General features: G+C 46.8%; 1 protein-coding gene across 2 annotated transcripts; it reads right to left on the bottom strand.

The window, feature by feature from the left end:
- Positions 1 to 16,438: 16,438 nt before the first annotated feature.
- Positions 16,439 to 55,547, bottom strand: NOX5 (NADPH oxidase 5). Of its 2 annotated transcripts, none has more exons than XM_049905811.1 (16): positions 55,498 to 55,547; positions 46,215 to 46,338; positions 44,276 to 44,426; positions 41,904 to 42,183; positions 40,547 to 40,781; positions 38,501 to 38,654; positions 38,058 to 38,242; positions 36,743 to 36,925; positions 33,971 to 34,103; positions 33,428 to 33,570; positions 28,033 to 28,077; positions 27,412 to 27,536; positions 27,054 to 27,138; positions 26,307 to 26,406; positions 23,239 to 23,405; positions 16,439 to 21,942 (listed from the first exon to the last, which is right to left on the bottom strand). In XM_049905811.1, exons 1-16 carry the CDS (start codon positions 55,545 to 55,547, stop codon positions 21,811 to 21,813), a joined length of 2,292 nt encoding a protein of 763 aa, XP_049761768.1. In that variant the 3' UTR covers positions 16,439 to 21,810. The 2 variants fall into 2 exon arrangements, with proteins under 2 accessions (XP_049761768.1, XP_049761769.1); XM_049905812.1 differs by having other exon boundaries at positions 41,904 to 42,114.
- Between the last annotated feature and the right edge of the window lie 16,154 nt (positions 55,548 to 71,701).

Raw genomic sequence — 71,701 nt, 5'->3', positions numbered from 1 at the left:
GCCCTCTCATCTCCCCTCCAGGCAGGAGCTGTCCACATAGTCTCGTGTGTCTACTTGATCCAAGAAGCTCACTCCTCACCAGTATCATTTTCTATCCCATAGTCCAGTCCAATCCCTGTCTGAAAAGTTGGTCTTGGGAATAGTTCCTGTCTTGGGCTAACAGAAAGTCTGGGGACCATGACATCCAGGGTCCCTCTGGTCTCAGTCAGACCATTAAATCTGGTCTTCTTATGAGAATTTGAGGTCTGCATCCCACTGCTCTCCTGCTCCCTCAGGGGTTCTCTCTTGTGTTCCCTGTCAGGGCAGTCATCAGTTGTAGCTGGGCACCGTCTAGTTCTTCTGGTCTCAGGCGGTTGTATTCTCTGGTTTTTGTGGCCCTTCCTGGCTCTTTGGCTCGTAATTACCTTGGTTCCTTGGTGTTCTTCATTCTCCTTTGATCCAGGTGGGTTGAGACCAATTAATGCATCTTAGATGCCACTTGCTAACTTTTAAGACCCCAGAAGCCATTCTCTGAAGTGGGATGCAGAATGTTTTCTTAACAGATTTTATTATGCCAATTGACCTAGATGTCCCCTGAAACCATGGTCCCCAAACCCCCGACTCTGCTACACTGGCCTGCGAATTGTTCAGTTTATTCAGGAAACTACTTTTGGTTTAGTCCAGTCGTGCTGATCTCTCCTGTATTGTGTGTTGTCTTTTCCTTCACCTAAAATTGTTCTTATCTACTATCTAATTAGTGAAAACCCCTCTCCCTCCCTCCCTCCCTCCCTTCCCCTTCTCGTAACCATCAAAAAATATTTTCTTCTCTGTTTAAATTACTTCTCGAGTTCTTATAATAGTGGTCTCGTACAATATTTGTCCTTTTGCAACTGACTGATTTCACTCAGCATAATGACTTCCAGATTCCTTCATGTTATGAAATATTTCACAGGTTCATCATTGTTCTTTATTGATGCATAGTATTCCATTGTGTGAATATACCATAATTTATCCATTCATCCGTTGATGGGCATCTTCGTTGCTTCCATCTTTTTGCTATTGTAAACAGTGCTACAATAAACATGGGTGTGCATGTATCTGTTCATGTAAAGGCTCTTATTTCTCTAGGATATATTCCAAGAAGTGGGATTGCTGGATCGCATGGTAGTTCTGTTTCTGGCTTTTTAAGGAAGTGCCAAATTGATTTCCAAAGTGGTTGTACCATTTTACATTCCCACCAGCAGTGTATAAGTGTTCCAGTCTCTCCACATCCTCTCCAACATCTATTATTTTGTGTTTTTCGGATTAATGCCAGCCTTGTTGGAGTGAGACGGAATCTCATTGTAATTTTAATTTACATTTCTCTAATGGCTAATGATTGAGAGCATTTCCTCATGTATCTGTTAGCCACCTGAATGTCTTTAGTGAAGTGCCTGTTCAGATTCTTTGCCCATTTTTTAAATGGGTTATTTGTCTTTTTGGAATTAAGTTTTTGCAGTATCATGTAGATTTTAGAGATCAGATGCTGATCAGAAATGTCATAGCTAAAAAGCTTTTCCCAGTCTGTAGGTAATCTTTTTACTCTTTTGGTGAAGTCTTTGGATGAGCATAGGTGTTTGATTTTTAGGAGCTCCCAGTTATCTCGTTTCTCTTCTGGTGTTTGTGCATTGTTAGTGATGTTTTGTATACTGTTTATGTCATGCATTAGGGCTCCTAGCATTGCCCCTATTTTTTCTTCCATGATCTTTATGGCTTAGATTTTATATTTAGGTTTTTGACCCATTTTGACTTAGTTTTTGTGCATGGTATGAGGTATGGGTCTTGTTCCATTTTTTTGCTGATGGATATCCAGTTATGGCAGCACCATTTGTTAAAGAGACTGTCTTTTCCCCATTTAACTGACTTTGGCAAACTGCTGACCTTTTTGGTTAGCAGCCAAGCTCTTAACAACTGCGCCACCAGGGCCCCAGAAACTGTTCGTTGCCCCCCTTCCTCCTCAATATCCATTTTTCCTTTTAGCAATGAATCGCTTGAGTTTTAGCTGGACACAGTTAGAGAATATACTTCTCAGCCTCCCTTGTGGCTACATGGGACATGTGACTGAACTCTGGTCGGTGAGATATGAGGAGAAGTATTATGTCAAACTTCCAGAGGATGGTCTTGAGAAGAAGCTCTTTACCCTGCTTCCTCTTCCTCCCTGGAGAAAGCTGTTTGCAGAACAGATGTGGTGGTAGCCAGCTTCCACCAGGTGAGGAAGGCAACACCCTTATGGATGGTGGGTTGAGAAGCTGGAAAGAACCTGGGTCCCTGGGTAACCTCATGGATGCGGGCCACTCTTCTTCTCAGGACTGCCTTCCAGCTTGGACTTTTGTGTATGAGAAAAATAAAGGTTCTCTCTTGTTTAAGCCACTGTTATTTACTGATGATTTACCTTCTAAAAAGGCCTCATCAACAATGTATGAGTATCCATCTCTCCCATCCTTGCCCACACTAGATATTATCAGTCATTAAAAATTTACCAACGGGATGGGCTCCCCATTCACTTATCATCTATAATTTCCCTCATGCACTACTGTACCAAATGCCAGGAGAGGGGTGAAGGGTATTGATATGAAATTCAAGAATAAGAAAAAGAAAAGCCAGTGTTAATAGAAAACACAAAGATATAACGTTGCTTTGGGGAAAGATAGTCCTACAACTCTAAAAGTACACATCCATCACCAAAAAGGCTCCGCAGAGCTGCGATGCCTGCCCTCAAAGGCATCACAGCGGCACTGGGCAGAAGAAGCTTTTGGAAAAAGACAAGTTATACAAGGTAGAGTAGTCAGCCTTCCCCGTCGGTGAGGCTGAATGGCAGCTACGGTGGTGGGCCCTTAGCCTCCCAAAATCAGGTGAGAAGTGGGCGGGAGGGTGTGGAACATTTATGGAAAATGGCTGAGGGTACAGGCTCTGCAGTTAGACTGTCTGAGTTCCACTCTGCCGGCATGTATTCCGGGGTGCCTTCTAGGAGCCAGGCACAATGTGTGGTGCTGCACCCAGAGGTTACCTTCCAGACGGCTCAGATGGACGACAAGCCAGGCTTCAGTTTCCTCATCTGGAGAGTGGGGATAATACCGGCACAGGTCTCCCAGGGCTATTGCGAAGACTTAATGATACACATATAGGGTTGTACCACGGTACTCAGGCAGAGCACATGCTCAGCAAAGGCAGCCATTATCATCAGGAAAACCCATGAGAGGAAAGGATGCCTCCAGAACCCCTATATTCCCTTTCTATGCTCTTTTGTCCCCTCATTGGTGACTTCTACAGACTTCATTTCCCCCTTCCCTTCTAACCACCCCTCCACCCCCACTTTTATAAAAGGTGTTATAAATTCTTTCTTACTGAGGTGAAAATGATTGAACTTGTTTTATTCATTCCTCTCCTGTGGCCGGCCCCTAGATGGCACAAACAGTTTGCTCTCTAGAGTTTGGTGGTTTGAACCCACTCAGTGGCACCGCAGAAGAGAGGCCTGATGATCTGCTGCCATAAAGATTACAGCCAGGAAAACTTTATGGAACAATTCTATTCTGTAACACGTAGGGTCGCCATGAGTCAGAACTGACTCAAAGACGAGGGGTTTGGTTTTGGATTTTTTTTCCTCTGGTTGCACTTTAAACACTTTAAGGGGGGGATATACTGTGTACTGGGTTTTTATACTGTGTTTGATTAAACCGCAGGCGTGAAAGTCTGATTATGAGATTTCAGGCGTCTGCAAAGCTAAATGGAGGGCATTTGGACAAACTGGGGGTGCTTCACTAATGCTGTTAAAATCGTAATTTTTAGGGAGCCTGTCTCAATGGTCTCTTCTCTTCCTCCTCTCCTCCCCTCCCCTTTCCTTCTCTCTTCTCTCTTTTCCTTGCCTAAACGGCCATCTGAGTCCCTGGTGATTCAACGTGATTACATTTCCATCGGCAGGTGTGTGTCTTGTTGAGTCACATTAAAAATAAATCACTTGGCCACACTCAGTGGATGCACCTATCTGTTACTTTCCCCTGCTTCCCAGGAACAGATTGCTCAAAACCCAAACGATGTTTGGGAGGAATGTGAGCTGAGGAAAAGGCGTGACATGCAGCAAGCAGAGCCCTTCCAAGCTCATGCTCCAGGCTCCCCGTCCAATCAGAAAGGGAAAGCATCGCATCTGCAGCCAGCCGGAAGCACAGCTCTCAAGGCTGGGTTCCTCGGAGCAATGACAGTGAGCCTTGAAGAAATCCCGTGTGAGGAGGAGGGGAGGTACTCGGGTTTACTGAAACCTATTATGTGCCAGGCCCCATGCTCTCTTTTGCTTCTGCTCTAAGAGGGGAGCAGATCCTGGCTGGGGGAACTTGGACAATTTTGCCTTTAAGGATCTCAATTTCTTCAGAATAGAAACTTTACTAATAACTCTTTCTGGTGGAATGAAAAACCCTGGCGTTAGACAGTCTTGGCTCCACCACTTTGGGCACGTTACTTAACATCTCTGAGCCTCAGGTTCCTCGTCTCTAAAATGAGGATGGGGGTCAAATGAGATAATGCATTTAAGACATCTTGTAAATGGCAGCTAAAAAATGTTGGTGTTTGCTCTCTCCGCCACAATATACGCACACCTTCATTCTCTTAAAGATCCTGTGATTTTTACAGGTTGGGGTGGCAATGTTCTAGGGACTGTGTATGCATGTCTTCTTCTTATTCTTGACAAAAACGGTCTGAGAGAGAGAGATCTGAGTCTTTTTTAGAAACTCTTGGCCTTACAGAAAATCAGACCCAGGCCTCCATAAAATGCTATTGGACCTTCATTCAGGGAGCAGCAAGATTCTAAAGATATCCCCCAATAAACCAGGCCTCCCATAGTCATGTTCTTGTGTGGTCCCCTCCCACATTGAACCTGGGCTGGCCTCTGACTTGCTTTAACCACTAAAATGTGAAGTGACGTTGGGCTAGTTCTGGGCCTAAGCCTTAAGTGATCTGGAAGTTTACATTTTTGTTCTTTGAGGAGCGCTGAGCTGATATGTGAGAAGTTTGGTCTCTCCATTTGGAGAGATCATATGGAGAGGACACACGGAGGAGTATATATGGAGAGAGAGGGAGAGGCCCAGTTGTTCCCAGCATCCCAGCTGATCCAGCCTCTCAGCCATCCCCCGCAAGGCACCAGACATGTGATGAGCCACATTCCGGCTCAGTGGAGCCCTCAGATGACTGCAGCCCCAGCCAATATCACGTGCAACAGAAGAACCACCCAGCTGAACCCAATCAACCTACAGACACATGCGAGAAAATAAGATAGTTGTTTTAAGGCATTAAGTTTTGGTGTGATGAATTACACAGCAATAGAGAATTGAAACAGTCAGGAATATTTTGGGGCATTCTCTGTATGCCAGATCATGGACTGGCATTATGAGAGATACAGAGGTACTGTTCTCAGGAACTTGGTTTGGGCAAGAGGAGACATTTACTGGCCCACACACAAGTGTGTCACTAGAAGAAACAAACAGAGTCTTTAGGGATGGGGCCCATTCGGGCTGGGAGAGTGAGTCAGGGAACACTTCCTGGAGGAAGAGAGCTTTGAGCTGGATTTTGAAGGAAAGGGGAATGACATTTCAGAGCATTTGGCGGGGAGGGGGTGGTAATAACTAAGAAACTGGGAGCACGGGGAGAAGGAGCTGAGATACTTAAAGATTGATATTAAATTTTAAAAATAAATAAATAAACAGTTGCCATCAAGTCAACTCTGACTCATGTCAACCTCATATGTGTCAGCAGAGAATGGTACGCCATAGGGTTTTCAAAGGCTGGCTTTTCAGAAGTATATCGCCAGGCCTTTCTCCTGAGGCTCCTCCGAGTGGACTCGAACCTCCAACCTTCAACCTTTCAGTTAGTAGCCTCATGCGTTAATTGTTTGTACCAGCCCGGACTCCAAAGATTGGTATTAGCTGGGTGTAAAAATAATGGGACTCAAAAGGGAAGCTTGCTAAGTCCGGCCTTAAGCCTGCAGCAGGGACCTCAGGAAAAAAGCTGGTTATTTCCTGATCTTTACTTTCTTGGTCCCATTTGGCAAAAATATAACTTGCTAATGGCAACATCCCTCCTCTGCTAAATTATAAATGCCAGTGATTGTACAGTCTCCTGGGAGAAAGTTACTTTTCAGCACCCACTGGAGGTGGCTCAGAAAGGTATGCAGAACTGTCGGCTTTAGAGGGCCCTTGTATGTCTCCCCCAGTGACAGTTTCTGGGGTGGGGGGTAGCACGTAACAATGAGGGAGGGCCCTCCATGTGGCTGGTGAGGAGCAGAGACAAGAAAGGCAATTGAAGCAGCAGCCAAGACCAGAGCTAATTGGTTGGTAATTAGCAGGTTAATGGCTCACATCAGGGAAAATGCAAAGCTGGAGCCAGATGGCAGAAAATGACTTTAAAATTCCCCACTCTTTGCTTCTCTCCCCTCCTGGTGTCTGGTGGGGCTTTGAAGCCCTCGTAGCTGGGAAGGGTGGGTCATATTTGCCTCCTCAGCTTCTAAGAAAGGGCTCTGGGAGTCAGGGTAAGGCCAGAAGGTGCTGGCTAGCACCAAGAAATATTAATTTATAAGAAAACGAGCAATTCTGCTATTCCCTTGAGAAACGGGTACAAATGCAAGTGGGGTGGTAGAGAGGCATGTGGCCCCAGCTCTCAGCAGAGAAAGGCTGAAGGTAACGGAGACACAGGGACCATTGCAGTATCTCTCTTCCAGGGTTAGGGCGGCACCTTAGTCTGGTTTCACCCGGTTTACTCCATTTATAATCTTAGCACGTACTGGTATAATGTTTACAGTTACTAGGTGACTCAGTTAGGAATATGTCTAGTTGTAAGTAACACAATTCCCAGCTAACAGTAGCCAAAGCAATAAAGATGTTCCCTCAGTCCACAAAGAATTACTGAGTGGTGACCATGTGCCAGGCACTGTTCTAGGAGGAGGGGGTAGCGCAGAGAGTAAAGCCAATCCCTGCCCTCGTAGAGCAAAAAGGCAGCCCAGGAAAGGGCCACAGCTTGACACTGCCCTGAGCACCCAGTTTCCCTCCACTGACCCCAGCGTATTGGCTTCTGCCTCATGGTCACAGAATATCTCAGGATGTCCAGGAACCTCAGTCAAGACAGGAAGCAGGAAAAAGGGATGGCAACCAGCCTCACCCGTTCCTTTCAGCAGGAGAACAAAAACTTCCCCAGAATCCCCCCAGGGGACTCTCCCTTACCATCATTTTGGAGAACTGAGCACACGGCCGCATCAGAAGTTTTGTGTTTGGTTATTTATCACTTGGGGTTGTTCTGAACAAAATCAGGTTCAGTTTGCAAGGGAAAGGGGGGAAGGACCACGGGGAGGTGGTCAGGTTCTCATGCTCCCTCAGTGTCGACAGGGCCAAATAGACACTGACAAAGGGAACCATTCCATGGGAGAACATACTATTGCAAACATTAAATGAATGCAAAGTTTCAAAATGAAATCAGATACAATCCAAGATCAGGCACAAAAGTCTTTATTGACTGCCTGCTGTTTAATGAGCTCTTTTCCAAGTGGTCTGTAGGAAAGGTGAGGCCGGAAGAAAGGATCTAGCCTCAGGGACTTTCCAGGCTACATGGAGATGACACACAACCACACGAGACAACCTGTGACCATGAGAAAGTGGGCCTGAATTTGGTAGAAACTGAATGTGCAGGTATCAGATAAAGGCACAAGACAGCTACTACCCTAGGCACTCTCCCTGCCTGCCCTGCACAGCCCCTTCTATAGAACATGTCCTGCTCAGAGCTCCTGAAGGCCCATCCTTACCCCAGCCATGGCTGATGGGACCAGGCACAACCCCTGACCCAAAGGCAGCCAGCCAATCTACTGACTCACCAGCAAGCCAGGTGTCTCATCTCAAAAAGCCCAGCCGAGCTGATCATGCTGTCTGTTGAGAATCTGAAGTGAAAGATACAGAAGCTTTGCTGCAGTGTGAAGAATCCTGAAACCAGGTGGACTGTGTGTAGGCACAGCAAGAAGACAGGAGGTCGCACAGCTCCTCGGGAAGGAGAACGCTGCCTCACTCCTGACTTGGGTCCATCCTGTCCTGGGGTCGGGTATTGCGCATTCCATCCTGACCACCAGTTTTCCTTTCACTAAGGCTGCTTTGAAGGGACCCTGGGGGAGCAATGGTTAAGTGCTCGGCTGCCAACTGAACAGCTGGCAGTTTGAACCCACCCAGCAAATCCACGGGAGAAAGACCTGGTGGTCTGCTCCGATGTATAAAGGTTACAGCCTAGAAAACCCTATGGGGCAGTTCTACTCTGTCACGTGGGGCTGCTGAGTAAGAATCAACTTGATGGCACCTAACAGGGCTGCTTTGAACAGGTTTTTGTATCTTGGCTTGTCCTGGGAAGACTTCGTGCCCCCTTTTTTCTTTTTCACCCTTTCACCCTATCATCAGCACCCATCCATTCCCTCCCCGCCTCCCCACCTTAGTCCAGGTCCTCCTCCCCAGAACCGGCCTCCCTACATTCGCTCTCCCCACTTCTCATTTCCCACATTGTGGACACAGTGTATGCGTGTGTGTGTGTGTGCGCGCGCATGTGTGTGTGCATGTGTGTGGACTCTCCTCCCTGGAAGGTTAGCCTCAGACCAGCCCTGGATGGGGAGCAGGGCTGTTGGAGGCCCTTCTCCCTCCCACCCCTGACGCACACCTCATCTCCCTGCACCGTGGGAACCGGCTTAGTGAAAGGGGCAGAAAGTCGCCTTCTTGTCCTCGACACCAGTCCCCTAAGAAACATCCCCTGTTTTCCCCTTCGACACCAGTTCCCTAAGAAACATCCCCTGTTTTCCCCTTCTGGAGAAGAATGCACAGAGCCACATGGCAGAGGGCTGCGAGCCTGCCTCAGATTTGATAAACAGGTAGGAGATCTCCGGCAGAAGCAATCAGGGGAGAAAGGAACACACATTATGCCAGGAATTCACAATGCAGCGCTAATGAGCCAAGGAGCTGCGGGGTGATCTCCCAGCTCCCGACTCCGCGCCCAGGATTAGCCCGGGAGCAGGATGCGGGGAGGGGCGCTGTCCCTGCTGAGGCAGCCTTGTCCGCACAGCCAGCAGGGCAGCCACGCAGGGGCTTCCAGGGAGAGGGGATGGGGGGGGGGGTGTAGTTGCTGACCCTGCAGCACCTGGTGATCCTTCCTGGGAGGGGAAGGGGCATTTATTAGGCACCCAAACATGGCTTGGCTACAAAGGATCTCAAAAAGAGGGGCTGCAGAGAGCTCAGAGCTGCAGTGGGGCTGGGGAGGAGGGCATGCGTGGTGGGGACCCACTGTGACCTCCTTACTGAGTGAGGTTAAGGCAGAGAAAGCCTGGCGTCTAGAATAATCCAAATCACCATCTTCACTGAATCAGTACCTACCAAGGCTTGTAAAGGGCAGGAACAATGATCAACATTCATTGGACTTTTTTCCATTCATTATCTTACCCAGCCCTCCACCACCTCCACCCAACACACACCCACTCACAAATACCCACTTACACTCACATTCACACACACACTCATACACTCACACTCTTACACTGTCACTCAATACATCTATGGGCACTCACATACACACACTCACATATACTCACTGTCTCACACATTCACACACTCACACAAGTCTAACACACACAGTCTCACACATTCACACACTCACACTCGTTCACTCACACTCTAACACACACATTCACTCGCCCACACCCACTTACGACTGTGAAGTAGGCATTTGTTGTTATTAGTTGTTGTCCGGTTGATTCTGCCTCACGGCAACCCCATGTGTGCAGTCAGGCACTTAACCACTGCACTACCCAAGGGCTCCTGAAGTAGGCATTAAACCAAAAAGACCAAACCTATCGCCAACAATTCCGACTCATAGCAACCCTATAGGACAGAGTAGAACTGCCCCATGGGGTTTCCAAGGCTGTAATCTTTACAGAAGCAGACTGCCACGTCTTTCTCCGTTAGAGCAGCTGGTGGGTTCAAATCGCTGAACTTTCAGTTAGCAGCTGAGCACTTAACCACTGCGTTACCAGGGCTCCTCCGAAGTAGGCATTACCACCTTCATTTTACAGGGTGGAGAATTAGAACATGAAACATTTTCATGGCTTCCTGACATCACACAATTCCGGGCACTTGAACTCTGGGGTTAACTCCAGGTGCAGGTACTGCTAACTTGTGGGCTGAGTAGGAGCAGGGATCCCAGTGTCGGCATTGCTGTTGTAGGGGGAAGGTGACAGGTGACTTTGGAAACGCAGGATTGGGCAGATCAGGAGCCTTGTGGATGAGGGTCCCAGACCCTTTCTGCTCACTTCTTCACAGAGAAAGGACATGGAGGGCTGCTGACCACCCTTGGTGTACCTGCTGAGGTTCGGGGAGGAGGCACAGAGAGAGCGTGGGTCTGGTGGGGACATGTTGGGATGAGGGGGCATGGAAGTTTTTACACAAACTGCGGGACATCCTCTATTTCTCGCCACCACCCATCCTTACGTCTTGGGCAGACCCACTCAGGTCAACTTCAAGCCCAAACTCAATAGCAGCCCTGCCTCTCTGGAACACATTCTCAAGGCTGGAGAGCTGGGGAAATGGAGATGGTGCCTCCGGAAGGCATGGGCTGCAGGTAAGAACTGGCATTCTCAACTCCGACTCTGTAACTGTGAAAGGAGACACAGGTGGTGGGAGCCAGTCTCTGCTCTTATAAAAAGAGGTTGGACCAGATGGTCTCTGAGGGACCCTCCAGCACACACCTGTGTACAGCAAGGACGTTATGATACTGGTTGGGGAGAACTTCATGGGGAAGTGGGATGAGGACTTGAGGAGGGGCTTCAGGGCAGAGGGCACTGCATGGTGAAGGCATGAGAGCTGGATGGGTGTGGAAATAAGCAGTGGTGAGGTTGGTGGTGAGCAGGGTGGCCTGGCTATAGCACAGATGACTCTGGGGATATTACCAGAACATCTCCGCCCTTCCTAAAAGCAGCCTGTGGCAGGCAGGGCTTTGCTCCCCCATGTACCAATGGGAAATTCCACCTCAAGCCACATTTCCTGCTTAAAAGCTTCCGACTGCTTCCTGTTCCACCTCAAAGTCCAAGCTCCTGACCATGACTTCCAGCTCCAACCAGAGCTGGGCTCTGCCTACATCTTTGACCTCATCTCCTACTAGGCTCCCTCTCTCTGCATCACACCAAGCCCATTCCTGAGGCCTTAGCTCCTGCTGTTCTCTTACCCTGGGATGTTTTGCTCCCAGAGTGGAATGGCCACACGGCTGGCAACTCTCAGTTCTGACAGCATCTCCTCGGGGCACACTTCCCTGACCACCCACACTGAAATGAGTTCTCCCTTCCCCCGAGTTACTCTCTATCACTTTGCTTGGTTTTATTTTTCTCATAGCACTTTGTCGCGGTTAGCTGCTGTCGCGTCAGGTCCTGACTCACAGCGACCATATGTACAACTGAATGAAATGCTGCCCAGTCCTGGGCTATCCCATGATCAGCTGCAGATCAGACCATTGTGATCCGTAGGGTTTTCATTGGCTGATTTTTTGAAGTAGATTGCCAGGCCTTTCTTCCTAGTCTATCTTAGTCTGGAAGCTCTGCTGAAACCTGTTCAGCATCATAGCAATACACAAGCCTCTACTAACAGATGGCTAGTGGCTGCCCTTGAGGTGCTCTGGGCAGGAATTGAACCAGGGAAACCCAATGGAGTACAGTTCTACTCTGCAACACATGGGGTTACCTTGAGTAAGAATCGACTCAAAGTCAACTAGTCTGGTTTGGTTTGTTCTCCCACATTGTTGTTGTTAGGTGCCATCGAGTTGGTTCCGACTCATAGCGACCCTTTATGTACAACAGAACAAAACACTGCCTGGTCCTGCCCCATGCCCACAATCATTGTTATGCTTGAGCCCATTGTTGTGACCACTGTGTCAATCCATCTCGTTGCGGTCTTCCTCTTTTTCACTGACCTTCTGCTTTACCAAGCATGATGTCTTTCTCCAAGGACTGGTCCCTCCTGATAACATGCCCAAAATACGTGAGACAAAGCTCGTCATCCTCACTTCTAAGGAGCACTCTGGCTGTACTTCTAAGACAGATTTGTTTGTTCCTTCGGCCGTCCATGGTATATTCAATACTCTTCGCCAACAGTACAACTCAAAGGTGTCAATTCTTGGTCTTCCTTATTCACTGTCCAGCTTTTGCATGCATATGAGGCAATTGAAAACACAATGGCTTGGGTCAGGTGCACTTTAGTCCTCAAAGTGACATCTTTACTTTTTAACATTTTAAATAGTTCTTTTGCAGCAGATTTGCCCAGTGCAATGCGTCATTTGATTTCTTGACTGCTGCTTCCATAGGTGTTGATTGTGAATCCAAGTAAAATGAAACCCTTGACAACTTCGATCTTTTCTCCATTTATCATGATGTTGCTAATTGGTCCAGTTGTGAGAATTTTTCTTTATGTTGAAGTGTAATTCACATTGAAGGCAGTAGTCTTTGATCTTCATCAGTAAGTGCTTCAAGTCCTCTTCACTTTCAGCAAGCAAACACATGGAAGATAAGAGTTCTACCACTAAACCACCACTTCCCCCTCTCGTAACACTTGCTCTCTGGGATTTCATTGTTTATTCTGTTTATTGCCTGTCCCTCTGTAGAATGTAATAATAATAATGACGATGATAACCAATATTTATTGAAACTTAATACATGGAAAGCACTGTTTTAAGCACTTCATGTATGTCAACTCATTTAATACTTACCATTACCCTATCTGATTATCACCAGCCCCATTTTATGGATGAGGAAACTGAGAGCAGAGTCCTTGAGTATTCAGTCTACTGTTGAACCTCAGCACCTCGAACGGTAGGAGTTCAACAAACCTGTCCACTTAACAGATCCACAATATGCTCTAATGGGGGGGCCTGGGGGCCAACAACCTCCCAGGCAGTGGCTTACTGGCTCGGCCACCATTCGAGGACTCCGTCCTTCCCTCCCTTTCTCGTTCCTTCCATACTTATTTCTCAAGGACCTCTTAGTGCTCAGCTTGTGCACAGAGAGGAATCAGAGCCAGTTCTTGCCCCCAAATAGATTACGATTTAACAAGCAGGGATAACCTATGTCTAAAAATGACAGTAAGGTATAAAGTAATAAAAAACACAAAAGAGAAGCAGCCAGGGAGCTGTAATAAATTTGTTATTCATTCATCCCTTCATTTATTCATTCAAAAAGCAGTCACTGGGTTAAGCCCTGGGAGGCAGAGACAACGTGACTTAGGCCTCCCTATCAGGCCGGAGGAGGCAGGGGTTGCTTAGCCTCGGGGTGGTAAAGGCTCAGGGAGGCAGCAGTGCAGAGCAGTCTCCAGGTCTGAGCCCCTGCCACACCACAATCCCTCTGCTTCCTACCTGGATGGGGTGCTTTCCCAGAGCGGGTCTCAGGTTTTTGGGCTCACTGACTTCTCTCAGTGTCCCTCTGGACTCCCTCCCTCTGCGATGACTGGCCGAGGGCCCCAGGCTCCTGGCCTGGCTGCTTCAGCCGAGAGCCACCCACAGCCACCCCATGGCTGCTCCCCCACCCATCCCCCAGATCTGTGGGGTGATTGATGGGCCACTCTGGCTCTTGGTCCCGGAAAGTTCCTTTAAATTAATAACTTGGCAAAATTACCCTCTTTTTTTTTTTTTTTTTTTGCTTTCCCTGTTTCTGATTCATTTGCTGTCTCTAAGCCATTCATCTCTTTTGAGTTAGATGAAGGAAGAGGAAGAAGGATTAGGAGCAGGGGGAGGAGGTGACACAGAGGTGCAAGGAGCACGAGTCCCACCTCCCCATTTTACCCGGGAGGCTAGAGAACAGCTCTGTTACCAGTCTCTCCCACCATGGTGTGACTCGAAGGCAGAGTGCGTCTCTGCCATTGTTGGTGTTGTTAGGTGCCCGTTCCGTTGATTCCAACACACAGGGACCCCATGTGACAGAGTAGAACTGCCCCAAAGGGTATACTTGGCTGTAATCTTTACTAGAGCAGATCACCAGGTCTTTCTCCCATGGAGATGCTGGGTGGGTTCAAACCACCATCCTTTCAGTTAACAGCCAAGCATTTAACCCTTGCACTACAAGGGCTCCTTACCTTTACCATTACGGTTTCATATTAAACCAGATCTCTGGTTGTAGAATACAAGGCGCTGCCACTCTGAAAGGGAGGTATGGAGGCTGGGCAGCTAGAAATCATTTTAAGGCCCCTGAAGTCCCACCTTCAAGGCAGCTAGCTGCCTACTCCATCCCATGTAGGGCTGGTCCTGCCTGCGTGCCTGCAGAGATGTTGGAGTTTTCTCAGTCTTGAAGGGGAGCTCCAGAGAAGGTAGCGAAAGGATGGAGAGATGGAGTTTCAAGTGAGTCACGTCTGCTCACCTACTATTGTGTCAGGCTCTGGGGAGACAAATGTCAAGGAGTTCACAGAGTAAACAGGCAAATATAATACCAGGGATGAATGCTGTAGTAGAAGCAGGTGTGATGCCGTCATGAAAAAGCTATTGATTCTGCCATGGGAGGGAATGTCAAGGAAGTCTTTGTAGACAGGCTGATGCCAATGTGTTCATCTGCAGGTGGGAGGGCACTCCAGATGGACTGAACCAAGGCAGGGCCAATGGGGAAGAGAACAGATTTAAGCAACATTTAGAATGTCCTGTTTACTGGGCATGAAGGCTGTTGGACAGGGCACGTTGGCTGAAGGAAGAAGATGGGAGTGATAGGGAAGTCAAAGGTACCTTCCAGATCCCCAACTGAAAGAGGGGTCATAGCAGCAGAAATATTTGTAAGACACTGTCAAGCACCTTGGGAGCTCTAGCGGTGCAGTGGTTAAGAGAGTAGCTGCTAACCAAAAGGTTGGCAGTTAGAATCCACCAGTCGCTCCTTGGAAACGCTATGGTGTAGTTCTACCCTTTCCTATAGGGTCGCTAGGAGTTGGAATCAACTGGACGGCAACGGGCTTGGACCAAGCACCTACTAGGTGTTAGCACCCCTTCAGTGGATACAGAAACAAATCATTCATTGCCTTTAAACATTCTTCAGGGTGATTTCAAGATAAACTTAATCTCTATGATTAAACTTATATCTAGCCAAATTTGGGGGATTCTCAGAAGTCTTTTGTGAAAAAACGCCCCCTTTTCTACTCTCCCATACTAATAACTCACTATCTACTTTTCTTTATTTTGCTTTTCTCCAGCAGGCTGCACTCACACAACTAGGATGACTCCAGCTGGTTCCCATTTGTCCCTGGGTAGGATCAGGGCAGCCTTTTGGGGCCAGTAAAGAATGGCTAAGGTTGGGAGGCCATAGCTTCCTTGAGAATCAAGGCTTCTTCCAGCCACCTCTGCCATTCAGCTTGCGTACTCCCCTCCCCCCGCCCGCCCCCGGGATGGGTTTCCCCATAAAATAAATGTCTTGTCTGAATTAATCGTATTTTTAAAAGGAGAGAGTCATCATATCGTAAAGACAGATCATAAAAAGAAGCATCAATCTGTCAGGAAGGCTGGTTATTATGAGTATTTGTTTAGTAGACACTGTGTGTCCTGAGGCGTGTGGACATGAGGCCCAGCTGGTGCCCAGTGCACAGTTTCACCTGTATGTCCACCACCTCTGCAGCCTCACTGTACAAGCCCAGGACCTGAAGGAGCCTCATAGTTTAATGCTTAGAACATCCAGGGCTAGCACATTTGCACACTGAACCTGAGTGCTGTAGCAGCCTCATTTTTGGGAAGAGGCCGGGAGCAAGTCCAGCCTCCTCAATCCACCCCTGCAGCTCAGCCCAGGGGCCAGGCCTACTGCTGAGGCTGCCTGAAACACTTCTGACTCAGACGCTAAGCCATATCAGGGATCTTAGATACCATCTCAGATGATCTTCCCATTTTGTTCTATTCTTTTTTAAAACATGACAGAAGTCATACATGAGTATGTAGGTAAAATGGTACAGAGCAAAGCACTGCACAATAATACATGAAGTGCAGGGTATAAAAATTACATACCATGAAACATTGCACAGCTAATACATGAGTACACGAAATAGACAAGAGGAAAAATGATCAAGTCCACTTCTGCCTCCTCCATAGTTAAGTCTTGCGAACTATTTTGTGTGCATCTTTCCAATCCTCTTTCTGGGCATTTCTATCTATTCTCACAGGACACATAGACATTGTTTTTGTTTTTTACATAAATAAAATCGTTTCTAACACTTGGGACTTTTACCTAACTTCCACTTTGGAATTCTTTTCAAAATAAAACTGTACAGCTAATACATGTTTATCGTAACAACTTCAAACTTTATAGATTGTTGAAAAAGAAAAAGAAAAAAAATCCCCCTTTCCTTCCTGCCCCTCCGTCCTCAGTCCCCAGAGCAAACAGATAAAATAAATATATTTTTTGTGTATCCTTTTAGAGATTGACTATGCATATACAAGAGTTTAAACACACACATCTTTAATCTGTTCATTTTATGAGAAGGAAGTGAGAGCTCAGAGAGGTTAAGCAGCATATCCAAGGTCACACAGCTGACTGTAAAGGCAAATGTAGTGCCCTGAGCCCTGACTTCCAGGGGGCAAAGTCTTACCCACTGCACATTTCTAAGTTGTCTGCCCAGAGCCAGCCCCGGGCAGTGTCTCTAATCCCTTCCTTAGCCTTGACTTTGTCTACACAGAAGACTGGTGACGGATCTCATTGTTGCCCATGTCACCCTCCACTCCCACGGCTACCCCTCAGCTGCCATTGTATTTACTTGAGCTGCTCGTGGGGCCCTGCCTAAATCATTGGTCTCTCTAATGCCTTCTGTCTGCTGGCCCCGTCCGCACAGCAGAACAGTCCTGTGGAGCCCTGCAAAGTGATCTGGTGACTTGGTGTCTGTGCTTTTGTTCCCAAATTACAAGTGGTTACTCAACCCTTTTTATATGCAGGACACCTGTCTCAAGGGTCCAGTAAACCAGCTGCTGTGGGGTCGACTCCGACTCATGGCAACCCCGTGTGTGTCAGAGCAGAACTATGCTCCACAGGGTTTTCCATGCTGGCTTCTCAGAAGTAGATCCCTGGGACATTCTTGCAAGGTGCCCCTGGATGGACTTGAACTGCCAATCTTCTGGTTGGCAGCCAAGCATATTAACCCTTTGCACCACCCAGGGACTCCCTTTCCAAAACAAAACGTTTTGCCCTAGGGTCGATTCCTCAGGATCGCTCTATTTAAATAATCCCTTTCCTGGTGAAAACCAACATCCAGTTCAGGTCTAGTCCCACCTCTCCGTGCTGAATTCCGGGGTCTCAGAGGTGGGCAGCTTACAGCTCGGCAGGGTGCACACTGGCAATCCATCCTGCATCTGCAGTTAGCCTGTGTGCCTCTCCCTACCCTTCACATGTGTCAGCCTCGCCTGTCTTGGGCCCAGATGTGTCTACAGCATCACCAGCAGCTGGGTGAGAAGTAGAGAAGTCAGCCAGCCATATGGATGCATTTGTTTCTTGTTGACAGCAGGGTGGCGCCCATATGGAAACCTCCAGATGGACCCACCCTGGGTTCTGTACACCCACATTTTTTATCCTGCCACCTAAGATAATATGTACACCTGGAGTGAGCCAGGATCTGCAGAACTCTCCCCAGCCAGGACTGTTCAGCTCACCTGGACCTTAAAATGGACATTCTGCTGGAAAGAAAAAAGAGGGAAGTCCAGAACCTAGGTCCTGAGTACCAGGGAGGGAGGAGTGCGCATGGTTGTGTGTGCATGTTTGCGTGCACACGCATGTGCAGATTTGTGTGCTGGGGTGAAGAGCTAGCAGTTAAAGAAGCTCTAACCTTGGAAATGAGCTCTAATGATTCCACAGTTCTGTCTGAGTCTGAGCCTGGGGGTGTTGGCCTGAGGGGGCAGCTTTGGAATTGGGTGTGGTCTTCTCTGCCCTTCCCTTTGATTCTCTGTCGCTTTACTAGGGGAAAAAAAAAAAAAAATGCTCTGGAGATCGCTGAGTCTGCAGCGCCCTCTCCTGGGTATCTGGAGTATGCCCGGAGAGAAAATCTATGATACAGGCTTATGGCCAGAAGTCAAACAGGGATTTTAGAATTGCTGTTTGTAGATGGGAGAGAGACTGGCTACATGTGAGGGCAAAAGGACTGAGGTCTGGAGTTCAAGTGTGTTAGGGAGGTGAGGACAGGGGCTGGACAAGATGTAAAATGATGATGATGTGTGTGTGTGAGAGAGAGAGAAGGGGGGGAGAGTGGGAGAGGCGGGGAGAGAAAGACATTGTTAAGCAGACTCTGCTCTGCCCAGTTTCCAAGTCATTTGGGTTCATCCTCTTTCCGTGCTCTAGCTCGAAGTCAGGATGCCCTCTTTACCTCACGTCTTTGCTTCAGTGAGTGACAGGTAATTTTCAAGGTTCCCAAGCCAGCTAAAAAGGGGAAAACACAGGCTTGACAGAAGGAAATGAATTCCAAGATTGTGTGCCCTCAAGCTAGTTACTTAACTTCTCTGAGTGTCCCCTTGTGAGGTGAGTACCTACCCCAGGCACATTAAAAATTAAACATATTACGTGCAGATGGGCCCCCAGATATGCTAATCCCCAGGCCCATAAAACCTGTTCCCATTGAGTCAATTCTGACTCATGGTGACCCCATGTGCTACAGAGTAGAACTGCCCCATAGGGTTTCCTAGGTTATAATCTTTATGGGAGATTTCCAGGTGTTGGGTGGGTTTGAATCGACAACCTCTTGGATAGCAGCCAAGAACTTAACCATTGCGCCACAAGGGCTCCTGTTCCAGACCCATGTTGTTGCTGTGTGCCATCAAGTCAATTCAGACTCAAAGTGACCCTGTAGGGCAGAGCAGAACTGCCCCACAGGGTTTTGTAGGCTGTAATCTTTATAGGAGCAGATCGCCAGGTCTTTTCTCCCATGGAGCTGCTGGTGAGTTCAAACCACCAACCTTTGGTTAGCAGACGAGAACTTAACCATTGTGCCACAAGTGTCCCTTCCCCAGACCTACAGAGAGGCTCAATAAAGCTAGTTTCCCTCCTTTCTGTCCACCTTCTCCTTCACCACAGGGCTGACAAGCAGGCCCTACTCTTCCTCTGCTATTCTTCCTCCGGCCCCTCCGAGCATCTGAATACAATATCCCTTCGCAGTCTTTTGTCTGTTCTAGATCTCACTGGGTGTTTTGCCCAGTTCCCTACATCCCTACATCTCTCTTCAGCTTCTTCATCCACTACCCTCTCTTCTCGCTGCTTCTGTTTGAAAAGAACTTTTCCCACCAACTTTGTTTCATCGTCATCCCCAGAATTCCTCCATTCTCCACTCCTTCGCCTCTGCAAATCACCTCCCTCATGTGCTGGACCCCCTATTGAGGGGTGTCATTGTCATGGTGACCACCCAGCTTCTTCACTTGTTCTCCTCCGTGGACTTCCAATCCATGGAAAAGAAAGATACAAACTACAATTCCATTGGAAAGTGCTTGGCTCTGCTTCCACCTAGGCTGCTTCTTCCCAGCGCCCTGGTTGCAGTTTGAGGGAGGAGTGTCTTCCATTGCCACAGAACAGGGAGAACCTAGCAAGGCTGACCACAAAGTGGAGGATGCCTAGAAAATGCGAGGTTCATAAGGGCTTGGGTGTTGGCAGAAGGAAAACGCCTAGCTCAGATCCCAGGGGATGAGGCAAGCCCTCCCGCCTGGCTCCCTCAGCCCAGGGCTCTCCCCTCCCCAAAGTGCCCCTAAGAGAGCTTTTGCATTTGCTGTCCCTGCCATCCACTCCCACCCAGATAGTGACACATGCAAACCGAGGCCAGAACACAGAGATAGAGAGATGGCTCCAGATAGTGTCACACAGGAAAGAGAAGATGCAGAGACACAAATGCCTGCAGCGATAAAGAGCCGCATGTGGAAGGAAGACGAATGTCCTGAACACTTAACATGGTGTCTCATTTTGTCCTCACAATTGTGACCACTGGATGGCATCAGTCCCGCCTTAAAGATGATGACACAGACTTGGAGAGGTTGTCAGGGCCACGTAGCTGGTGTGTGGCGAGCTGCGCTTGAGTCTGAGCCTGTTTGATTCCTAAGCACACAGCTTTTCCTTGGCCCCACAGAGATACACACAAAGAGAATGTCGTGCAGAGCAATGGAGGGACATGGAAGGAAACACCTAGGAAAGAGAGAGATGAAGAAACACAGAGACAAAGAGAGATCTGGATAGAGGTGGGAAGACAAAGCCACAGAGTTGTCGTTAGGTGCCGTTGAGTCAACTCTGACTCATAGTGGCCCAAGGAACGTGGATGAAGTGTTGGCCCGTCCTGTACCGTCCTCACAGTCGTTGCTGTGTTTGAGCCCAATGTAGCCACCGTGTCAATCCATGTCATTGAGGGTCTCCTTTTTCGATAGCCCTCTACTTTGTCAAGCAAGATGTCCCTCTCCAGTGATTGGTCCCTGCTGATGATATGGCCAAAGTAAGTGAGATGAAGTCTCACCATCCTAGCTTCTAAGGAGCATTCTGGCTGTACTTTCTCCAACACAGATTTGTTCCTTCTTCCGGCAGTCCATGCTATAGTCAACATTTTTCACCCACACCACAGTTCAAATTCATCAGCTGTTCTTCAGTCTTTCTTTTTCATTGTCCAGCTTTTGCATGCCATGAGGTGACTGAAAAGACCATGGTTTGGGTCAAGCACAGCTTAGTCATCAAAGTGACATCTTTGCTTTTTAAGATTTTAAAGAGGTCTTTTGCTGCAGACTTGCCCAATGCAATATGTCGTTTGAGCTCTTGACTGCTGCTTCCGTGAGTGTTGATTGTTGGTCCAAGTAGAATGAATGAGAAAACATGTTGTTTGCCCCTCTCTATGGGAATGGGTTTTGGAGAACATACACATTCCAGGTCTCATCTCCAGATCTTTGGAACCTGAATTTCTGGGAGTGGAACCCAGTATGCTGTATTTAAAAAAAGCTGACCCGTATGGCAAAGTATGGGGATCTCTTACTTTGAAATGCATCCAAAAAATAAGATGAACTCGTGGATGGCTAGAGGGAGAGACAGGTGGATAATATGCAATAAAGCCAATAGGTAGAGCAACACGTTAAACAAGGGACTAGGAGGCAGAGAACACCGTTCACAATACAATTCTCTTAACAACCTGTGTGTTTGAAAAACTCATAATGAAATGTTGGAGGAAAGCTCCCTGGTGGTTATGATGACTAGGCAGGACTGGGATGCGTACTGTAGGGGACGCGCCCTCCAGAGGACTTTCTGGGGAGCCGCTGCTCTCTCCCAATCCCATCACACACCCTCTAGTCATCGGCCTTTCGTCTCCTCAGTTTCACGGTCATATGTGGCCACTGCCGAAGTCCCAGGATGCACAGCAGCACCAAGCCAAGCGTTTTCCTTTTCCTTGGGTTCTGAAGGAAATTAATCTGCCCCTCAAGTTCCCCCATTCTAATGCATTGAGCAGGATTAGGCGGTCCCTGGGCTTTGTACTGGCAGGTGGATCATTGGAGCCTAGTGCCTGTCTGGGCACTTTTACCATGACAATAACCAGCGGCCGTCAACTCGATTTGGACTCATGGTGACCTCATGTGTGTTGGAGTAGAACTGCACTCCATAGGGTTCTCAATGGCTGGTTTTTCAGGTGTAGTTCTTTCTACCAAGGCGCTTCTGGGTGACCTTGAACCTTCAGCCTTTCAGTTAGCAGCAAAGCGCATTAGCTATTCGCACCACCCAGGGCCTACACCATTACAATAGCGCCAGTTGATAATCCTATAGCTTCCCAAGCTGACCTGTGGTATGAGTTTGAGGCAAAGCTCTTCGAGGTGGAGCTAGAAGTTCTCCTGAAAGAATTTGAAGTTGAACTGCTCACAATGGCCTTTAAGTACCTTGGCCAGAGCTGGGGAACCACAGAAGAAGACCTGTACTTTGCCCTTCTTCTCAGAGGCCACTTTCTGGAACACCTAGAGTCCATGGGTTGGGGGAAGAGCAAAAAGAAAGGAGAGGTGAGACTGCTGACCTACTTACTGACCCACCCAGCTGGAGTCAACAACATAACAAAGACCCATGAGACAGGAGAGTCAGCAGGGATGGTCCTCCCCATCTTACAGAGGAGGTTGGGGAACTCCATGGTACAGCTGATTGACTTTACAGCAGAGATTCCAACACATAACCATTCAAATAGGAGCCTTTTCCTCAACACATAACACGACCAAGACCCCTTGGTGGGGGCTGGAGCCAGAGATAAGTGAGGCCGTCCACTTAAGGAGCTGTGTCTGTGTGGAGACACCCAGTAACACAGGTGGGGAGTTGGTATGTAAGGACAGAGATGTGCCCAGAGTGCTCCAGGAGCCACACAGGGCATATTCAACCCAAACTGCCTGAACCTCCTACTAGTCCTCAAAGTTGGCCAGTGCCACAATTCAAATGTCTCTTTCCCCAAATCAGTCTTTTTTCTCCTAGTGAGGACACTTTTTTTCACCCCAAATTCTGCTTAAGAATTGCCTTTTTCTCCAAGTCTCCTTGGATGCCCAAGCACCACTGATAACCCATCTCCCCCGCAGCTCTCACTGCCTAGGCATGGCTTATCCACAGCCATTTTAAACGAGTACATTCTGGGCCACTTCCTGCAAAAATCTACACCCCAATTGGTGAGTGCTCAGGAAAAAAAACCTGGTGGCATAGTAGTTAAGTGCTACGGCTGCTTACCCAATTGTTGGCAGTTTGAATCCACCAGGTGCTCCTTGGAAACTCTATGGGGCAGTTCTACTCTGTCCTATAGGGTGGCTATGAGTCAGAATTGACTCGACAGCAACAGGTTTGGGTTTTTTTTTTTTTTTCAGGAAAGAAAAAATAATAATAAATTTTTCTGAGAAATAAAGCAGAAAGACTGCAAACCACTGCGTATCTCTGAGCCTCAGTTTCCTCATTTGTAACATGAGGGGATAAGACTTGATGCTTCCAGAACCCTGTCCACTCTGACCTTCTCACTCTGTTCTATAGGGAGTCAGAGGCCTTGGAGGTCAGATAGGCTAAACTTCCTCTCTGAAGAACTAGGGAAACAGAGGCTCATGATGGAGTAAAGTGTACTAGTGATGGATCCAGGACATAGGTCCCTGCCTCCCGTTCTGGCCCTGAGACCCCTGGCTGGCCTCTGGACGCCAGCCTCATTTTTGCTCCTGGCTGCTGGCCATAATCTGCCCAGTGACTACCTAGGGTCTCAGCGGTCACTGGTCCCTGTAGGCTCTGCTGGCCCTTACCTTGCTCCAGTCAGGCCGCCCAGGCTGGGTCCGTGTCTGGAGCCCTGTGATAGAGTCCTTCTTCTCCTTCTTGGCCAGGAGGTCGAGGGCCATCTGCAGGCCAATGGCCTTCATGTCATTCTTGCCCAGCGCAGAGGTCATGTACATGTGTAGCTCCAGGAAGCGGCCTGGGGGTAGGAGGAAAGGGAAACACTGAACCTTGGTAACAGCTTTTAGCCTCAGTTTACCAGAACATTGAGATATCAGAGTTGAATACTGTATTTAAAACAGAAAGCCTTTTCACTTGAGAGCACTCATAAATACCAGCTGTACTGCATTTTGCAGCAACACAATTTTATAGTATTTGTAGCTGTGTAGTTATGGAATAGGAGTCCTTGGTGGTGCAAACAGTTAATGCCCTGGCTGCTCACTGAAAGGTTGGCAGATCGAGTCCACCCAGGGATGCCTTGGAAGAAAGGCCTGGTGATCTACTTCCAAAAAATGACCTATGGAGCCGTGAGTCAGGGTCAACATGATGGCAACTGGTTTTGTTTTTTTCCATCAGCTTCATATGACAGACTAAGGAAATTATGCGAAAGAAGGAAAAAAACTACATGACAAACATATTAATTGCAGGTTTATTTATAAAGGGGAGAATTAGGAATAAACAAAACGTCCAATAATAGAAACTTGGTTAGATAACTTATGGCACAACTATAATCGTATCATTAGATTAGTCATTAAATGCTACTACCACCATTATTGCTCTACTACTATGATGACGATGGCAGATACACTGAGCAGTTATTATGTCCCAGGCACTGTTCTAAATGCTGTCCAGGTGATGCCTCATTTCATCCTCACAATACCACCAAGAGGGGGAGACTCTTAGTATCCATATTTTCAGATGAAGAACTTAAGGCCAAGAGGTTAAGTAATGTACCCAAGGTTCTATAACTATTAAGGGATTGAGTAAAGATTCAAACCCAAACAGAATGATTCAAGCTCAAGCTCTCGACATTTAAAAATTATAAACCACATATTCTTTACTTCAAACTTTGATGTGTAATTAAAGTTGAAATCAGAGGCCCTAAGATTCAGCTGCTTAATGAGAAACCTTGACAGAGACCTGATGCAAGAAAGTTGTTGACTCAAGTGGCTTTGAGGCTGCAAAGCCCTGGGTTAGCGTGGCCCTTTGTTTACACAGATTAGGAAGAAGCAAACAGCAAATATTTACACACCAGTAACTAGGCAATTTAAATTAAATCTAAACTTTTCCTCCAGCTTGTCATCCTGAAATTGAGTTTCTAATGAATTAATATATGTAAAAGCATTAAGAGCAGGCTCAATGCTATATAAATATTTGCTACAAAGGTCACTTACGAGAAAGGGCAAGGAGCTTCCCTGCCACAGTCTAAGGTTTAGTAGTTATCTTCCAAAGACTGTTGACTTATACTTTAAAGCTTTGAATGTTTGTAATAGAAAACGACATCAGTTTGAATGCTTCCGGTATAAAAGTGTGTCTGATCACTTGAACTTGCAAATGCCTTTATCATAGGCATTTGAATTTACTCACGACAATTTAGTTCCAGTGAACTCAACCAGTACAACAGACCAGACTGATTCTGTTGAAGTTAGAGACACATCTAGAGACATTCCTCCTTATATCAGTTATTTCATAAGTAGAACAAAAAATAACAACTTTAAGGGATTAACTTCAAAACAGTGCCAAGTCTCAGTGTTTCACAAAGATGTCCCATGAAGACTGTGGTGTCAGCCAGAGAAACATTCTATCATACAATGTTTAGTAAAACATGTAGGATATAGCCCTTGGAGGATAGGAAGGGGGAGACAGCAGGGGCTGGAAGAAGGGCATTCAAACATTCATTTTTTTAATTTATTTTATATTTTGCGTGATGTTGAGAAGATACACAGCAGAACATACACCAGTCAACAATTTCTACATGTACAATTCAGTGGCATTGATAACATTCAAGTCATGCGGCCATTCTCACCTCCATTTCCAAATTGTTGCTCCCCCATTAACATAAACTCACTGCCCCCTAAGGTTCCTATCTAACCTCCCAGAGTTCCTGTTGTCAATTTGATCCCATATAGATAGTTTTTCAAAGAGCACAATACTTCATGCAGACATTCCTTCAAACATTCATTTTTGATGAACAAATGAATGTAGAGGCCAAACAGTAAAAGACTTAGCACAGCTAAGATGTTTAATCTTTATCTTAGACCAGTTTCCAAACTTTCTGATTGCCGCTCCATGAGAAAAAATTGTTTGAGCATTTACACTCAATATACATGTTTATTCACATGTTCTTCTCTACCAGTACATTTTGTACTTCCAAAATGTATACTGGAGTAAGAATAGCCAGGTTTACCCTCTCATCTTAGACAATTAGAAAAATGGACAAACTATATGAAAGGATGGTTTCCAGACCCTGGTGCACAGGAAGTGCAGGTGGGGGGCTGACTGCAAAGGGGAATAGGGAACTGGCTGACGTAACGCAAGGGTTCCATATTTGGACTGTGGTGGTAGTCACACAACTGTGTATATTTGTCAGAATGCCATGGTACCATCCACTTAGAATTAGTGAATTGTAGCGTATGTACTTCAATAAAACTAAAAAAAAACACAAAAACAGCGTGAGTCTGAATCATTTGAGAACGTGTCACAATGTCTGCCCCTGGGCCCTGCTCCCAGAGAATCTGATCTGGAAGGATTAGGTCAGGCCTGGGAAGCTAAAGTTGTAACAAATTTCCTACCCCAAATTAAAAGACATGTCAATTAAAAAATTAGAAAAATGAAGGCTATATATTTTTATGTTAAAATGTGAATATGAAAAAAAAATGGAAGGCAATCCTTTAAAATGTCTGGAGCAATCCGGATAGCTGATGGGATTATAAATGATTTGTTTTTCTTTCTGTTTTTTAAGCTTTACAAAATGTTACATTCTAGTGGAAACACGCACATACACACATTTTTGATAGAAATGGAATCATTGAAAGACCTCAGTTAGAACCTAAATTCCCCCTGCCCCCTCCTCCCTCCTCAGGCCCCGCCCCTCTCCTACCATCTTGATTTTCCTCGGCCTGGTCCATCTCCAGGCTGGTCAGCAGGCTCACAAACCACTCGAACGACTGCTGATCTCGGTTAATCCAGACGAAGTCCACCTAGGAGAGAGGCCCTTGCAGTCCGAGGTGGTGTCTACCTCACTCACAGCACGCTCGCATCTGTGGTCCCCAGGGCACACACTGAAAGGAGGAAAAATCCCAGGCTCGCGGAAGTGAGGAGCCTCATGGGACCAGACCCAGATTTTCTCTCATAATCTGTTGTTTACAGCAAGCGGTGTTCTGAGATATTGGCTTAGGATCGGCAGAAAAACATTTAATTTTCTTTTCAGAAACCCTTTCAAATGACCTCTACAGAATTGACTCTCGGTGATAATTGTTTTGTTTGTTTTGTTTTACAGGCTAATGAATTTTCAAGAGGCAAACATGTTTTCATTTTCAAAAACAACCACAGGGTCATGGATAGTAAGCCTCATGGCTAGAGTGGAATCCACGCTCCCTGACTTTCAAGATATACTGCTTTTAGTGAGATGAAGAACGGCTCCCAGAGGTGATGGGAGTGTTGACAGGGAAGCCAGAAGAACACTGGGCATGGCGGGGAAAGAGAGGGTAGAGTGTAGGAAATAAGAGGAACCCCGTGGATAAGAGGTCCTCCTTCCCTCCCCTGCCTCCACACAGAAAGGCCAGGCTTCTGTTCTTGGAGGTGTTCAAGAGAGAACGTCTGGAGGCCTGGAGGAGGCAGCACTCACCTTGTGGAGTTTCATCTCATCATTCAGGACACCATCTATCCAGGAATGCTGGCAGTTGGGGCAAATGTGCTTTCTCTTCTGGTGCCTGAGAGGTGGGAGGAGGAGAGGGAGTTTCAAATTTAGGGCAAACGTGAGATGCCAGAAAACAGTGCAGGGGACAAGGAGAGAGGTTGGGGTGGCAGAGCCCACCCAATGAGGCAGGAGAGGGATGAGACATGAAAAAGGGAGGAAGAGAGGAGAGGCAAGAGAGAAAAGGGGAGGGAGAAGGGAGGAGGAGAGATAGGTGACGGAGAGAAAGGACGAAGGAAGGGAGCTGGAGAAGAGGAGCCGAGGGCCTCCCTCAGGACTGTCCACCCACCTGTACATGATACTCTGCAGGATGGACGCAAAGGGCGTGATGCCAATGCCCGCCCCAATAAGCACGGCATGCTCCGAGGCAAAGATCCTACGGGTGGGCGTTCCATATGGCCCGTCTATGTAGCACTGCACACGAGAGGGTTAGAGAAGGGGAAGGGATGGGCGGTGGGGGGACAGCTGGACTCCATCCTACTGAGCAATGTTCCCAAGGCTTCGAGACCCCCCGTATACATAAGCAGTCATCTCCTAGGCTAATTGACTCTTAGTCCAGTGCTCTTTGCACATGCTGGCTCTTAGTGCAAGTCTGCTTAGTATACTAGAAGGTTAGAGCTCAGAGAACAGGGTCCTAGCCAGCACCCCTCCCATGCACCTGCCACCACCAGGTGTGTGCCGTGGGTGCTGGGCACAGGGAGAGCACATGGCTCTGGGTGTTCTGTCCCTGCTCCTGGAGAAGAAACAAGCAGTGGAGGAGGGTGGGCATCTGTGGACACAAAGAGCAAATTATCTGGGTTCTTGGAAATCAGGCCGTGGGGATTTGAGGAGCTTGAGGACCATGAGCCACAGCAACTCCTCCCCCTTCACTTCCTGTAGTTGCGGGGGTTCTATCCCTGGAGTCTCTTACCTTGATGTTACAGAACTGGTGGTTCTCAAAGGACATCTCCGAGGCCTGGGGAAGTAGAGTAGAGGGTTAGGGGTCTCTGGGATTGGACGGTGTCAGGTGTTTCTCAGAGGCTTCGCAACACTGGCCAGTCTGAGCAGGTTTATAAAAAGGAAATTGTTTTTTCTGCCCAGATCATTCCAGGGAAAACAGAGCTGTCTTGGGGGAGAATATCAGTGGTGTGCTGGTAAACTGACTCTCTGGGAAAAAACAGAAATTCCCCCCCGCCGCCATTTGTAACATCTGTCAATTTCTGTGGTGTAAATACTGCCATCATGGCTTCCACCACGATGACTGTGTTTAATAACCGTGTAAATTCCCGAAAGTTAGACACTCAGCTTCTGCGGGTCACTACAAGTTGGCTTCAGGGTGTGACTGGAAAACACTCAGCCCCACTCGCATCTAGCCGCTCTCAATAATTTCATGTCTCTGGACACGCCTCCCACTCTGCCTATCAGTTTGTCATACTGTGGTGGCTTGCGTGTTGCTGTGATGCTGGAAGCTATGCCACTGGTATTTCAAATACTAAGCAGGGCCAACCATGGTGGGCAAGTTTCAGCAGAGCTTCCAGACTAAGAAAAACTAGGAAGAAAGGCCTGGCAATCTACTTCTAAAAATTAGCTAACGAAAACCTTATGGATCACAACAAAGTATTGTCCAACATGATGCTGGAAAATGACCCCTCTAGGTTGGAAGGTGCTCAGAAAACACAGTGGCTGCAAAAATGGACTCTAACATACCGATAATCATGAAGATGGAGCAGGACTGGGGAACGTTCTGTTCTGTTGTGCATGGGGTCACTGTGAGTTGTAGGGGACTCGATGACAATTAACAACACCAGCACTGAACATTCTTTTCCTTCTGCCTAGAACACCCTTTCTTCCCCAGCTGGCAAATTCCCGTTCATTCTTCAATATCCAGCTCATTGGAAGTCGATTCTCCTTGAAGCTTGGCACCAGGCAGAAAAGCCAGGGCTTCACCTGGCTCACGGAGGAGCCCTGGTGGCACAGTGGTTAAAGCACTCAGCTCCTAACTGAAAGGTCAGCGCTTCTAATCCACCAACTACTCCACAGGAGAAAGATGTGGCAGTCTGCTTCAGTAAGATTTACAGCTTTGGAGACCTATGGGGCAGTTCTACTCTGTCTTACGGGGTTGCTATGAGTCAGAAGTGACTCAGTGGCCATGGGTTTGGGTTTTCACCTGGCTCACAGTTCCATCCCAGCCCTGGGGCTCTGCTCTGGGCTTACTGATGGGAGCTACCTGAGGACAGGGAGCAGATCTCTTTTGCCACTTGTACCTGATTTCTTCAGCTCTGACTCCCCCAGGCCTAAGCACCAGGCAGACCAGACTTGACAAAGTCAACGGGTTTCCTTCTGAAAGGTGGCCCCAGAAGAGGCCTGAAGGGGCCGTGACCAGGGGCAGATTATTCAATAAACCTGGTAGGCACAGGCTTACTTATGCTTACTCACTAATCTGTAGTGAACAATTTCACACGGGTTTCACTTTGATGTGGTGTGGTGAAACCTGTGTGAAATTGTTCACTACAGATTAGTAAGTAAGCACAAGTAAGGCCGTGCTTACCTTGCTTATTGGGTACTCCACCCCTGGCTGTGACATACCCTTCTCTAGTGCCGCGTGCCCCAGCCTCCAGGCCAATCCCCTCATTCCACAGAAGAGGAGCCAGGTCTGAGAGCGTGGAAACGACTTGCCCTGGTCCCCACAGAGCTCAGGTGAGAGCCTGGGCCTCCCCTTCCTGTCCAGCGCTCATCACACCACACCACACGGCTTCTCTGTCTGGGGTGACCGAACAGCATGTTCCCACACTGTTGGACGTGAGCTACTTATGGTGATTTTTAGAAGACACGCTGTGAGAGAGCTATTCCCTTCAATTTTCTTCAAAAGGAGAAAAGAGACTATGGACAGTATATCTTTAAAGTCCCTGGGTGGTGCAAATGGTTAACACGCTTGGCTGCTAACCAAGAGGTTGGAGGTTTGAGTCCACCCAGAGGCACCTTGGAAGAAAGGCCTGGCAATCTACTTCTGAAAAGTCAGCCACTGAAAACCCTATAGAGTGCAGTTCTACTCTGACACATATGGGGTCACCATGAGTTGGAATCAACTCCACAGAAACTGAATTTTTAAAAATATACCTTTAACACATCTCTATCTCTCTCTCTATGTATATTTGGAGCCCTGCTGGCACAGTGGTTAAGAGCTCAGCTGCTAACCAAAAGGTCAGTGGTTTGAATCCACCAACCACTCCCTGGAAACCCCACAGGGCAGTTCTGCTCTGTCCTATGGGGTTGCTATGAGTTGGAATCAACTCGATGGCAACAGGTATATATCTCTGCATGTATATATATGTGTATGTTTATATATACATATGCATATATACATACACACACATATACATAAATATGTATACATATAGAGAGAGAGAGGACCTTCCTCTCTTTCATTGTCTTTTAAGAAAATGAGAGAGAAAGAGAAAGAGCAGTGGCATGCAGTATCAGGCTCCAAGCCTAGCAGGCAGCAATATCTAGCAAGAATTTAATAACCTGGGTTTTCATTGTTTCTACTTTTAGAGCTATCTTCTGTTTATTGCACGTGATACTGATTTCCCATTAAAGACGCAATATAATTAAAATATAATTAAGTTTAAAATAATGTTGGGATGTAAAGAAATGCTAAGTAGAAAAGAGAACCAGTGAGAAGTGAATACGGCAGAAGTTATGAAGGTGGTATACAAACAATTGGCTGCAGAAGCACGCACGTACTGTGGGGACCTTCCAGAATGTGGCACTGCCCCTGAGGCCTTCTCGTCCACGTTCCTAGGACCCACCCTCCCTGGGGAGACACGCCAGCCAATTCTCCCGCCTCCAGCCCCAGCATCCTCAGCCTTACTCCTTCTGGGCCCCAGTCCCTACCTTGGTCCCTGTATCCACGAGCCCTTCGTCTCCAGGCTGCGGAGTCTCCTCGGGCTTGTAGGATATCAGCTCCATAGTGACATCCTTGCTGGAGGCCACGACTCCCTGGGCCGAGGTGTGGGAATGAATGGGCTGGGGCTGCAAACACTGTTTGTTTCAAAGTGGAAATTGCGTTATTATTTACATTGCAAACTGAATACATGTTAGCTTTTTAAAAATTCAGATATTACAGAAATGCTTAAAGCAGAAAGTGAAAAAGTACCCTGAATCAGACATAACTACTCTTCGTGTTTTCTCCATGCCCTTCCAGGCTTGTTTCTAATAGCCATACCCACTCACAGACATTTCCTTCACATAAACGGAACCTTGTTACTGTCGTTAGGTGCTGTAGAGTTGATGTCAACTCATAACAATCCCACGTGACGGAGTAGGAATACCCCATGGGATTTTCTTGGCTGTGATCTTTATGGGAACAGATCACCAGGCCTTTCTCCTGCAGAGCCACAGGGCACTTCCAAAAAAAACCACTGCTATCGAGTGGATTCTGACTCATAGTCCCCTAAAGGACAGAGGCGAACTGCCCCATAGGGCTTCCAAGGAGCGCCTGGTGGATTCAAACTGCTGACCTTTCCATTAGCAGCTGTAGCTCTTAACCACTCCACCACCGTGCTTAGGGCTCCTCGAATGGCACATACTGCTTTGTGATCTGCCTTTCCAATTACTATATCTTGAATAGCTTTCTATGCTAATACATATAAATTTACACAATCATTTGTTTTCAGGCAAGTTACTATTGCATTAGGAAGCCCTTTTGGCGCAATGCTTAAGCACTCAGCTGCTAACCCAAAAGGTTGGCAATTTGAACCCACCCAGCGGCTCCATAGGACAAAGACCTGGCAATCTGCTCCCATAAAGATTACAGCCAAGAAAACCCTTACTCTGTCACACAGGGCCACTATGAGTCACAGTCAACTGCACAACACTCAACAAAATGCTATTGTAAGGGATGATCGATAATTTATTTAGTGCCTCCTTTATTGCTGGTCATTTTGATCACTGTTATTTTCTAATTTACTGTAAACAACCACCCTCTATAAAACAGCACCTCTCCCATCTCTATCCCTTTACCCTGATTGATGTTTCTACATAACAGTGATTATCACCCGACATATATGTATTGTGTTAGTAGAACGTACGCAGGGGCTGTGTCTGTTTTGCTTATTGAAACACCTCCAGCTGAAGAACAGGACCTGGCAAACAGTAGGTGCTATGCTCGATAAATATTTACTAAATTACTAAATGAACAAGGTGATCAATGAACCTTTTGTACTTCCGTCCAATGAGACTTATAGGATAAATTCCTAAAAATGGAATTGCTGCTAGCAGTTATACCTATTGAAAAGTTGGCACATAGGCCCGGACTGCCCTCCAGAAAGATTGTGGCAATTCCTTATCTGGCAGTGATACTCAGGTTTCCAAGGAAACAGCTTGTAACATCTCCATCTACTGATCCGGCGTGCTGCGACTTGCTCGGTTTTAAAATCAGCTACCTTCTTCAGGAGCTTCCCCGGATTAACAGCAGAGAACTCTCCTCTCGTTCCTACCCACTCCAAATCCCAAAACTTTGCTCTTGGTGTGGTTCTGGAAGGGTCCTCTGGGCTGGCCAAGAAGGCTTCCACCTAGTTTTCTCCTCTGGACTTTAAATGCCACAAGGGCAAGGGAGACCTTTCATATAGTAACCTGTTTTTCAGCCAAGAGCACAGCTACTCAGTTTGCATTCAGCCACCCTCAGGCTTCCTTGTCTACTCTCATTTCCTCGGGAGCTCCTCTAGCCTTTCTCTACAACTCCGTCAAATTTTGCATAGCCCAGATTCACTCCACGGCACCAGTAGCTGGTCAGCTTTGTGGGCTTCATCAGTGCTTAAAAGATAACACTTCAATTTCCAAAAGGTAATACTATGATGATGATGGTGATGAAGGTGGCACACCTGGACTATGCTGCCAAGCTCACTCAGTACTTTATGTGCCTTCATTCAATTTGTCCTTAAAAGAATCTTGTGATGAAGAGAAGCCCAGGGTGGGCATTACCGCCATCTCACAGTTGAAGAAACTGAGATTCCAGGAGGTTAAATGATGTACCCAAGGCTATGAAGTTAGGACCAACCGGAGCATATGGAGCTGGGTTTTTCTGCTTTCAACTTCCCCTACAATTTCCGACCTCCACTGTACCCCTTTCTAATTGAGGAATTCAGACTGAGGTATCTGCGATCCTTGGGCTTTGAGGAGGCTCTTGGCCACAGTCAGCAGTTGTCATCCAGTCCTGTGTACACAGCAGTTGCTCAGTGACTGATGCCTGACCAAGAAGAAGAAGCCGACTGGTCCCTGAGGCCTTGCCATCATGGCGGACCCCTTTCTCCTCCACGGCCACTTACCTGGGACCTCCTCTGACTCCTCCTCATCTTCAAACTCCTTGACAGCCTCTTGGAGCCATAGTCCACAGGGTCTGATGTCTTGAAGGACTCACACAGCCTGTTTGTCCACTGGCCTTGGGACCGGATGTGTAGCCAGATGGTGTCTGAGCAAGAGACAGGATGAAGGGGTCAGGGGGTCAGCGCTGGCCTCTAGCAGGGAGTGGCCTCATCTTACTAGAGAAATTGGTGCTGATGCCTCAGCTGCTAAAGCTGAGGTTTGAATGTCCTTCCTCAGGGCTACCCTGGCAGCCACGGCTGTGAGACTCAGAGATCTGATCTTTCCGAGGGAGACCTTACCGTCTTTTGATGAAGTCATCCCAAGCTCACCCTAGCAGAGTAATGCATCACCCCATTCAGTGAGCGTTTGCATGTCTGCCCCCTGCTTCAGAGGGAGCTCTTTGCAGCTGACTTTGTCTTGTGCACCCCTGGTTCCTAGTCCCAGGCCACCTTGCACAGGGCAGGAAGGCTGCAGGCATGTGGAGTGACTGGCTGCTCTGGCTGTACCTTTCTGCTCAGGAGCACTGCTGATGGTGAAGGGGTGCCACTCATAGCGTGCGATGGAGGGGATGTTCAGATACAAGTAGTCACCTGGCCTATAGTGGAAAAGGGGGGGCCGCTTGATGATGAGGTGAGTGACCTAGGGACAGAGGAAAGACAGCAGAGTCATACCTGCAGGCCCAAAGCTGCCAGGAGCTCTGAGGCAAGAAGGCAGAGGCTGGCCCAGCAGCCTCCACCACGCACCTGGCAGGCCCCAGCACCTGTGACTCTCTGTGTTGTGAGTGGGAGCTCATCCTGAGCACACCTGCCAATGTGACTGGCCCCTCCTGCTGGTGGGACATGGGCTCACTGAGCCAGAAGCTGCTCCCAGACAACCCTTCTAGACTCTGAGGGCTGAGAGTGCTGCAGGGGGTGGGAGGAGCCTATGTGACCAACCAGGAAGTGGGCCCAGAGAGGAGGCGGGTGACAATTAGAGAAGGAAAGGGAGTCAGGCTGGGTCTGGAGTGGGGTCTGGAGTTTTACCCCACTTCTTGGGGTATAAACACTGCTTTTTTAGTGAAATAGTGAAGGCTTTTCTCTGCCTGCTTTAACCCCACTTGAGGCTTCTGTAGCACTTACAGCCCGTACTTGGCTGGCATTGCAACCACTTAATGGGCACCTCGCCTTTGAAACCACGTCTTCCTGGACAACAGCTTCCATGTATTGAGCATTTACTACATGCTGGAGCTGTGTGGAGCACTTTAAGTGTTATCTCTTATCCTCACAGCAGCTCTATGAGAGCTATGCCAATCTTCCTCCACTTCACAGATAAGAAGCTGAGGATCAGAGAGGTTAAATAACTTGCCCAAGGCCACCAGCTGGAAACAATAGGATTGGAATCCCAGCAAGGCTGTTGGTCAAATCCCGGAGTCAAGGCAGAAGCCACAGCCTCATTATTCAGCCTCCTACATCCTCGAACTCAAGTTGTCCAGAGCTAAGCCCACCCAGAACTATCTCCTCTTTCTCTGTAGATGGCACCACCATCTACCGGTCACTCAGAGCCCAGGAAACATCCTAGACTCCTGCCTCTCTCTCATCCCAACATACGGCCAGTTACATCTTGAGTCCTCCTCTGATATGTAACCCCCTCCATCCCATAGCCACTGCCTTGGGATCAGAGCTCAGAGTCAAGACCCTCAGGGGTGCCCATCTCCATACTGGCCACAGCCTCTAAGCTGGTCCTCTCTAAATTGTGCCACAAAGCAACTCAAGAAATCTAGCTAGAATAAATGGACCATGTTGTCCCAGCTCAAAACCACCACCCCGCCCTGCTCCGTGGTTCCCTGTGGTCTGCAGATGAGGCTCCCAGCACAGCTGACAGGCCCATCATGGTCAGTTCCCTGCCCACCTCTCCAGTTTCTCCTGGCGACCTGATACTGACTTGAAGCTGTGGCTATGCCAAATTACCCACATTTCACCAAATGCAGAATACCCTTTCCCACCTCTGTGCCTTTGCTCATGCTGTTCCTTCTCCCAGGTATACCCTTCCCAGTCTTATCTATCCAACAAACTCCTATTTATCTTTCAAAACCCTATATGACATCTTCTCTCTTCTTTTGAAGACTTCTCTGACCTCTCCAAGACAAAGGGTTTAACAGCTCCTGTCACCCGTTCTCTCATCTACACGGCTCCGCCCTGTAACAAAAGGGCTGACTCCTCCTAGCCTGTGGGTTTGTGGATAGCAGGACACTGCCTAAGCCTTCTCTGGGTCTCTAGCACCTAGCAAAGGGCCCGGCACCTTGGAGGCACTTCATATGTGCTTGCTGAGCTGAACTGAGACTGTTCCACCCAGACCTGGCCATTGATGGTATCCTGCCTGCCCCTTCCTAAAGCATCTGCAGTGAGATGGGTTGCTTTTGTGTGGCCTTCCTTGCCACAGTCTTGTAACTCCCACCAAAGTGACTGGGTGGGACTGTGCAAATAAGGCAATTGTGGCCTACCAAGGGGATCAGTCAGTTTTGCTTTAAAAGAGAGCCAATTCCAGAGCAGAGAGAGGATCCCACCACCACCAAGGAAGGAGAGGCAGAGAGACAGCTGCAGGAGAGACTGGCAGGAGATGGCACAGTGGGCTTCCCGGCCCACAGAATGAGAAAACTGAGTGCCTTTGGGCTGCAGCTACTGGCAGAGTGAGCTTTCTCACTCTGGGCACTTATGGGCAGAGCTAAAAGAGCTTTGTAACACTTGCCCCTGAGCAGGGCAGAGGCCACGGGTCAGAGAGATGCATGCCTGTGGCACGGCTGGGAAAGGCTGTCCTGATGGAAGAACTGTCTTCTGAGCCTTCCTGAACCTGAATTGTAACCTGTTACTTCCCCAATAAACCCCATAATCTTGAGTATTGTCTGTGAGTTCTGTGTGGCCGTCATGTTGCAATCAATTATCAAACCCAGCAGAGAAGTAGAGAGTGCCATGGGGGGACAGTTGGTGTCAGAATTGGTAAAGATGACAAAGAGGGTACGCATGTCTGACCTCCACCTCATAGGAATCAGCCTTGGGCTGTTGATTTTGTTCCTCCTTCCCCCTTGTGAAGTTGGAGGTGGTTAGACTCTGCCTCCATGTCATTTTTACACATCACTCCTGGAGGGCTGGACAGGTCTTGTCCTTTGCTTGTCTCTTTGGCAGTCCTGGGGTTATACTAGTCCCTTACTCCTTCAGGGCCTAACAAGGAACCCAACTGCTCCACCCACCACCTGTGGCTCCTCTCAGCCCCTCAGAGTGAGATGGGGAAGGGCCCTCTTGCACCTTGGAGGGGAGAAGGTTGACTTCTACAATGCACACAGCCGCCATGCGGGACACCACCAGCCCGATGACCTTTTCCAGGAGGAACAAGATGCCGGGGACCAGCAGCCACTTCCAGAAGTTGGGCCCATGCGCGATAAGCAGGCCCCATATGGGGAGATAGGACAGGTGGGTCCAATAGAACACCTGTGAGGGGAGGGAGGAGTAAACAGCTACAGCTCAAGGTCAGGGGGTGGTGGTGGGTGGAACAGAGTAGGGTTCAGGACCATCCTCAAAGCCAGGATGGTGCCCAGAGCCTGGGCCATACACACCCTCTCCTGGGGACCTAGGGGACTGGGAAGAGAAGGAGGTACAGCTTGGGAAGCTTCGTGGATTCTTTGTCTGGTGGCTCAGCTAATGATGTCTGTGAAGGAAGATTCCTGCCAGAGGCAAAGATCTGAAACACCTGCCTGGGGATGTTCCGGGCTGGGTGGGGGACCCCCAAAGGAATCATGGGCTGGGACAAGGGGAGGATCATTGTCCCCATCCCAGTGACCCTTTCTCAGGGCGAAAAAAGGGAAGACAGCAATGGCTTTCTAGGAGGGGGAAGAAAAAGCAAGGGACTTGCTTCAAAGACTGAGTTTTAACACCGACTCCACTACTGACCAGCCATGAAAACTTGGGCAAGTTTCCTGAGTGCCAGCTTCCTCATCCCCTGGTCCCGGGGAGGTGCTCTGTATGTGTCTATTTCTATGCAGTCAGGTCAGCTCGGAAGACAGCAAGGGTCTCCAAACCAAGGGCTTTGTGACCTCCTCTTGAGGAGGCTAGGAAGAGGGAAGCAAAGTTGGAACTAACATTTTCTGAGCACCTCTGTGTCAGGTATACGGTTAGTGGCTTCAGTATTATCTCATAACATTTTCTCTAGACAGTATAACCAAATTATCTCATTTAATTCCTAAAGTAACTTCAAAGGGCAGAGAATTAAATCTCCATTTTACAGATGAGAAAACTGAGGCTCAGAAAGGTTGTGACCAGCCAATAGTGGAGTGGGGATTTGAACCCCGGTGAGCCTGTGTTCCTTCCCCACCACGTGCTGTCTTGAGCCCAGCTCAATCCAATTAGAGTGAGCTGATAAACCAGTGAAAAGGCAGAACCTTCTAAAGCAAAACATTCTCATTTCAACTGGGGATTAAATGGCAGAACCCCAATCACACGCAAATAATATGCAGACCAGCCTGGGACCTTCCTGGGCTATGACCCTGGGGTAAGTTAGAGGAGATAGAGCAAGAACAGGGAGGGAGCCTGACGTGGGGAGAGGCAAAGGGGCAGGACCGGGCACCTCAAAGTGGCCGCTTCTGCGGACGCAGGAGCTGGAGCAGGCGAACATGAGGAGGAGCAGCAGGAGCAGGGCCACCCCGGTCCACGTGGGGACTGCCGGGACATGGGCCCAGCCAACAGCAGGCCTCACGGTGGGCCTCAGGTCCCAGGACGGCAAGGGGCTGGCCTCGGACTGAGCCTGGAGCACTGAAGACATGCACAAGCTAAGCTCTTACCAGGCCACCTTCCCTTTGGCTCCTCCACCCCTCCCCATCCAATGCTGGCATAGGCAGGGATGTTGGTCCAGACGGCCAGCTTACCCAGGCCACCCCTTCTCCACCCACTGGGCAGGCAGGACCCACAGGGGCTGTGCCCATGCCCTGGGCTAAGGGCTGGATAATTGAGTGGTTTGTGAGAAGATCCAGCCTTCCTCCCCTAGGTCTCCTCCTCCACCAGACCACTCACCAAAATTTACAACGTGGGCCACAGCGTGCACAAGGGAGAGCCCCACCACCACGTAGCCCATCAGTTGGTGGAACTGGATGGTCTGGTCCAGCGGCAGGACCTGAGCCAGCCTCGTGGCCCGCAGCCAGGTGAGGCAGCGTCTCAGCATCAGCACCTGGTCCGAAAGTGACAGACAGCCTGCCTTACTCTCCCCCTCTCTGCCCTGTCCTCTCTCCAGCTGCCTCCCAGCATCCTCCCTGGCTGGCTGTGCTTCTTCACCTGGCCCCATCGCCACAGCCCCCTGCTCCCAGGCCATCGCTGGTTGCCGCAGGTCCACGGCTGGGGTCTCCAAAGTGGGGTCTCCAGAATCCATTGGAACAGAGACAGTGTTACAGAATGTCTGCCTGCGTTACTTTATATCTGAACACGTGAGAACACCATAAGCTTTCACTAACATTTAACGTCTGCGCTGCCGTGCTGCCCTCATTCAGTCTGCATGGCAGATAGGCACGTGCCACATGTGGGTCTCGAGGTGCCAGGGCGGGGAGGATGGAGGCTGGGCTTTCCAAAACGCGGGGCCGTCCACAGGGGCTCCCTCACTTGGTCATTTGCTTTCAACGTATTCATGAGCATCCAGATACAGGGACTTGCAGTTGACATTATCTGGTTTTAACTAAGCTAACTTTAACTACCCTTCACAAAAAAATAAGTAGTTTCAAAGGAAGGAGCTCTGGTGGCGCAGTGGTTAAGCGCTTGGCTGCTAACCAAAAGATTGGTGGTTTGAACCCAACAGCATGCTCCGTGGAGAAACACATGGCAGTCGGCTTCAGTAAAGATTACAGCCTTGGAAACCCTATGGGGTGGTTCCACTCTGTCTTATAGGGTTGCTAATGAGTTGGGCTCCACTTGATGGCAACAGGTTTGGTTTTGGCGTGGACCTTATAAACAGTACCTGTACAGAAACTACAGATTGAAGATAGCGCTAATTATGCAAGAGCAAGTGATCAAGGAAATGAACCTACGTGTCTCCCACTCCTGGTATGAACTCTTTGTCAGTCAGTTTGAGGTTAAAAATAAAGCCCGTTCTGACAAGAAGCTGATATTATCCAGAAGAGGAGTTGAACAGAGATGTATATCCATGATCATTAACGATGGATCTTGCCTTATATTGTGCTGTGTGTCCAATAAAAAAATAGGTAAGGATAATGTGGTTGTTAGTTGCCATCTAGTCGATTCCAGCTCATGGGGACCCAATGTGTGCAGAGCAGAGCTGCTCCATAGGGTTTTCAAGGCTGTGACCTTTCGGAAGCAGATTGATTGTCAGCCCTGTGTTCCGAGGCACCTCTGGGTGGATTCAAACTGCCAACTTTTTAGGTAGTAATCAAACGCTTAATGATTTGCACCACCTAGGGACTCTTAATGATAATAGACCATGTATACAATTATACGTTAAACCCGGGTGGCGTAGCGATTAAGAGCTATGGCTGCTAACCAAAAGGCCAGCAGTTCAAATCCACCAGGCACTCCTTGGAAACCCTATGGGTCAGTTCTACTCTGTGCTATCGGGTCACTATGAATCAGAATCAATTTGACAGCAATGCTTTTTGTAACACAGTTATAAATAAATAAACATGTACTGGGATATTAGGAAGGTCGGTTGTTGTTATTAACTATATGAGCATGTGATCAAAAATGGTTGGAAACCTCACTCACTGTCACATTCCAGAGGATCGCATTCCAGCTCTTTAGTCTAGCATTCAAGACCACTGGAAGAGTTCTCTCCTTTGGAGCCCTTCCCAGGAGCCAGTCCATCTCCTCAGGGCCCACCATAGGATCAAATGAAAAGTGCTTGGCACCCTGACAGGCACATTGTAAGAATGCAATAAAGGCCAGCCATTTACTAACTGGCCATGTGACCATGGATAAGTCACTGCCCCTCTCGGAGCCTCAGCCTCCACCTCTGAGTGTTGGCCCAGCATTCCAGGTATCCACGTGTGAGACCTTGGCCTTCCAGGAGCCTACATCACTCCCTGGCCCCTTTCCCCGCATCATGCCAGGGGGCCCTACCGCAATGAAGCTGCAGTTGAAGTTGAGGCACTGGCCGCAGCCTCTGGCCACCATGATGCTGGCACCCTGGGCCCGGTGCGCGCTCGCAGCCAGCGCGAAGAGCAGAACGCAGAGGGCCCCGTAGGTGGCCAGGCAGAACACCTGGCTGCGGTGGTTGTGCCAGTAGGCGAGGGTCAGGGGGCGCGGAGGGCGTGGGCGTGGCCGGGCAGAGGGGGGCGTCAGCCAGTGGGTGGCGCTGTGAAAGAGAGGGGCTTGGCTCAGAGGGACCTGGCAGCACCCCCGAGTTTGAACCTAGAGACCCCTCTCCCGTCGCACCCAGGCAACTCTTTGAACTCTTGAGGCTCAGAGAAACAGAGAGGTCCAGTGACTCACAGACACACAGCTAGTAAATAGTGTGGACCAAAACCAAACCTGTTGCTGCTGATTCCGACTCATAGTGACACTATGGGACAGAGTAGAACTGCCCTATAGGGCTTCCAAGGAGCGGCTGGTGGATTCGAATTGTCAACTTTTTGGTTAGCAGCCATAGCTCTTAACCACTGTGCCACCAGGGCTCCTACGTCTTCTTATTACCCAGTTAAAAAAAGGGCAATTGAGAAGGATCGAGGAACCTGAGACGTGTTGTGGTAAATAGCCCTCAAGAAAGCTAAAACACGGATAGGATGAACTACAAAACCGACACCATTCAGACCTTGGGCTCAGACAGCCTGAGTCTGTCGTTGCACCTTGTTTTCTCCTTAGCACTTACCAGTTTTCTATGGCTTAAGTTTATCTATTTGTTTATTGGTATAAACTATATGTCGCTCTTCCTGGAGGACGGGGACATCGTTCACAGCCATATGGCTATTATTCAGAAAGTGCCTGGGACATAGCAGCTGCGCAACCAATATTCGATAAATCAGTGGCTGCCTTTGCTAATTGTTTGCGTGATTCTAGGCACGCTGCTTCACCTCCAGGCTTCGGTTTCCTTTTATAAAGTGGGCGTTGCTATAAAATTCACTAATGTGAGTGAAGTGCCCAGCACCTAGTAGGGACTAGATACTGTGAGCTGATTCTGAAGACATATTGCAAAAAATGGAGGTATGACAATGGCTGCCCCGCAGGGCAGACCTTAGTCCCCTAGGAGATGGCGGGCTGAGCCGGGATTGGCTGGGATGGGGCCGGGGCGGGGCTGGGGGTGGGGCCCGGACAGGGGCGGGGCGGGGGCGGGGCAGGGGCGGTGAGGGCCCGGCGGGGGCGGGACCGGGGCGGGGCGGTGAGGAACCGGCCCCGCCCCCTCGCGACAGTCGGCCACCTTGGAGTCTGATCCGGATCCCAGCCCGGAGGCCAGAGGCGAGGGCCGGCGACCGGGCAGTACCTGATGGTCAGGTTCTCCATGACGCCCGGGAAGCCCTGCAGCTCGTCACGGAGCTCGTCGAAGGTGATGGTGCCGCTGCCGTCCTTGTCCGCCGACTCGAAGAGCGCCAGCGTCAGCTGGTCCAGCTTCTCGTCGGGCAGCGAGATGGCGCTCTCGCGCAGGCACGACTGCAGCACTGTGCGCAGCTCGTCCGGGTCGATGGAGCCGCTGCCTGCGCCGGGCGGGATGGGACCGGATGGCGAGGGGCGCCTGCCCAGCACCCCCGTTCTGGACCTGCAGACTCCCCCGCCCTGCACACGCGTTGCGTCGCATCGGGCGGTGTAAGAGGTTTTCCCTGTGCGCCTGCCTCCAGCTTTCTGCCAACCAACTCACCTCTGGGGTACAGACTAGGCAACCAAAGGACAAAACGTCACCCCCTTCCATGGCTGCCTACTGCCCAGCTTACCAAAGATGGACGCCTTCTCAAGAATGGAGAAGCTTTGGCCTTGGTGAATGCCTTCCCCCGGCTCCAAAAAAAGAACCCCAGTGCCGTCGAGTCGATTCCAACTCATAGCGACCCTACAGGACAGGGTAGAACTGCCCCATAGAGGCAGTTTCCAAGGAGCGCCTGGAGGATTCGAACTGCCGACCCTTTGGTTAGCAGCCGTAGCACCTAACCACTACGCTGCCAATTTCCCCAGAATCTCTAAATACTACGCAACCTCCAAGACCATCGGCAGATGGTCTTGCTTCCTTAATCTATAGAGACCTGTGAGCTTTCTGGGGTTAAAAGTGGGGCAGCAGTCCTTCCTCCCAGTCTCTTCTAAAGCTCTTCCTCTCCCCACTTCCTTTCTCCTGTCTTCACTGGCATGTGGATGTATTTTATTGCTCCTCCCAGAGAAAGTGTATGTGAATAGATCGGGCTCGCCTTGCTCTGAAAAAAAGGTGCAGCCCCAGCTCCGGCTGGCACCCCAAACCGCCTGGGTCTGCCCCAAGGAAACTCTGGATGTCTGAGCTGAGAAAAGGTTTGTGTCACCGAGGAAGGAGCCTACAACTGGAGAAGCTGCTGCGGTGGTCCCAGGGCCAGGGAAGATTGTCCAGCCCTGGAAGTCAGAGAGTTCTCTCAAGACAGTGCAGAATGGGCCAAGGCCGTGACTCCCGCAGAAAACTGCCTGTCACAAACAACTTAGACTGCGTTTATTTCCCTTTTGAATCGTCCGGCCTGAATGTACAGCGTAAGCCTTTCTAGGAATTTATGCTAAGAAAATAATAAAATAAGTCATCAAAGATGTGCACACCCGGATGTTCATTGCGGTGTTGTTTACAATGCCAAAAAAAAAAAAAAAAGAAAAACAATGGATTTCTCCAATAACAGGGGTTTGGACAAATACTACTAATAATAGTTGACACACATACAGTCTACGTCCTATGCCAGGCACTGTTCTGAGCACTTTATGTAAGTTAACTAATTTAATTCTCATATCAGCCTTAGAGTAGGTACTATTATTATTTTCATCCCTATCTTAAAGAAATTGAGGCACAGAAAAGTAATTTGCCCAAGGTCATGCAGTGTGAGCACTGAGATTTCAGCCTAGATAGTCTGGCCTCTGTGTGTTTAACTATTAAGCTTATTTACTATTAGGCCACGCAGCTTGGCACATATGATCATATACATACAACAGAATATGATACAGCTGCTAAAAATAATGTTATAAATTGATACAATCTCCTATGAAAAGATACATCATTCAGTGGAAAAAAGGCAGTATGTATAATATAATCCCATTTTGTTTTAAAAAAAGATGTGCATAGGGCGCCTATGTGTGTGTAAAAAGTTAGAAGGTAGTATAGCAAAAGCACAAGCGTAACAAGGATTGTGAGGATGGCGCACGACTGGGCAGTGTTTCATTCCGTTTTAAATATAGGGTCACTATGAGTTGGGACCCACTAGGCGGCACCTAACAACAATATCAAAAGATTATGGGTGGTTTTTGCTTTCTTCTTTCTACCTGTCTGTACTGTCTAAAATGTTCACAGTGAGCGTATCTCGTTATTATAATAAGGAAAAAGCAACACAGCAATTGCCTTTTTCAAGCATAGAAAAGAACAAAAGGAAGTCCTGGCTTATGGTGAGTTGAATAAAGGGCATTTGTGTACTGGGCCAGACTGTCCTTCCCACTCTGTCCCTCTCTCCACCCCATGGGGCAGGGATCAGAAGGAGAGAACCTGGCGGGGTACGGGGGGAGGGAGGGAACCACGGAGGGATGGACAGTCGCCTCACCTGGACAGAGTCCCATGCTGGGCCTTGGAGGGTCTGGGTGGCCCTTCGTGGGGCACACTGGGGTCCCTTTGTCCCCAGCCCACTGAGTCCCGCCCCCAGGAAGAGCCTTTACCATCGACGTCGTACACCTGGAAGAGGAATTTGAGTTTGTCCATGGGGCTGCCATGGGTGAGCAGGGCCAGCGTCTCCTGCAGCTCTTGGAGAGTGATGGTGCCGCTTCCATCAGAGTCAAACAGGGTGAAGAACCGCTCGGCAAAGAAGGACTGTGGCCAGAGAAGGGAGACATGCACATGTGTGGCCACTGGACCTGGGCTCCAAATATGTGGGGGAGGACCAGGTACCTGAACACAGGGTGTGATGGGCCTTATGAGGCCACACCTTGGGGTGGTGCCCATGCCCACTTGCTGAGAGGGAGTTTCGGCTCCCGTGAAAGAAATGTTGAGATCCTTCAGCAAAAATGGACTTGTGTTTGGGCCCTAAGCCCCCTCTGGCCCCCTGGACCAGGTCATTTGCATAGACTCTCTGCCCCCTACATGCCATAGCCCCTGGCAGCCTTGCAGTCCAGACATTTGATGGCCTCTCACCCATCATGGGAAAAGGATCCTCCTGCAGGCCACTCCCAAGCCCTGTCTCATCCCCCTTGGGTTAACCCCAAGGGATAAGTGAAAATGAATCTGGGAAGGACTTGTAGAGTATGTGCCACTGGAATACCTACGTTTTTTCCTTCTCTTTGCCTTAAGGCTACCTACAGCCTACACTTAAGGCTTTTTCTTAAACGCTCGTTCATTCATTCACTCAACAATCAAGTGCTACGGAAATTAACAAGGCTTTTTCTTAAATGCCTGTTCATTTATTCACTCAACAATCATGTACTACGGAAATTAACAAGACAGGCTTGCATCTGTGTCCCAGATATGTCATGCCCTGGCACGCTCCCCTCGAGATGGGGAGGAGCCTGAAGGGCTCTAGAGCCTGACCTAATGTAACTCTGAGGAGTTTACAAGTATGCAGTGGGGACAGACATCAGCCCTGCCTTTTTCCTCTAGTTCTCTTGAGTAATGCCTTCATCACTCTCTTAACAGCCTGAATGGCCTTTATCTTAAGCTGCTTTATAGGCTCCTGTTATGATGGGAATGTATCACTAAGCAGAATGGAACTTTCTTTCTTCCTCCATATTTGCTATGGAAGAAGACATGGCAATTAGAGTTCCAAGCAGTATCCTGGTACCAGCAAGTGAAAGTCCCCTGACCAACTAAACCAGTTGCCATCAAGTTGATTCTGACTCATGGTGACCTCCTGTGTGTCAGAGAAGTGTGCTCCAGAGGGTTTTCAATGGCTGATTTTAGAGAGATCGCCTGGCCTTTCTTTCAAGGCATCTCTGGGTGGACTTGAACTTCCAACCTTTCACTTAGTAGCTGAGCATGTTAACCATTTGCACCACCCAGGGACTCCAAATAAGGGCATTTGAATGACTAGTCCCTCTTAAGGACAAGGTCACTACCTAAGGTAGCCCACAGGACGATTTGGGGAGACGGTGGCATTTGCAGGCTCATTCCTGCCATCTCTCTGCTACGTCCTCCATCATTTGTCAGGTTTGCAGGCTGTTATGGGACTCGACAGCACTGGGGTATTTTATGGGTGGGCGGGGATCTATGACACCGACAGAGTACTGGGAATGACGTGGCAGTGCAATCAAGAGTTTTAACAGGTACAAACTGTTGAAAAGCTATTTCTGGAAGGAGGCTTACTTAAGTCATAGCACCAGCTATGCCCATGAGGCTAGTGGAAATTGTGAGGTCAATAGGATTTCTTAAGAACTGACAAACTATTGATTTGCAACCTCGTGTTGTTTTGAAGACCCCAGGAGGTGCATCCATGAATGGGGGCATGAGGATACCAGTGGCAGAAAAAGAAATATCCGCCCCCCCCCCCCAGCCTGGCTAAAGGTAGAGACCTCAAACCCAGAGGAACCCAGAGGGGCTCCCTTTTCTTTCCTTGCAAACACTATAAAATGTAAATGTAGGGTCCCCGCTTCTGGAGTAGACACTTGCCTCTTTCACATTCAGGGCTGTTTTGAATTCTTGCAGGCTGATCTCCCGGTCTTCTCCTGCCACACTCTCAAACTGCTGTGTCACCCACTGAAGCCACTTGGCATCCTCCTCAGCATTCATGGTGCTGGGGACAAAGGAGCCAGGTTTATGGGCAAGAAGAAGGCATGTGAGGATGTTCCTGGTGGTCCCAGGGCCTCTGCTTTCCTCTAACTCAGCTGCTGCCATGGAATAGGGTCAGAGCCTACCCGTGCTGCTCCTTCTCAGTCTCTAAGGCCTGGCCTCTTCCTTCCATCTAGTGTTGGCCGGCCCAGGCTATGCCTGTTTAGATTCTGAAATGACAGGGCCATTTGATGATAATGATGACAATGACTTTTCCCCCCACATTTATGCTGCTCTTCACTGTTTCCCAAATACTTTCCACCTATGACTTCATTTGATCTCTCTGACAACCTGGTAGGCCATGCCATGTTACCGGTGAAGAAATAGGCTCAGAGCATTTATGTAACTGAGCTAAATTTATTCAGACAGAGCTCAAATCCAAATCCAGTAGTTTTTTCCCCTTATTCCTGTAAACATAAAAGTCAACAGAAAGCAAAATTCTCCACTTTCCACTTTTCTGCCACTTCTGTTTTGACACCAGCTGCCCATGCAGCATTTCTTGCTCTGACCCTAACCACTTGGAGCTAGTTCAGATCTCCCAAGTTAAAAGACACAGTCCTCCAGGACTGCCAGGTAGGTCCAAGACTTTAGACATCAGCTGCAAGCTTGGGAGTCCCCAGGAGTCCCCTTATATCTGACTTCCTGGCCCTCTACCTCGTCAAGAATACTAGTCACAAGCTGAGGGTTTCCCAGCCCCCTCGTTGGCCTGCTGGTTCCCACTCCTCCCTCAAGTTCAATAATTCACTGGAAAGATTTGTAGAACTCACAGAAGTGTTATGAATGATGCTATATTATAAGGATACAAATCAGGATCAACTTAAAGAAGAGGTGAATTGGGTAAAGGGTGGGAGGGTTCCCAGCACTAAGCTTCTATATCCCAGAAAGGGTGTATTACCCTCCCAAGGGCAAATGTCTTTAGTCAACAAGGAAGCTCATGGAACTTCCATGTCCAGAGCCTCTACTGGGGTCTCATTACATAGTCATGGTTGATTGAATGAGGCCACCTGCCCCGAGGTCAGCTGATACTATGAGGTGGTCTTTCTGGCCTGGTCAGCCCCTGTCTGAGACATCTAACTCTCAAATATGGTCTGGAGGTTTATAGATAACAAAGGCACCACGATTATTCAGGAAATTCCAAGGATTTAAATTTTCTTCTCAGGGTCAGGGATAGGAGGAAGCAATGGAATATGTGGCTAATTACCTCCATGAACAACTGTCTCCTTTGCCATGAGACCAGAAGAACTAGATGGTGCAGCTATCATTACTAAATGTTTTGATCAAGGATTCTACAGAAGAATCCTGATCAAAAAAGGGGAATGCAAACTAGAATTTCAAAATTTCATGGAATCCAGACTTTCTGGAGCCACAGAGGCTGGAAGAACCCCCGAAATTATTGCCCTGAGATAATCTTTAAACCTTAAACTAAAAATACCCCCTGAATCCTTCTTTAAACCGAACAATAGTTTAGTTTAATTATTTGAAGAATGTCTGCCTTAAGCATTTTGCTCTTAAAAAAAAAAAAAAAAGAACTATTGTATGGGATCAAATTGACAACAGCAACTAGCAACTCAAAAGGCTAGATAGGAAGCTTAGGTGGGGCTGTGAGTTTGTGTTAATGGAGGAAGAACAATTTGGAAAAGGAAAGTGGGGATGGTTGCACAACTCTAAGAATGTAATCAATGTCACTGAAGTATACATGTAGAAATTGTTGAATTGGTGTATGTTTGACTGTGCGTATTTTCAACAACAATTTAAAAAAGAGAGAAAGTTTGTTTCTCTCAGGAAGCAAGAACAAAGACCTAATTACTTTAGGTAAATTTTATGTAAACCCCACAATTCCCCAAAGTCCCCAAACTCTCTTAAGTACATCTAGTACAAGAAAGACCAAGCCAGGACTCAGACCTAGGACCTTGATTCTCTAGGTTTAAAAAGCTATTCTGTGTCACAATGGTATCAGCTGTCTAAAACCTTCACTGATGAACTGTCTGCACTGTGATCTGAACAGAGGTTAGTGATGAAACTAGGACACCAATTTTTATGGCATCAGGACACAGCAAACAAAAACTGAGGCAGCAAGTGAGGATTTATAGAATCCTATTATTGAAAAAAATTTTTTTTTTATTGCTATAAATGGAAACCCTGGTGGAGTAGTGGTTAAGCATTCGGTTGCTAACCCAAAGGTCAGCAGTTCAAATCCACCAGGTGCTCCTTGGAAACCCTATGGGGCAGTTCTACTCTGTCCTATGGGGTCTATAGGGTAGCTATGAGTCAGAATTGACTCAATGGCAATGCATTTTTTTGGTTTGGGTATTGCTATAAATTTTCCTCTGAGAATAGCTTTTGCTATATCTCATGAGTTTAATATAACCTTAAATGATTTAGCTATTTATAAATAAATATTTAAAATAAATGAGCTCACATATATATCCAAAAGAAGTGAAAGCAGAAATACAAAACTCTATACACCGATGTTCATTGCAGCACTATTTGCAATAGCGAAAAGGTGGAAACAACCTAAATGTCCACCCACAGATGAATAGATAAACTAGACGTGGTACATACATACAACGGAACATTACTCAGCCATAAGAGGAATGAAGTGCTGATGCATGCTACGACATGCTTGAACCTTGAGAACATTATGCTGAGTGAAATAAGTCAGTCACAAAAGGCTAAATATTGTGCGACCCCACTTATATGAAATATCTAGAATAGGCAAAGATATAGAGAGCAAAGTTTATTCGTGGTTACCAGGGACAGGAGGAGAAGTAAAGGGGAGGTCATTCCCTAGGGACACTGAGTTTCCGATAAGTAATGGAAAAATTTGGAAACATAGAGATGACAGTTTCACAACATGATTAATTAATGTCACTAATCATACATGTAAAAAATGGCAAATGTTTTTATATATATTTACTTCAAACCCAAAAACCTGTTGCCGTCGAGTGGATTCCAACTCACAGCGACCCTGTAGAGCACAGTAGAGCTGCCCCATATGATTTCCCAGGAGTGGCTAGCCGATTTGAACTGCCGACATTTTGGTTGGCAGCTGAGCTCTTTACTTACCACAATAAAAATAAACAGATAAACGAAGGAGTCAACTTCCACCTAAGAAACTAGAAAAAGAATAAAATACACACATAAAAAAATAGAAAGATAGGCTATTAAATACAAAATTTGAAATTAAGGGATTCGAAAACTAAAAAAGTCGGGGATTTTACAGGTGTTCGCATGCCGAAACTCATGAAGTTATTCATTTTAAATTTGCACTGTATTGTACATGAAGTATAGCTCAATATAGCTTCAAAAATGAGTTTTACTATGTCAATAAATGCTGACAGAAGCATATGATAAAGTTCAGCTGTTGATCCTAATAAAAATTCTAAGAAAATTACCTAAACATGATATAGATGTTTACAATAAAGAATAATTTTATCTCTTGTTCTATGATGTTTGTAATGCATATTTAGTTTCCTTATTTTATTGATTTAATTCCAACACCCAAATATTAAATACTAGTGATGACCAGTTTCTGGATTGAAAATAGAGCAATTCATTCATTTATATCTATAAATATAATATAAAAATTGATTTCCATATCTACATATATCTAGATCCATCTTTTTTACGTCTACAGCTATCTACCTATCTAGTAACTTGCCTATCTCACTAGCTATAGCCGTTAGAAATGGAAATTTTTAAAACTTCTGTTCACGATTGCTATAAAAAGTTAGGTTATTAAATAAATGCTTTTGGCAAAATGACTGTCTAAATGGGAAAAAATAATTAGACATCTCTGTATTCGACTTTATTTTACATTTCCTGATCTAAGCGTAAAGCTCTAAATGTAAAAATAAACAAACCATAAAAGAAGAAATTATAGGAGATTATTTGTATAATCTTAGGGTAGGGGAGTGTCATGGATTGAGTTGTGTCTCCCAGAAATGTCTGTCAGCTTGGTGAGGTCTTGACTCCCTTTTATGATTGTATGATTGTCTACAATTTTATCTTCTGTTGTGATTTCCCTATATGTTGTAAATCTTATCACTATGATGTAATAAAATGGGCTAGTGGAAGTTATATTGATAAGACCTACAAGATTAGGTAGTGTTTCAAGCCAATCTCTTTTGAGGTATAAAAGATAGAAGTGAGCAGAGAGACATGAGGACCTCATACCACCAGGAAAACTGTGCTGGGAGCAGAGCACGTCCTTTAAACCTGAGGTTCCTGTGCTGAGATGCTCCCAGATCAAGGGAAGACTGATGACAAGCACCTTCCACAGGAGACGATAGGGACAGAAAGCCTTCCCCTGGAGCTGAATTTGGACTTGTAGCCTACTAGACAGTGAGAGAATAAATTTCTCTTTGTTAAAGCCATTCACTTGTGGTATTTCTGTGATAGCAGCACTAGATGACTAAGACAGGGAGCAAATTGAGCATCCCAAAGACATTAAAGTAAAAGACTGAGAGATCTACATAGGTAAACATTAAAAATTTCTGCATGACAGAAGACACCATTAACAAGAGCTGGAGGAAAACTTCAGCACTACCCAAGACAGAAGGAGCCCTGGTGACACAGTGCTTAACATGCTGGGGTGCTAATCGAAAGGTTGGCAGTTCGAACCCACAGAGCTGCTTCACAGGAGGAAGACCTGGCAATATGCTCCCATAAAGATTCCCCGTTGCTGTCGAGTTGATACAACTTAGAAAACCCTTGGGACAGTTTTACTCTCTCACATGGGGTCAAAATCGACTTGACGGCACCCAACGACAACCACACATGACAGATTGTATCTGTTATAAAATAATAACAACTAAAATGGCAGCAACAACAGTCTTTTGGGTACAGTTAAGTTCAAGACTCTATTAGTGTTGAACTATTAGCATGGAAGCCCCACAGTTTAATTACAAAACATAACAAAACGAACAAAAACCAGCAATGGAAAAGTAGCAGAAGAAAGGTCAATTCATAGAAGAGAAATGATATTGGCTGATTGTAGTGGTTATGTGTGATGGTTATGTGTCAGCTTGACTGGACCATGATTCTCAGTGGTTTGGCAGTTATGGAATGATGTAGTTATCCCCCATTTTGTGATGTAATCACCTCCATGATGTGATCTGACATGACCAGTCAATCAGTTGTATGGTGAGTTTTCTCAGGGGTGTGGCCTGCATCCAATATACATGGACATTCAGGCAAAGGTCATTGGCTCTTATTCTCTCTGGGTCCTGCATCCAGCTTGTCTTCATCCGACCTCCAGTTTTTTGGACTCGAGCCAGCCGCCTGCCGTATTGCCTATGAATCTTGGGATTTGTCAGCCTCCACAGTCTGTGAGCCAGCAGCCTGCCGTCTGACCTGCCTGTCTTGGGTTCGTCAGCCCATAAAAAAAAAAAACCCAAAACCACACCCACTGCCGTCGAGTCGATTCCGACGCTATAGGACAGAGTAGAACTGCCCCATAGAGTTTCCAAGGAGTGCCTGGCGGATTTGAACTGACAACCTCTTGATTAGCAGCTGTAGCACTTAACCACTACGCCACCAGGGTTTCCCGTCAGCCCATGCAGGTACAGAATTCAAGAGAAGCCACCAGCCCGATGCCTGACACATGGACTTGGAAATTGTCAGCCTCTACTACTTTTTTTTTTTGCACAAGCCATTTCCTTGAGATAAATCTCTCTCTCTCTTTCTGTGTGTGTGTGTGTGCGTGTATGTGTGTATGTTCGTGTGTGTGTGTGCGTGTGTGTGTGTGTATACATGATGTGCTTCAAACCCTCTTCACTGGTTTTGCTTCTCTAGGGAACTCAGCCTAAGACAGCTGACAAACATTTGAAAAGATGTTCAATTCACTTCTTATATTAAGAGAAATGCAAATTACGGCAATTATAACTTTTTGGAGAGGTAGGGGGAAAGGCATCAGATTGCCAAAAATTTGAAAATTTAATAACATCCGATACATATAGTGCTGGTGAGACCATGAATTGTACAGCTTTTTAGGCAATAGATTCCATGTCTAGGAATCTATCCTACAGAAATAGAAGCATGATTACATAATGGTACCTATTCATCATCCAACCGTGTTTGCTACAGCACCGTTTGAAGCAGCAACAATTTAGACATCCGAACGTCCACCAAGAGGAGAGTAGTTGAGAACATGCACTCTGTGCTACGCAAAGAGCTAGCTCCATACGGACCGACCTGGAAAGAAGTGTGTTATATTCTTGAGTGAATAACGCCAAGTTGCAGAGTAATATTTACGGTATGGGCAGTCTTTGTTTAGAAAAAAAGATTAAAAAGACCATCCTACGTCACTTATTATATGTGTACACACACAAAAATCAAACCCACTGCTGTCAAGTCACTTTTGACTCAGAGTGAACCCAAAGGGTTTCCAAGGCTGTAAATCTTTACAGAAGCAGACTACCACATCCTTCTTATGTGGAGCTGCTGGTGGTTTCAAACCACTGACCTCGAGGTTAGCAGTCTAGTGCCTTAACCACTGCACTACACCACACACACACACACACACATGCATTCTTTAGGGTATGTGTGTTTTCTTACACTTTGGTTTCCTCATTTATTAAAAGGGGTTAGTAACAGTTTGCCTTGCAGGGCTCTTGTGACAGTGCACACAGCCTCTGTCTAGCACATAGTAGCTGCCTAGTATACCTTTCTCACCTTTTTTTCATGACTATTAACTTACTTCGCCTTCCACTCGGGCAAGTCAGATGTCGGTCCCATTTCCCAGAGGAGACACAGAGAGAGGAGACATCTCGCCAGGGAGCCTGCAGGGGCTTGAGGCAGCACCAGGCCTACGTCCCAGGCTCCAGACTCCTCCAGCTCTCTGCAGGGTCCCCACAGCCAGGTCCTTACCCTCCTTGCCTGTAAATGTGTGGTCCTGGTGAGCCACAGGAAATGCAGGCAGGGAGCAGGGGGGTGTTCCAGGCAGCCCTGGTCAGAAGCCAGCCCAAAGCCACAGGGCGTACCTCACCCTGGACAGATGTGAGCAGGAGGTGGGGAGCTGGGCTCCATGTCTGGCTCAGACTGAGTGCAGCTGGAAGTGCAGGGCCTATGGGATCCTCAAGTTCAGCCTCTGACCAATACAGGTCCTTCTCCATACCTCTGAGGCAGTTGCATCAGGCCCTCTGGTTTGCCAGGCACTTTATTCCTCTCCTCTGGGGCGGCCCAGCAAGGGAGGCATTGTGATTATTATCCCCATTGTACTACAACAGAAGCAATACAGTGACTTGCCTAGGTTGCAGAGCTGGCAAAGGTAGGAAACCAAAACCAAACTTGTTGCTGTCAAGTCGGTTCCGACCATAGCAACCCTACAGGACAGAGTAGAACTACTCCTTAGGGTTTCTAAGGCCGTAATCTTTCTAGAAGTAGACTGCTACATCTTTCTCCTTTGGAGCAGGTGGTGGGTTCAAACTGCCAACCTTTCAGTTAGCAGCCACGGGCTTAACCACTGTGCCACAAGAAGTCTTTTGCAAAGGTCGCAGGGAACCTCAAATCTAGACCTTTCATCCCCACTGGGTCTCAACAATGCCAGCTAGGGAGCCTCTTTATAGATAGGGCTGCTCTGGGTTTTCCAGGGATCCTGCAGCAGCCCCAGAGAACCACTGTCCCAGGCTCATTAGCTCAACTCCCTGCAAGCCTGGAGTGTGCGCTCCTGGTGCCCCAGAGCTGAAGTGGCCTCTCCACCACTACTACCCCAGGCTTCTTCTGCACCTGCTCTGAGCCCCAGCCACCCTGCAGCAATGTTGGGGCAGCCCTCCACTGCCTAAAGAACCAGTCTCTTTAAGAGCCAAACCCCAAACCCGATCCTGACTTATAGTGACCCTTTAGGACAGAGTGGAACTGCCCCATAGGGTTTCCAAAAAGCAGCTGGTGGATTAGAACTCCCAACCTTTTGGTTAGCAACCTGAACTCTTAGCCACTGCACCACCAGGACTCCTCTTTATGAGCAGTGATTCCCAAACTGTGGTCTGTGCCTGTGAGACCCAGAGGAGCTTGTTAAAATGCACACGCAGAGTCACTTAGGTGGGACCTGTTTAACCAGCGCCCTGGACATCTGTGCCCTGCGTGGATGGTCCCGGCCCACACTCAGGAGAACACTGCCCAGAAAGTTAAACAACCCCTCTTATTTCACCTCTTGGGACCTCACAGGAAAGCATTCCATGAAACAGAGAAAACTCTGGAAAACCTGCTGCAGGCAAATGGGACCCAGGGAAGGAAGGCAGGAGGGCCTGGGTACCTGGTGCTCACCTCTGGCTGCCCAGAAACCAGATCAGGGTTGCAGGCTGAGAAAGGTAACTCAGGAAGGGGGGTGGTGAAGGGACTGGGACAGCCAGTGGGAAGCAGGGGGTGAGGGCACGGGGAGAAAAAGGTAGTGGCAGAGGTTCCAGAAAAGGAGCTGGGAGTCTTCAGGAACCAGGGCTGGAGAGGAGGAGTGCACTTCTCCAGAGGTCAGGATTTACCCAGGACGCCCAGGGTTGTAGGCCCTGCCTTGCTTTGTCCCCACGGAATACCCATCCCACCAGACTTAGTTTCCTCATGTGTAAAATTGTGCCAGGCATGCCTTCAAACACAGGGCTGTGGTGAGCACCGAGTGGGACCCTGTTTGGAAACGTGCAGCGGAAAGCCCTATACAAATGCTAGGGATTCCTATTAAAAAAAAAAAGAAATTGCCATGGAGTTGATTCCAACTCATAGCGACCCTATTGGACAGAGTAGAATTTCCCCATAGGATTTCCAAGGCTGTAAATCTTTACCAAAGCAGACTGCCACATCTTTCTCCCAAGGAGAAGCTCGTGGGTCCAAACCACCAACCTTTGGGTTAGCAGCCCAGAGCTTAACCATTGCACCATCAGGGCTCCCATAGGAACACCTATATTAGACTTGGTCAATTCCTTATTTTACAGATGAGCAAACTGAGGCCGGGAGAAGGCTAGTGACTTGACCAAGACTACACAGCTTACTGGTAGCAAGGCAGAAGCAGACAGCACAGGTCGCCAAACTTCTGCCCAAAGCCAAGGCAGTCACCCTTTGTAGAGCCCCCAAAGGCAAAGAATCCCGTGCCTTTCCCTGTCCCTGGCATGGAAAGCCAGCTAAGTGAGCTGCTCACCCTCTGCAGCCCTCAGGCTCTGGCTGGGCTGGATCCCCTGGTGGGCTCATCCTTCATCCTGTTTTCCAGATCACTCGTCCCAGAAAGGCTGTCTTCTGGACAGCAGTCTGGGTCTAGAAGCCTGCAGTCACCTCTTCCAACTCCTCCTCTTCCCGACTCTTCTAAAGTTCTGCTCCCACCCGCAGCCCATGACCCACGGGCTGGCTGGTGGTCAGCTTGGCTAATTCCACAGTCCAGAGAAATTCCAACAAGAAAGCCTGGAGCAAGACTTTCACTGGGAAAGATGCTGGCTGTCTGCCACCTGGCCCGGTATTTTCTACTTTCCCTTCCTCCATGCAGCACAGAGGGCTAGGAATCCCACGCGATAAAAACAACAAGGCAGGTCCTGTTCTGGGCCTGATGAACCACTTGGACTGTGAGACTTCATAGATAACAATAATATCAATTATCAACAGTAACGTTTAAACAGTTACTGAGTCAGTCTCTGTGCTGAGAACTGCATACATATTACTCAACACAGCCCTGCTGGGTGTAAGTTATTCTCATCATTCTACAGGTGAGGCGAGTGATGACCAGAAAGGTGAAGCAACATGTCCAGGTGGCTGATCAGGAATTCAACCCATGTTGGACTGACCCTAGAGACTGCATTTCACTATCCATGGAGGTAAAGAGTCCCAACATAAAGAAAAAGCAAACCCGTTGCCATTGAGTTAATTCTAACTATAGAGACACTATAGGACAGAGTAGAACTTCCCCAAAAGGTTTTCTAGGCTGTAATCTTTACCACCACCATTCGTCTGTCAGTTTGTCATACTGTGGTGGCTTGTGTGTTGCTGTGATGCTGGAAGCTATACCATCAGTATTTCAAATACCAGCAGGGTCGCCCATGGTGGATAGATTTCAGTGCAGTTTCTAGGCTAAGACAGACTAGGAAGAAGGACATGGCAATCTACTTCTAAAAAAATTGGCCAGTGAAAACCTTATGAATAGAAGTGGAATACTGTCTGATACAGTGCTAGAAGATGAAGGCACTCAAAATATGATTGGAAAAGAGCTGCCTCCTCAAAGTAAAGTCAACTTCAATGATGTGAATGGATTAAAGGTTTCAGAACCTGCATTTGCTGACGTGCCACGTCTCAAAATGAGAAGAAACAGCTGCAAACCTCCATTAATAATCGGAACATAACCAAAAACCAAACCAAACCCAGTGCTGTCGAATTGATTCTGACTCATAGTGATCCTAGAATGCACAAAATATGAATCGAGGAAAAGTAGAAGTTGTCAAAAATGAAATGGAATGCATAAACACCGATATCCTAGGCATTAATAAGCTGAAATGGCCTGGCATTGGCCATTTTGAATCAGACAATCATATGGTCTGTTATGCCGGGAATGACAAATTGAAGAGGAACGGTGTCACGTTCATTGTCAGAAAGAACATTTCAAGATCTATCCTGAAGTACAATGCTGTCAGTGATAGGTTAATACCCATACGCCTACCAAGAAGCCCAGTAAATATGGCTATTATTCAAATTTTCAAACCAACCACTAATGCCAAAGATGAAAAACTGAAGATTTTTCTAACTTCTGCAGTCTCGAATTTATCAAACATGCAATCAAGATGCATTGATAATTACTGGTATTGGAATGCAAAAGTTGGAATCAAGAACAATCAGAAGTTGGAAAATACAGCCTTGGTGATAGAAACAACAAGGGACAGCACATGAAAGAATTTTGCAATACCAACGACTTTTTCATTACAAATTTCTTTTTTCAACAACATAAACAGTGATGTCACCCTGAAGACTAAGGTGCGCCTGACCCAAGCCATGGTATTTTCAATCGCATCATATGCATGTGAAAGCTGGGCAATGAATAAGGAAGACCGAAGAAGAGTTGATGCCTTTGAGTCGTGGTGTTGGCGAAGAATATTGACTATACCATGGACTGCCAAAAGAACGAACAAATCTATCTTGGAAGAAGTACAGCCAGAATGCTCCTTAGAGGCAAGGATGGGGAGACTGCGTCTTACATACTTTGGACATGTTGTTAGGAGGGATCAGTCCCTGGAGAAGGACATTATGCATGGCAGAGTACAGGATCAGCGGAAAAAAGGAAGACCCTCAAGGAGGTAGATTGACACAGTGGCTGCCACAATGAGCTCAAGCATAACAACGACTGTAAGGATGGTGCAGGACCGGGCAGTGCTTTGTTCTGTTGTGCATAGGGTCGCTATGAGTCGGAACTGACTCGACAGCACCTAACAACAACAACAAACAGTGACTATACACATGGACCTCACCTGATGGAATACACAGGAATAAATTGATCACATCTGTGGAAGGAGACGATGGAACAGCTCAAGCTCATCAGTCAGAACAAGGCCAGGAGCCGACTTTGGAACAGACCATCAATTTCTCATATGCAAATTCAAGTCAAAGCTGAAGAAAATTAAAACAAGTTCACGAGAGCCAAAGTACAACCTTGAGTATATCCCACCTGGAAATTAGAGACCATCTCAAGAAAAGAATTGATGCATTGAATATTAATGACTGAAGATCAGACGAGTTGTGGGGTGACATGAAGGACATCATACATGAAGAAAGCAAAGGGTCATTAAAAAGACGGGAAACAAAGAAAAGATCAGAATAGATGTCAGAAGAGACTCTGAAATTTGCTCTTGAATGCAGAGTAGCTAAAGCAAATGGAAGAAATGATGACATGAAAGAGCTGAACAGAAGAGTTCAAAGGGTGGCTAGAGGAGACAAAGAAAAATATTATAATGAAACGGGCAAGGACCTGGAGTTAGAAAACCGAAGGGAAGAACACCCAGCATTTTTCAAGCTGAAAGAACTGCTGAGAAAATCCAAGCCTCAGCTTGCAATATTGAAGGATTCTATCTGCAAAGTTTTGAACAACACAGGAAGCATCAAAAGAAGATGAAAGGAATATACAGAGTCACTGTACCAAAAAGAACTGGTCAACGTTCAGCCATTTCAGGAAGTAGCATATGATCAAGAACCGATGGTATTGAAGGAAGAAGTCCAAGCTGCACTGAAGGCATTGGCAAAAAACCGAGCTCCAGGAATTGATGGAATACCAATAGAAGTGTTTAAATAAACGAATGCAGTGCTGAAGGTGTGCACTCCTCTGTGCCAAGAAATCTGGAAGATGGCTACCTGGCCAACCAACTGGAAGAGGTCCATATTTGTGCCCATTCTAGAAAAAGGTGATTCAACAGAATGCAGAAATTATCAAACAATATCGTTAATATCACATGCAAGCGAAATTTTGCCAAAGATAATTTAAAAGCAGTTGCAGCAGTACATTGACAGGGAACTGCCAGAAGTTCAAGCCAGATTCAGAAAAGGATGTGGAATGAGGAATGTCATTGCTGACGTCAGATGGACCCTGGCTGAAGCAGAGAATACCAGAAAGATGTTTACTTGTGTTTTATTTGCTATGCAAAGGCATTCGACTGTGTGGATCATAACAAATTACAGATAAGATTGCAAAGAATAGGAATTCCAGAACACTTAACAGTGCTTATGTGGAACCTGTACATAGACCAAGAGTCAGGCAGTCGTTTGAATAGAACAAGGGGATACTGCGTGCTTTAAAGTCAGAAAAGATGTGTGTCAGGGTTGTATCCTTTCACCATACTTATTCAATCTGTATGCTGAGCAAATAATCAGAGCAGTTGGACTATATGAAAACAGAGGCATCAGGATTGGAAGAAGCCTCATTAACAACCTGCGTTATGCAGATGACACAACCTTGCCTGTTGAAAGTGAAGAGGACTTGAAGCACTTATTGATGAAGATCAAAGACTACAGCCTTCAGTATGGGTTACATCTCAACATAAAGAAAACAAAAATCCTCACAACTGGACCAATAAGCAACGTTATGATAAACAGAGAAAATATTGAAATTGTCAAAGATTTCCTTTTACTAGGATCCACAATCAACACCCATGGAAGCTGCAGTCAAGACATCAAACGATGTATTGCATCAGGCAAATAGGCTGCAAAAGACTTCTTTAAAGTGTTAAAAAGCAAAGATGTCACTTTAAGAACTAAGGTGGGCCTGACCGAAACCATGATGTTTTCAATTGCCACATATGCATTCAAAAGCTGGACAATGAATAAGGAAGACAGAAGAAGAAGAACTGATGCCTTTGAATTATGGTGTTGGGGAAGAATATTGAATATACCATGAACTGCCATAAGAATGAACAAATCTGTCTTGGAGGAGGTAGAGCCAGAATGCTCCTTAGAAGCAAGGGTGGTGAGGCTTTGTCTCACTTACTTTGGACATGTTAACAGGAGGGACCAGTTCCTGAAGAAGGACATCATGCTTGGTAAAGGAAAGGGTCAGCAAAAAAGAGAAAGACCCTCCACAAGATGGATTGACACAGTGGCCACAACAATGAGCTCAAACATAGCAGCAATTGTGAGGATGGTGCAGGCTGGTGGATTCGAACTGCTAACCTTTCAGTTAGCAGCACACAGTGTAAAAATATTTTAGAATAGTCACATCTGGAGCCTGGGGGAAAGAAGGGGTCACAGCTATTTTTTTTTTAAAGCCTAAGAGAAATTGTACAATTACTTAGATGAGGCCACCTTGCAACTAAAATTCTAAGTGTTTTTTAATTTTTGTCCTGCTTGACAAGAGATCAGCTCAGGTGATAACCCTAGACGTCTGCTACAGATTAGGTGCTCCCAGTGGAGGTTTTAGATGTTGCTGATTAGTTTCTACAGTGATCAAAATCATTGGCAGAAGGAATTCCCTGAAATATAGGCCCAGGGTGGGGGTGTTTTGAAGGGTTCCTTGGGGAGTAGCCACGTTAGGACCCCTGACCAGCAGGAGCTCACCAGAAGCCCCTGCCTGTCAATCCCATATTTCCCTCCCCACAGATCCAACTGGTTCTCATTTGGGCCAGTCCCAAGCCCAAGACAAGACCCACAGAACTGGGGCAACTGCCTGATGAGCCATGGAAATTCATCCAATGTGACTTGGCAAAAGATCCCATCTATTGGGTCAAAATGGTTTAAGACAGAGTCTGGAAGTGATGAAGAGTATCTGTTTTTCTTTTCAGGGTGTCTGGTTCAGGGACTGTGTAGTGATGGCAGCAGTTTAGAAGCCCAGTCTCATGGTCTCAGTTTAGACTTGACTTTTTTTTTTCTTTTCCTTAGAATCCAGAATTGGAAAGCCTTTCAAGATCATAGAATTCAGCCCATCTTTTTTAGGTTAAATTCCTCTTCCAAACTCCCCAACCACACCTGGTGGTAGCCAGTGCTGACTTGGACACCTCCAGTCATGGGGAGCTCGCTCCCTTGGGAAGTGGCAGATTTGGGGGCTGCTTTGATTGTTTGAATGGTCTTCCTCGTGTTAGAGTGAAGAGAGAACTACAAAGGCAAATTAAACAATTTCAGAAACGAATATAAAACCAAAAAGACCAAGCCCGTTGTGTTGATTAGATCCCAACTTATAGCAACTGTATAGGACACAGTAGAACTGCCCCATAGGGTTCCAAGGAGAGGCTGGTGGATTCGAACTGCCAACCTTTTGGTTAGCAATCGAACTCTTAACCTGAATATAGGAAACGGAAAATTCTGTTGAAGAAATAAGCCAAGCAATAAGTAAGAATTATGCTTTCACGACCTAGCCAATTAAAGTAGAAAACTAGATGTGAGAAAAGGTGAAATGGACCTGCCTGTATCCCATCGTCATTGTAATGATCTGTGTCTATCTTTCCGTCTATCCCACTGAACTGTGAGTTCCTAAAGTAAGTAAGCTCCATGTCTCACTAATTTCGAATCCCCGGAAGCTGGCAGAATGTCCAGCATGTAGTGCGTACTCCATGTACATTTGTGGAATGAATGGACCTGCCTTGATTCAGCAAACACCTATAAAATGCTTACTAGGTGTCAGGCACTGTGCTAGGTGCGGGTCCACAAAGCTGAGTGAAACAATTCAGCACAATATGTGCAGATACAGAAGTGTGTTCACGGTGGAGATACAGGGCAGAGAAGAGACCAGAGGGAGGGCTTGCAGGCACAAGTTGGCTTTGAAAGTCTGAGCAGACGTTTGCCAGGTGAAAGAGGAAAAGGACAGCCTGGGCAGCTGGAAGATCACATCCAAAGTCATGAAGATGGGAATGCATTCTGTGTTCACCGAACTCTAAGCAGTTCAGGTAGAACTCAGCAGTTACATGCGAAAGGACAAGCTTGAACATGGAGCTGGAGCACAGAGCAGGGGTCAGATCTTGAAGGGTCTGGTAGGAGGCAAGCCAAGGAGCTAGTACTCTATCCTGGGAGCTGGGAGACATAAAAACTGTTCTGCGATGGAGCTACATGATACAGACACTTGCCAAACTTCTGCCAAATAAAAATCTAGTTCCTATCCTAATATTTGGGCAAAATGCAAGTTTTTAAAAGGAAAAGAATAAACATTGTGAACATGTATTATTAAAGACGTCTTCTGTCTAACAAACATTTTGGAAGGACAAGCGTTCTTTTCCAATAACACTTTTTGCGTGATTGCAAAAGTTAAGAACATTAATTGTAGAAAATAAGCAAAATGTCAAAGAGCACAAAAAATAAAGTTAAAAATCACTGTAACTTACCCAGCCAGATAATATCACCGCTAAATTGAGGGTTTCTTTCTGGTCACACACAGAGGATAGCGGAGCACGGGGTTCAGGGTGGGGTTTGGGTCTGACAGACTCATTTGCATGAGTTGGTTTGCCTTTTGGGAAGGGGGCTACTAACAGAAAACTGTAAGTCAGTGGCTTGGATGGCACCTGGGAAGAGGGAGGAGAGAGAGCATGGGTCTGGTCTCTGGCTCAGCCCTGGATCTCTGGGGAAAGACAGTGGGGCGTGGGGTGGGGGTGGTCATTCTTCCCACTTTTGCAGGGAACACAGGGTGGATTCAGAGGTCTTGCATTTTTGGAGGCTCAGAAAATAGCCCCTGCACTAGGTGGTGGTTTCCAAAAGGGCACAACTAGTGGGGTGGCAGGAGAAGAGATGGCCTCTGATGGCCACCAGGCAGCAGACAGCTCCAGGAGTGGGCAGCACACTTGAGATGCCCGGAGTGCTTGCCCCGGAAACAACAGGGGAAAGGGAGCTGGGGCGGCGGGGGGAGAGGGCCTGCAGTTAGCAGAGCGGTTCCTGTGACATCAGCTCTAATTCATGGAGACCCCATGTGTTTCAGGGTAGAACTGTGCTCCACGGGTTTTCAATGGCTGATTTTTTGCAAGTAGATCACCAGGCCTTTCTTCCAAGGTGCTTCTGGGTAGACTTGGGCCTCCAACCTCTCAGTTAGCAGCTGAGCTCATTAAGTGTTTGCACCTCCTAGGGACTCCAGCAGTCAGCAAAAGGTAAGCATAAATGCTAATGACACTTCCTTCCCACTCACAAGTTGGAGTCAGAAAAGTGAGGAGCTGCAACTTGGGACTTTTGGTTAAGGTGATGTTTACGCTCACTCTCTTCTGAGGTCCTCTCAGCTGTGCCACACACAAAGCGATGATAGATATAATATTTTTTTTTTAACTTTTTTAAAACTTTAAAAGACTAGTTGTTCCCCCAAATAAGATAAATATCTCCGTTGACCAGAGATGAAGCAGAAACACGCCGTATGAGCAAAGCTGAAGCATTGTCCCGCTCGGCTCCGGGTCCAGAACTGAGCAGAGGCTGCCAGGAGTCTGGCTGCGAATGGATGTGAAACCCTCAGCTGGGGTGGGGCCCCCTCCTGCACCTCCTTCTCCTACCCTTGCTTATGGGAGAAGGCTGAAGAAAGCTGGGACTGACCATCACCTAGGACTAGGACTTGTATTTTGTACCTAGGAGAGAGGAAGTTGACACAGCCTCTTAACTAAGAACTGCTTGAGGGCAGCTACAGCTTAAAAAAAAAAAAAAAATCCATTGCTGTCAAGTCAATTCTAACTCGTAGCAACCCTATAGGACAGAGAAGAACTGCCTCATAGGGTTTCCAAGGAGCGGCTGGTGGATTCAAACTGCTGACCGTTTGGTTAGCAGCCGAGCTCTTGACCACTGCACCACGACTACGGATAGGTGGTTGGATTTATAATCGCCTCAGAATCTCTACAGAACAGCAACCTCAAGATACCAATATAAGGCCAATGTTGGACTGAGGGGCCCAGGAAGCTGGGTAGAAGCAATGGCAAAACTACTAGAGGAGGGCTGAACACACACAACAGACACATACGTGCACATGCAGACAAACACAGACAAGAGACACACACTCACACGCAGACACAAACACACACACTTACCACTCGAGAGGAGTCAGCAAGTTGATACTCCAAAAGACCTGAAAAGAACTGAATTATAACAAAGACGGCCAATGAAACCAGTAATAGAGAGGAGAATTCATTCTATGTGAAATGAAAATAGACTTTAGAGTAAACATGTTTAGAATCCTCAAAAAAAAAAAAAGGACTTAAGAAGCAAAAATGGAAAGAAATGAAACAAGGGCCTGCTGATGTGAAAAAAATCCAACTAGAAATCATAGAGACAGATATGAATATTTTTTTAATTAGTACAATAATCTTTAAATAGTAACAGGTGAAGAGAGAATGTACTATCCCTGAGACAGTATAGAGGGATTCAGCGGGAATAGTTTTATAACATTTTTTTATTTAACAGTATATTTTAAGCACTTCTCCATACTATTAAATATGAATATTCCAGAATGTTGCAACCTTGTCTTTTATATTTGGGCATTTACTTTTATTATATTTATGTCACTACTGAAAAGAAGGTTGTGACAAATTTTCTTGTGATTAAATCTTTGTCCAAGTTTACAGTGATTTCTCAAGAATCGACTTCCAAAAGGACAATTACTAAACCAAAGAAGTATAAACTTTCTTAAGTCTTTTGATTTAGCTAAATAACCAAATTGTTTTCCAAAAATCTTGAAGAAATTTCCATTCCCACACGTATTTTAAGAAAAATGCCTGCTTCATCAAACACTTGTTAACGCTGGGCATTATCATGAAAAATATTTGTCTGTTGGGCAAGAAATGACGTCTTGTTATTTTTATATGCCTTTTTCTAATCACCAAGGAAGTGAAACATCATTGTGAAAGGAAAAAAAAAAACAACTTATAATCCTCTTTTCCTCATTTTTTGGGTGAAGTGGGGCATATCTTGCTTGAGAAGGAAAAAGGAGATTCTTTTAGATAGCCACGTTCCCAACTGATTTACTGAGAAGAGCTATCTCATATTAAGTACATCTCATTTTTCATTATCTAAATCTGACATAAAATATTTTTATTGTCATATAAATATATATGACATTTGCCATTTCAACCTTTTTTATCTTTAAGTTTCAGTGGCATTAATTAGGTTCATCATGTCGTACAACCATCACCACTAGCCCTGTTCAAAATTTCCCATCACCCTTAACAGAAACCCACTTTCCCCGAGGCAATGACTCCCCTCCCAAATGATTCCTCCTAGAATAAAGTGCTTTTTCTGTACTTTTTTCAAAGGCCTGGCACGTTTTCAGCCTATCCCTACAAGAGATTATTTGTTGATTCTTGGCCTGGGTTTAAGTGCTGAGTCTGTTGTTCCTGGTTGCTGTAGGGTGGGGACATGGCAGCAGTGCCATCTTCATTCATCAGGATGTGCCAGGAAAAGCAGGCCATCTGTAGAAACAATGTGGACGACCTGCCTGTGCTCCTACCTGAGGCCGAGCCCGCCACTTTTACCCTGGATCCCTTCCTGCGTCCCCCACTCGAGGGTCTTGCCCTGCCATTATCCTTTCTCCTTCTGCACCATTTCCTCCTTCTCTGCTGGATCACCCCTTCTCCAACTGTCTTAGTTACCTAGTGCTGCTGTAACAGAAATACCACAAGCAGATTGCTTTCACAAAGAGAAATTTATTCTCTCACAGTCTAGTATTTTACAAGTCCAAATTGAGGGTGTCGGCTCCAGGGGAAGGCTTACTCTCTCTGTCGGCTCTGGAGGAAGATCCTTGTCCTCAATCTTCCCCCGGTTGAGGAGCTTCTCAGGTGCAGGTGGTGCAGGCCCCACCCCAGGGAAACTTCATTTACATTGGATCAGGGAGGTGACCTGAGTAAGGGTGGTGTTACAATCACACCCTAATTCTCTTTAGCATAAAATTATGATCACAAAATGGAGGACAACCACACAATACTGGGAATCATGGCCTAACCGAGTTGACGCATATATTTGGGGGGACACAATTCAACCCATGACCCAACCAAAAACTTCTTCAAAGAGTTGCCTATACTTCATCTCTGCTTCCTTATTTCCTTTTTGTTTTGGAATCTACCCCAATTAGACTGTCCCCAAAAGAAACCTCTCTTAATATGATTATCAGTAACCTCCTCATGGCCAAACCCAGTGGTCATTCTCATCCACACCTTACTCAGCCTCTCAGCAGCATTTGATAAAGGCGAGTATTCTTTCCTTCTTGAACCACTGTTTTCACTTGACTTCTGGGATACCACTCTCTCTCCTGGTTTCCTTTCTACTCACTTGTCTCCTTCTTAGTATCCTTACTTACTGTCACGAATTGAATTGTGTCCCCCCAAAATTTGTGTTGTATATCCTAACCCTTTTATACCTGTGGTTATGATGCCATCTGGGAACAGGTTTTCTCTGTCATGTTAATGAGGCATTATTAGTGTAGGGTTGCCTTAAATCAATCTCTTTTAAGATGTGAAAGAGCAGTTTAAGCAAGCAAGCACAGGGGGGAAGATACAAACCACACGCTCACCAAGGAACCTAGGAACAGAAGCTGAAAAGAGATAAGGACCTTCGCCCAGAGCAGCACAGAAAGAGCCTTACCCTAGAGACGGTGCCCTGAATTCAGACTTCAAGACTCCTAAACTGTGAGAAAATCAATTTTTGTTTGTTAAAGCCACCCACCTGTGGTACTTCTGTTATAATAGCACTAGATAACTAAGACACTTATTAATAGAGCCTATTCTTTTTTCTGACCTCCAAAAGTTGGAGTGTCCCAGGTCCAGTCCTCAGTCAGCTTATCTTTCTATCTAGACCAACTTCCTCATAGAGCTCATCCAGCCCCATGGTTTTCAAAATCATCTACAAACTCATGTCTCTAAATTATATCTTTAATCCCAGCCCTGGCCCTGAACTGTGGTCTAGAGATCCAGGCACCAACTTAGCACCTCCAACTGAATGTTAATAAGTACCTCAAACTTAACATGTTCCAAACTGGACTGGTGATATTCCTCCAGCCCTGAGCCACCCCAGTGTTCCCATCTCAGTAAATGACCCCACCCCATGTGCTTAGCTGCTCAGACCGTGAACTTTGGAGTACACATTTCCTCCTTTCTTTCCCACATATCCAACATCCAACCCAAAAGCAAGTTCTGTTGTTTTACATTAGAAACTGATCCAGACTCCAGTTGCTTCATCCCCTCTCCACAGTGTTCACCTCAGGCAAAGCCAACATCACCGCTCTCCTGGTCTACACTGAAAGCCATCCTAACTCACCTCCCTTTTCCACCCCTGTCCCCTGATAGGTGAGTCTGTGCTCAGCAGCCCTAGAAATCCTGTTCAAATGTAAATTACATAAGGTGACTCCTCCTCCCACCCCCCTACCCCCCACTACTTAAAAATGTTCTTATGGTCTCTCATTCCACTTAAATATCCCCGAAGTCCTTTTTGTGGCCTTCAAAGCCCTACCTAACATGGCCCCACGACCCATCTGCCCTCCTCTCCTGCTCTCCCAGTCACTCACTGCGCCGGGCCAGAGCTGCACTGTCCCCTTCAGTGTTTCTTTAACCCACTGGTGCACTTCTGCCTCAGGGTCCTTGCAGTGACTGTTCCCTCTGCCTAGAACACTCTTGCCCCAAAGACCCACTTGGCTAACTCCCTCAGCCCCTTCAAGCTTTTCCTCATATTGCACCTTTTCAATGAAGTCTCCCCTGAGCACCCTGTTTGAAAATTACATCTCACCCCACCCCCCGAAACTACAGATCCCCATTACCCTGCTCTATGCTTTCTTTCTCCTACAGCATGTAACATCTTCTAGAATTCTATACACTTTGCTTACTTATTATATTTACTATTTATTGTCTGCCCCCCCATTAGAATGTCAGCTCCATGAGGGTGGGGGCTTGTGGAGGTTTTATTAATGGATAACTATCAAGAGACTAAAACAGTGCCTGGAATATAGTAGTCCCTCAATAAACATTTAGTGAATGATTGATTTGGGCTAGCCACGTGGGCATCCCAAGAAGAAATCTCCTCACTCTGATCAATCAGTCTCAATGCCCCCCTCCAGTTATAAGGAGAATCAGCAAGAACCCAGGGCCAACCAGCTCCAGGCACAACTCAGGAAAGGTAGCTTCTACTCCCTGGAGTGCCTGGGTGATGCAAAAGGTTAACACATTGTGCTACTAGCCAAAAGGTTGGAGGTTAGTCCACTCAGAAGCACCTTGGAAGAAAGGCCTGGCAATCTACTTCTGAAAAAGCAACTACTGAAAATCCTGTGAAGCACAATTGTACTCGGACACACATGGGGTCACCATGAGTTGAAACAGACTTGACAGCAACTGGTTTTTGATTTAGCTTCTACTCCCAACCTGCTACCTAACTCACCACCCTATGCACTAGGAAAAGGCACACTCTCTCTCCAGGACTAAATAGAGATTTTTTTCTGGGCTCCCTCCTTCAGGACAGAGTGCAGGAGTGACACAGGGACATACAGTAAAACCTGTGAAAGCCGGAACTCGTGTAAGACAGAAACCTGTCAGAAAAAGAAAACTCAAATATTTTCCACTAAAACGAGCAATAGAAAAGTGGTGAGACAGCACCCTGTCAAAGGGGAAAAACCTGTGAGACCCAGAAAAACAAGGCAGTCCCATTGAGCTCTGGCTTTCATAGGTTTCACTGTGTATTTTTAAAGCTAAAACGATTGTTCTCATCCACATTATGTAACAAGTGTCTACAAGAGAGGCTTACAAGGAAGGAACTCTTTACTGGCTATTTGCTAAAAATAATCCTCCCACTAAAGGTCTGTCCAACAGATTGGGCCCTCTGGGGCTGAGAAAACTATGCAGAAATCCTGTTTTCCCACTGATATAACTAGGGTACATGCCAACGAGATGGAATATGGCCTATTTCCCCGCTCCACCTTGAAATGGACTTCTCATGAAAAACAGGGCAGCTCAGGTCATCTACATCATTCCGGGGAAGCTCTGGTTTTATTTTGATCTGAGACATCAAATTTCAGAGGATATCAACTTTTCATCAGTTTCTGCTTATCTCCAACTTAAACCCAGGAAACCTGGAACGTGTCGTCCTCCCCTGTATGTCCCATGGTGCCTGACACACAGTCACAGCTCCACCAGTTGTTGCTGATTTGGTTCTTGTCTGTTTCCTGAGCCCTGGGTCATTGCTCTTCATGTTAAGGAAAATGTGCAGAGGAAAAGAGCCTTGCCTGCTTTGGGAGAGAAGTTGCACAGGAAACCCTGGGACCACAGTGAGTGCTGACATTTGCAGAGCACCTCCCAGATTGCAAAGTGCTTGTGCAAACAACAAAAAAAGCAAGTTGTCTACACAGCTACAGTAGTCAAAACAGCCTGGTACTGGTACAATGACAGATACATTGACCAATGGAACAGAATTGAGAACCCAGGTGTAAATCCATCCACCCATGGTCACCTGATCTTTGACAAGGGCCCAAAGTCCACCAAATGGGGAAAAGACAGTCTTTTTAACAAATGGTGCTGGCAAAACTGGATGTCCGTCTGCAAAAAAAAGAAAAAAAGAAACAGGACCCATACCTCACACCATATACAAAAGCTAATTTAAAATGGATAAACCAAAAAAAACCAAACCCAGTGCCGTCAAGTCGATTCCGACTCATAGCGACCCTGCAGAACAGAGTAGAACTGCCCCATAGAGTTTCCAAGGAGCGCCTGGTAGATTCGAACTGCCAACTTTTGGTTAGCAGCTGTAGCACTTAACCACTACACCACCAGGGTTTCCTCAAAATGGACAAAAGACCTAAACATAAGGCCAAAAACTATGAAGTTCATAGAAGAAAAAATAGGACCAACGCTAGAGGCCCTAATACACGGCATTAACAGATACAAACCACAACCAACAACACACAAACTCCAGATAGTAAGCTAGATAACTGGGATCTTCTAAAAAGTAAACACTTATGCTCAGCAAAAGACTTCACCAAAAAGTAAAAAGAAAACCTACAGACTGGGAACAAATTTTTGGTTATTGCAAATCAGACAAAGGTCTAATCTCTAAAATCTACAAGAAAATCCAACATCTCTAAAACAAAAATACAAATAATCCAATTAAAAAATGGGCAAAGGAAATGAAAAGACGGTTCACTAAAGAAGACGCTCAAGTGGCCAAGAGATGTATGAGGAAATGCTCACTATCTCATCATTAGAGAAACGCAAATCAAAACCACAATGAGATACGATTCTACCCTGGCATTACTGGCACAAATCAATAATAAAGGATATAACAAATGTTGGAGAGGCTGTGAGGAGATCTGAACTCTTAAGCACTGCTGGTGGGAATGCAAAACAATACAACCATTTTGGACAACGATCTGGCATTTTCTTAGAAAGCTAGAAATAGAAATACCATATAATCTAGCAATCCCACTCCTAGGAATATATCCTAGAGAAATAAGAGTTATCACACGAATAGACGTATGCGCACCCACGGTCATTGCAGCATTGTTCACAATAGCAAAAAGATGGAAACAACCTAGATGCCCATCAACAGACGAATGGACAAACAAACTGTGGTACATACATACAATGGAGTATTACCCAACGATAAAGAATAACAATGAATCTGTGAAGCATCTTATAACGTGGAGCACTCTGGAGAGCATTATGCTGAGTGAAATAAGTCAATCACAAAAGGACAAATATTGTATGAGACCACTACTGTAAAAACTCATGAAAAGGTTTACATACAAAAAGAAACAATCTTTGATGGATATGAAGGAGGGGAGGGTTGGGAATGGAAAAACGCTTAATTGACAGTAGGTGATAACTTTGGTGAAGGTAAGACAGTACACGATACTGAGGAAGCCAGCACGACACATACAAGGCAAGGTCATGGTAGCTTCATAGACACATCCAAACTCCCTGAGGGACCAAATTGGTGGGCCGAAGGCTGTGGGGACCACGGTCTCAGGGAACATCTAGCTCAATTGGCATAACATAGTTTATGAAGAAAATGTTCTACATTTTACTTTGGGGAGTAGCGTCTGGGGTCTTAAAAGCCTCTGAGTGGCCATCTAGGATACTCCACTGGTCTCACCCATTTGGGAGCAAGGGAGAATGAAGAAAACTAAAGATACAAGGGAAAGATTAGTCCAAAGGACTAATGGACCCACATCTACCACAGTCTCCACCAGACTGAGTCCAGTGCAACTAGATGGTGCCCGGCTACCACTTGAGACAGATAGGGTTAACTGTGCTGGTGGAAAAAAAGAGCTTTTAAAAAGATGACCATCTAGAAGTTGGGTAAACAGGAACCCACCCTGTCAACATGAGGTAAGATTGGGGCAGCCAATTACTATCTCCTTCTTAGTGTCTTTCTAGTCCCCTCCTCCTTTGCAGGCTCCTTATGCGCAGAGGAACAGAGTGTGACTGCTGTTTGACCTTCCTTAGCCCTCCGAAGATGGCGATATAGTGCCGAAGATCAAGTGCACTTGCACTATATCCCATAATAAGTGATGCCAAGGGCTGCTGAGAGGACTCCATCTTGAATATCAGTGGGTTCCATCTTAGATTCTAGATGCACAAGCAACCTAATTAACGTACACTGCCATTCTGAGAAGTACCCTCCCCCTTGAGAGAAGCTCACTGAATATTCATTACTCTGTTGTCTCCACTGAACCCATATAAGACCTAGCCTTGCTTCCCTTTTCTATTCAGTCTTTTGGAGAGGTTTAGATCTCCCATGACTCCTTTTGTTTGACTTAAGCAAAATAAAGCTTGCTGAAGATAAAGTTTGTCCTTCGTGTGTATTCTTACTCAGAAAGGACAAGGACCCTTTGTGTCAGATTGACAATTGGTAACACACTGACTGCTCTGCCAAACCAAAAAAACCAAATCCGTTGCCGCTGAGTCGATCCCGACTCATAGCGATCCTATAGGACAGGGTAGAACTGCCCCATACGGTTTCCAAGG

Source organism: Elephas maximus, chromosome 13 (genome assembly GCF_024166365.1).
Source record: "Elephas maximus indicus isolate mEleMax1 chromosome 13, mEleMax1 primary haplotype, whole genome shotgun sequence".
Classification (NCBI taxonomy): domain Eukaryota; kingdom Metazoa; phylum Chordata; class Mammalia; order Proboscidea; family Elephantidae; genus Elephas; species Elephas maximus.
This window is presented reverse-complemented; position numbering and strand designations above follow the sequence as displayed.

Excerpts from the sequence above, each read along its gene's own strand:
- NOX5 (XM_049905811.1), bottom strand. The coding sequence starts at position 55,547 with ATGAGCCCACCAGGGGATCCAGCCCAGCCAGAGCCTGAGGGCTGCAGA. Across the intron at positions 38,655-40,546 it reads TCAACTGCAGCTTCATTGCG|GTGCTGATGCTGAGACGCTG; the intron begins GTAGGGCCCCCT and ends CTTTCGGACCAG. Across the intron at positions 21,943-23,238 it reads GGCGGCCTGACTGGAGCAAG|GTGTTCCAGAAAGTGGCCTC; the intron begins GTAAGGGCCAGC and ends CATGGACTCTAG.